Source organism: Triticum aestivum, chromosome 3D (genome assembly GCF_018294505.1).
Source record: "Triticum aestivum cultivar Chinese Spring chromosome 3D, IWGSC CS RefSeq v2.1, whole genome shotgun sequence".
NCBI classification, from domain to species: domain Eukaryota; kingdom Viridiplantae; phylum Streptophyta; class Magnoliopsida; order Poales; family Poaceae; genus Triticum; species Triticum aestivum.
Window position 1 is genome coordinate 164,549,567 of NC_057802.1, and position 72,089 is coordinate 164,621,655.

Here is a 72,089-nt window from a genome sequence, read left to right on the forward strand (position 1 = left end):
AAAACAGTTCGGACCGCACCGAAATATGCAAAATTTCGTATAGTTTTTTAACCGTGGCCACAATATGGGTTGTAATGCTAACAAAAGAATATGGGCTCCAAAAAACATTAAGAATTAGAAAATGGGCTATAAATTATTAGAAATAATGGCAGATGGGCTGTATGCTGTTTTCCACAGATTTGAGGCATTCCTAAAAAAAAGGTTGACTCACAAGCAGTGACTGTTGGATGTCCATCCAACGGCCGTCATGCTTCTTCAATCTCTGCTCTTCCTGCTCCAGCCGCTCAAACAAACGCCGGCGGGACTGCCTGCTCCCTCCTTCCCGCGGCCGGCTGTGCTGCTGCGTAGGCCTCACCGCCCCACCGTACTCCCATCGCTGGCCTAGCCATCCCTCTACTCACCCACACCTGCTGTTATTCTCCGGCGACGGCAGACGAACCAGTAAACCCTCGTACAGTCGTACTCCCCTCCGCGTGGGAAACAACCGCCGAGTCTTCCCTGCCTCCGTGTCATTCCCTTCCTAGGCCTCGCCGTCGTCCACCGCCCTGGTGCTCTTGGCGCGGCATGGTCAACGTGGTCAATGAACGACTTCCATCGGAAGAGTATTGTACGTGGAGAGGCTGACAGCTGGGTCCACGGCAGCCGCAAGGAAGTGCCTCCTTATTACGCGGAAAACAATTATTCCTCCACCTGACAGCAGGGACCCATCGGACGGGCCACCGTATTTGGTGAAAAAAAATGTTTCCCCCTAACTGCTGGGACCCACCAGACGGGCCAACGTATTTTGCAAAAAAAATGTTCCCCCCACTGTCAGCTCGGACCCACCGGAGGTGCCTCCTTATTACGCAAAAAAATGAATACTCCCCCTGCTAGTTGGGACCCACCTTGGTGGGAGGCTGACTTGTGGGCCTACTAAGTTGACGGGGACGGAGTGCTGATACGTCTCCGTCGTATCTACTTTTCCAAACACTTTTGCCCTTGTTTTGGACTCTAACTTGCATGATTTGAATGGAACTAACCCGGACTGACGCTGTTTTCAGCAGACTTTCCATGGTGTTATTTATGTGCAGAAACAAAAGTTCTCGGAATGACCTGAAACTCCACGGAACGTCTATTTGGAAATAATAAAAAATCCTTGCAAAAGATGAAGACCAGGGGGCCGACACCCTAACCACGAGGGTGGGGGGCGCGCCCCCCTACCTCGTGGGCCCCCTGGAGCTCCTCCGACCTCAATTCCAACTCTATATATTTGCTTTCGGGGAGAAAAAATCAGAGAGAAGGATTCATCGCGTTTTACGATACGGAGCCGCCGCCAAGCCCTAAAACCTCTCGGGAGGGCTGATCTGGAGTCCGTTAGGGGCTCCGGAGAGGGGGATTCGTCACCGTCGTCATCATCAACCATCCTCCATCCTCCATCACCAATTTCATGATGCTCACCGCCGTGCGTGAGCAATTCCATCGTAGGCTTGCTGGACGGTGATGGGTTGGATGAGATCTATCATGTAATCGAGTTAGTTTTGTTAGGGTTTGATCCCTAGTATCCACTATGTTCTGAGATTGATGTTGCTATGACTTTGCTATGCTTAATGCTTGTCACTAGGGCCCGAGTGCCATGATTTCAGATCTGAACCTATTATGTTTTCATGAATATATGTGAGTTCTTGATCCTATCTTGCAAGTCTATAGTCACTTACTATGTGTTATGATCCGGCAACCCCGAAGTGACAATAATCGGGACCACTCCCGGTGATGACCATAGTTTGAGGAGTTCATGTATTCACTATGTGTTAATGCTTTGTTCCGGTACTCTATTAAAAGGAGGCCTTAATATCCCTTAGTTTCCGCTAGGACCCCGCTGCCACGGAAGGGTAGGACAAAAGATGTCATGCAAGTTCTTTTCCATAAGCACGTATGACTAAATTCGGAATACATGCCTACATTACATTGATGAATTGGAGCTAGTTCTGTGTCACCCTATGTTATGATTGTTACATGATGAACCACATTCGGCATAATTTTCCATCACCGATCCAATGCCTACGAGCTTTTCACATATTGTTCTTCGCTTATTTACATTTCCGTTGCTACTGTTACAATCACTACAAAACACCAAAAATATTACTTTTGCTACCATTACCGTTACTTCCATATTACTTTGCTAGTAAATACTTTGCTGCAGATACTAAGTTATCCAGGTGTGGTTGAATTGACAACTCAACTGCTAATACCTGAGAATATTCTTTGGCTCCCCTTGTGTCGAATCAATAAATTTGGGTTGAATACTCTACCCTCGAAAACTGTTGCGATCCCCTATACTTGTGGGTTATCAAGACTATTTTCTGGCGCCGTTGCCGAGGAGCATAGCTCTATTCTTTGAGTCACTTGGGATTTATATATGCTGGTCACTATGAAGAAGTTGAAAGACGCTAAGACAACAATTTATCCCTCAACTACGAGGGGAGGTAAGGAACTGCCATCTAGCTCTGCACTTGATTCACCTTCTGTTTTGAGTAAGCTTGCGACACCTAAACCTGCTTCTGCTATTCGTTCTGATATGTCTCATGTTATTGATGATGCCACTTCTGCTATGCATGATACTTATGATGAGACTACTTCTATGCTTGATACTACTGTGCCACTTGGTGAATTTCTTGATGAACAAATTGCTAGGGCCAGAGAGAAAGAAATTATTGAAACTGATTATATTGATGAAAGTGATGATGAAGACTTGCCTGTTATTCCTGAGGATTATGTTTTTGATAAAGAAGCTACTTTAGCTATTTTAGCTTGCAAAGATAGATATGAACTCAAGAGGTTATTAGCTAAATGGAAGCAGCAATCTCTTAATGATAGAATGAAACCCGACCCTGCTTTTGCTACTTCACCTATCTGTGTTACTGATAAGGATTATGAATTCTCTGTTGATCCTGATATAATTACTTTGGTTGAATCTGATCCTTTTCATGGCTATGAATCTGAAACTGTTGTGGCACATCTTACTAAATTAAATGATATAGCCACCCTGTTCACTAATGATGAGAGATCTCACTACCTATATATCCTTAAAATATTTCCGTTCTCATTAAAGGGTGATGCTAAGATATGGTTTAATTCTCTTGATCCTGGTTGTGTGCGTAGTCCCCAGGATATGATTTATTACTTCTCTGCTCAATATTTCCCTGCTCATAAGAAACAAGCTGCTTTGAGGGAAATATACAACTTTGTGCAAATTAAAGAAGAGAGTCTCCCACAAGCTTGGGGGAGGCTTCTCAAGTTACTTAATGCTTTGCCTGATCATCCTCTTAAGAAAAATGAAATACTTGATATCTTTTATAATGGACTAACCGATGCTTCCATAGATTACCTGGATAGTTGTGCTGGTTCTGTTTTCAGGGAAAGAACACCGGATGAAGCTGAAATTCTATTGAATAATATGTTGACAAATGAAAATAATTGGACACTTCCTGAGCCAGCTCCTGAGCCAATTCCTAAACCAACTCCGAAGAAGAGAGGTGTTCTATTTCTCGGTCCTGAAGATATGCAAGAGGCAAAGAAATCTATGAAAGAGAAGGGTATTAAAGCTGAAAATGTTAAGAATTTACCTCCTATTGAAGAAATACATGGTCTTAATTTACCGCATGTTGAAGAAGCATATGATCTTAATCCTTTACCTATTGAAGAAACTCATGGTCTTGATAACCCGACATAGGTAGTAAAGGTAAATTCTCTCTATAGATATGATAAAGCTGAAATACCTCCTACTAAAATTGCTAGCCAATGCTTGGATGAGTTTGATAACTTTATGGTTAAGCAAGAAGATTTCAATGCTTATTTTGGTAGACAATTAAAACAAAATGCTTATATGATTGAACACTTGGGTGATTATATGGATAATGTTAAAGGTGAACTTAAACTCATTAGCAAACATGCTTCTATGGTTACCACTCAAGTAGAACAAGTACTTAAAGCACAAAATGATTTGCTCAATGAAATGAATAGTAAGAAAAATGATTATGCTGTTAGAGTGGCTACTAGAACTGGTAAGATGACTCAGGAACCTTTGTATCCTGAAGGCCACCCTAAGAGAATTGAGCAAGATTCTCAGAGAAATAATATTGAGGCACCTAGTCCTTCTAAAAATAAGAAAAAGAAAACTGATAGGACTTTGCATGCTTCTAGTGAACTTATTGCTGAACCACCTGAGAATCCAAATGATATTTCTATTTCTGATGCTGAAACACATTCTGGTAATGAACATGAACCCAATGAAAATGTTAATGATGATGTTCATGATGATGCTCAACCTAGTAATGACAATGATGTAGAAATTGAACCTGCTGTTGATCTTGATAACCCACAATCAAAGAATCAACGTTATGATAAGAGAGATTTTGTTGCTAGGAAACATGGTAAAGAAAGGGAACCATGGGTTCAGAAACCTATGCCTTTTCCTCTCAAACCATCCAAGAAAAAGGATGATGAGGATTTTGAGCGCTTTGCTGAAATGATTAGACCTTGCGTATGCGATTAACTGATATGCTCAAAATGAATCCTTATGCTAAGTATATGAAAGATATTGTTACAAATAAAAGAAAGATACCGGAAGCTAAGATTTCCACCATGCTTGCTAATTATATTTTTAAGGGTGGAATACCAAAGAAACTTGGAGATCCAGGAGTACCTACTATACCATGCTCCATTAAAAGAAACTATGTTAAAACTGCTTTATGTGATCTTGGAGCCGGTGTTAGTGTTATGCCTCTCTCTTTATATCGTAAACTTGATTTGAATAAGTTGACACCTACTGGAATATCTTTGCAAATGGCGGATAAATCAACTGCTATACCTGTCGGTATTTGTGAGGATGTGCCTGTTGTGGTTGCAAACGTTACTATTTTAACGGACTTTGTTATTCTTGATATTCCCGAGGACGATAGCATGTCTATTATTCTTGGAAGACCTTTTTTGAATACTGCAGGGGCTGTTATTGATTGCAACAAAGGCAATGTCACTTTTCATGTTAATGGTAATGAGCATACAGTACACTTTCCGAGGAAACAACCTCAAGTTCATAGTATCAACTCTATTGGAAAATTCCATCGATTATATTTGGAGGTTTTGAATTTCTTCTTCCTCCTGTCAAGAAGAAATATGATATTCTTATTATTGGGGATGTGCATATCCCCGTTGAGGTAACATAGTGTTATTCGAAATTTCTCCGGTTCCATGTTATTCGGAATGAGTTTGTTAATAAGACTTGATCAACCTTGTTAGTGGATTCTTTCTGATGACCATGAGATGGATGAAACTAGAAGGCACAACCTTGTGTACCCTCCTTTTACTTTCTGTTATTTAGTTGAAATAAAGTAAAAATAGTATTTTTCTATCTGTTTTCTGATTTATCCGTGCAATATAAAAATACCCCAAAAATGAAAGTTCTCCAAATGCCCTGAAAATGGAATATGATTTTTTCTGGAATATTTGAGAATATATGGCACTGAGAACACAGCAGGAGGGGCAAGCACCTGTCCACGAGGGTGGAGGGCGCGCCCTACCCCCCTAGGCGCGCCCCTGCCTCGTGGGCCCATGGTGGCCCCCCTCCATTTATTCCTGCACCCACACACTCCTTCTTCCTCCCACAAACACCAATATCCAGCTCAAGCACGAGTTCTAGCTCATTTTGCTGCGATTTTCGATCTCCTTGCTCAAAGCACCTCTCACAAAACTGCTTGGGGGGATTGTTCCTTGGTATGTGACTCCTCCATTGGTCCAATTAGTTTTTGTTCTAGTGCTTTATTCATTGCAAATTTGTGCTGCCTAGGTGACCATGTTCTTGAGCTTGCATGTCAAATTTATATGGTTCCAAGTAGTTCTAATGCATGATATAGGCTCTAGGCACTTGTAGGAGTAGTTGCTATCAATTTTGTTGAGCTTGGTTCACTTTTGTTTGAAGTTACTAAATTTTTTAGAATTTTTCAGAAAATAATGAAGAGATTTTTGAGGGGCTCATCGAGCCGAAGCTCGAAGGAAAAGCAAAGTGAACAAGCACAGAGGCCCAAATATAATTTGCCTCGCACCACGGAGGTCCGGCCGTGTGAATGGCCTTCCGATGATTTCTTGAGAGAATCCGGGATTTATGATGATTTCTATTCATTGGCTGAGAATGCTGGCCTCACCGACTTCCTCCACGACCAACGTCATCAGTATCTCTTACTCACCAATACTTTTGTGCAAAACTTCTACTATTTTCCTAAAGAAACACCTCCTTCAGTAGAGTTTCATTTATATGATGTTGTTAAGAAGATGCCACTAGATGAATTTTGTAAGGTTTGCAAAATACCCTTCGAGGGTACCTTAGATGAACCACATCGTAAATATGTGGACGGGTTTATTGACACCATTACTGTGGGGGAAACCAGGAAGGTTTCTGATGCAAGAATCACTAGCATACATTTTCCTGTTTTACGCTACTTTGCCATATTTGCTAGTCGTTGCTTGATTGGTCGCGGAAACTATGGAAACCTTAGTGTTCCTAATATTATCATTTTGTTCCATGGTTTATTTTCCGATAACACTGTTGGTATGGGTGGTATTATTGCTAAACGGTTAAGTTTGAACCGTACTAAGGGTCCCATCTTTGGAGGTATTTATGCTTCACACTTGCTGCACATTATAACATACCTAGTAGGCTCTATGAGAAAGAAGAAAAATTGCTGCCAAATGCTTATTTAGATTATAAGAGTATGGTAGTGCATGACTTTATTGTTAAGAACAAGGAAGGGGAGCTTAAATACAAATGGTTCTTTGATAAACATCACCCTGAGACTATTACCTTGCCTGCTCCTTCCTTGTTTAATTTATCTAAAGGTCCGTATCTCGTTCCGTGGGCGGCCATTTATGCTTACCGGAACCCTACACCAGTCCCGGAGCCGGAACCACAATTTGAGCCTCCACGATAGTCTGATTACTTTTGGGATCCGGAGATGACTGCCAGCCAGTGGAAGTCAGATTCCTCTTCATCTCAGTACGACCCCAGCTACAACTACGGATATCCGCCAGGCCATCCTTGGTAATAAACCAACTTAGGCCAAAAGCCTAAGCTTGGGGGAGTACGTATTTCCCACCGACATTACATTTATGTTCACACACACTCATTGCTAGATGTCGATGCTCATACTCTTTCACTGTAATATCCATGCTAGTTTATTTTCTTTTTCTCGCTTTCTTCTTGTGTGTTTGATAAACCTTAAGAAAAACCAAAAAAATTAGTGTAGCTTTTAGCTAGTTTACTTTTCTTGCTGTAGTAGTAATAATTAAAAAGAAAACCCAAAAAGATTTCCTGTTCTTCTTTTGCCTGTTGGGAGCTTTCCCGTGTAAATAGTTTCTTTTCTTTTCTTTGGGGGTCGATAGGAGAAGACCATGATTAAATTGTTGAAGTGGCTTTTATATGCATTATTGTTGATTTAACCAAGAGCCATATTGCCTTGTCTTCTCCTGTTTATTGAATGCTCGCAGATTCCAGCTTAGTCCAATGCACGTGCACTCTTATTATTTTCACATCGTTCGGTCGTGCAAGTGAAAGGCAATTATGACGATATATGATGGACTAACTGAGATGAGAAAAGCTGGTATGAACTCGACCTCTCTTGTTTTTGTAAATATGATGAGTTCATCGTTCCTGATTCAGCCTATTATGAATAAACATGTTTGCAATGACAATTAGAGATCATAGTTGCTTGTGCCATGCTTGATTAGCTATGAGTTATAATAGTTTACCTTGCGTGCCAACATGCTATTAAAATGGTTGTGATGTGGTATAGTGGGGTGGTATCCTCCTTTGAATGATTTAAGTGACTCGACTTGGCACATGTTCACACATATAGTTGAAACAAATCAACATATCCTTCACGATATTTATGTTCATGGTGGATTATATCCTACTCATGCTTGTACTCAACGTTTATTAATTTTAATGCATGTTCATGACTGTTGTCGCTCTCTAGTTGGTTGCTTCCCAGTCTTTTGCTAGCCTTCACTTGTACTAAGCGGGAATACTGCTTGTGCATCCAATCCCTTAAACCCCAAAGTTATTCCATATGAGTCCACTATACCTTCCTATATGCGGTATCAACTTGCCGTTCCAAGTAAATTTGTATGTGCCAAACTCTAAACCTTCAAATAAACATTCTATTTTGTCTGCTCGAATAGCTCATGTATCAACTAGGGTTGTCCGTATCTTCCATGCTAGGCGGGTTATTCTCAAGAGGAGTGGACTCCGCTCCTCATTCACGAGAAAATGGCTGGTCACTGGGATGCCCAGTCCCATGCTGTATGCAAACTAAATCAAAATAATTGCAAACAAAACTCCCCCTGGGACTGTTGCTAGTTGGAGACACTCGTTGTTTCGAGCAAGTCATGGATTGATGCTTGTTGGTGGAGGGGGAGTATAAACTTTACCATTATGTTTGGGAACCGCCTATAATGTGTGTAGCATGGAAGATATCACCATCTCTTGGTTGTTATGTTGACAATGAAAGTATACCGCTCAAAATATTATTTATCTCCATTTCAAAACCGAGCTCTGGCACCTCTACAAATCCCTGCTTCCCTCTGCGAAGGGCCTATCTATCTACTTTTATGTTGAGTCATCACCCTCTTATTAAAAAGCACTAGCTGGAGAGCGTAACTGTCATTTGCATTCACTACTATTAATTTATATTGGGTATGACTATGATTGGATCTCTTTTACCATGAATTACAATCTCTAGTCAGTCCTTGATCTTTAAAGGTGCTCTGCATTTATGTTTTGCAGTCTCAGAAAGGGCTAGCGAGATACCATCTTATTATATCATATCATGATTGTTTTGAGAAAGTGTTTTCATCCGAGATTTGTTATTATGGCTCGCTTGTTGATTATGCTATTGATATGAGTAAACATGAGACCTAAGAGTTATTGTGAATGTGTTTAGTCATAATCTTTGCTGAAAACTTGAATGCTGGCTTTACATATTTGCAACAACAAGAGCAAACAGAGTTTGTAAAAGTTTTTCTTTATCACTTTCAGTTTATCAACTGAATTGCTTGAGGACAAGCAAAGGTTTAAGCTTGGGGGAGTTGATACGTCTCCATCGTATCTACTTTTCCAAACACTTTTGCCCTTGTTTTGGACTCTAACTTGCATGATTTGAATGGAACTAACCCGGACTGACGCTGTTTTCAGCAGACTTTCCATGGTGTTAATTATGTGCAGAAACAAAGTTCTCGGAATAACCTGCAACTCCACGCAACGTCTATTTGGAAATAATAAACAATCCTTGCAAAAGATGAAGACCAGGGGGCCCACACCCTAGCCACGAGGGTGGGGGCGTGCCTGCCCCCTAGGGCACGCCCCCCTACCTCGTGGGCCCCCTGGAGCTCCTCCGACATCAACTCCAAGTCTATATATTTGCTTTCGGGGAGAAAAAAATCAGAGAGAAGGATTCATCGCGTTTTACGATACGGAGCCGCCGCCAAGCCCTAAAACCTCTCGGGAGGGCTGATCTGGAGTCCGTTCGGGGCTCCGAAGAGGGGGATTCATCGTCGTCGTCATCACCAACCATCCTCCATCACCAATTTCATGATGCTCACCGCCGTGCGTGAGTAATTCCATCGCAGGCTTGCTGGACGGTGATGGGTTGGATGAGATCTATCATGTAATCGAGTTAGTTTTGTTAGGTTTGATCCCTAGTATCCACTATGTTCTAAGATTGATGTTGTTATGACTTTTCTATGCTTAATGCTTGTCACTAGGGCCCGAGTGCCATGATTTCAGATCTGAACCTATTATGTTTTCATGAATATATGTGAGTTCTTGATCCTATCTTGCAAGTCTATAGTCACCTACTATGTGTTATGATCCGGCAACCCCGAAGTGACAATAACCGGGACCACTCCCGGTGATGACCATAGTTTGAGGAGTTCATGTATTCACTATGTGTTAATGCTTTGTTCCGGTACTCTATTAAAAGGAGGCCTTAATATTCCTTAGTTTCCGCTAGGACCCCGCTGCCACGGGAGGGTAGGACAAAAGATGTCATGCAAGTTCTTTTCCATAAGCACGTATGACTATATTCGGAATACATGCCTACATTACATTGATGAATTGGAGCTAGTTCTGTGTCACCCTATGTTATGATTGTTACATGATGAACCGCATCCGGCATAATTCTCCATCACCGATCCAATGCCTATGAGCTTTTCACATATTGTTCTTCGCTTATTTACTTTTCCGTTGCTACTGTTACAATCACTACAAAACACCAAAAATATTACTTTTGCTACCGTTACCGTTACTTCCATATTACTTTGCTACTAAATACTTGGCTGCAGATACTAAGTTATCCAGGTGTGGTTGAATTGACAACTCAACTGCTAATACTTGAGAATATTCTTTGGCTCCCCTTGTGTCAAATCAATAAATTTGGGTTGAATACTCTACCCTCAAAAACTGTTGTGATCCCCTATACTTGTGGGTTATCAAGTGCTTTGTCAACTTAGTCAATATGAACGATTCTAGCTCCAGTGACCATACGATGTCCATCCAACGACCGTAGTGCTTCTTCAACCTCTGGTCTTCTTGCTCCAGCCGCCCAAAGCAGCGCTGGTCGTGCCGCACGCTTCTGCCTCCCGTGGCCGGCTGTGCTGCCGCGGAGGCCTCACTGCCCCCTACGATTCCCACCGCTGGCCAGGCCCTGCGGCGACGCAGCCTCACACCGCAGCCGAACCAGTGAACCCTCCTACTCCTCTCCGCGCGGGCTTCCACTGCCGCGTCTTCCCCGGCTCCGCGTTGTCCCCTTCCTAGGCCTCGGCGTCGTCCACCGCCCTGGTGCTCTCGGCGCGGCGTGGTCAACGTGGTCAAGCAACGGCTTCCATCGGACGTGGACTGTACGTGGAGAGGCTGACAGCTGGGTCCACGGGCGCAGCAAGGAAGTGCCTCCCTATTACACGCAAAATAATTATTCCTCCACCTGACAGCAGGGACCCACCGGACGGGCCACCGTATTTCACAAAAAAAACGTTTCCCCCTGACTGCTGGGACCCACCAGCTATATCTTCGCACGCAAGGACGTGCGTCCGAGCGAAAAAAAAACGATTCGCCCCCTTGACTGTTGGGACCCACTAGCTACATCTTCGCACGCAAGGAAGTGCCTGACAGTCGGGACCCACCTGGTCGAAGCGTACGTAGTATTGTCATTCTGGTCGTGAACGTGTACGTACATACTGGTCGATGTAGAGGCGCGCACGTGTCGTAGTAGAGGCGCACACGTAGCATGTACACGTACGTACAGCGGCTAGTGTGCAAGAAAGAAAATACGGCCACGCACATACATACGGGCAGGGTCTCGAACGCCTACTCGCACATACATACGGCCAGGGCTCGTGTACATGGCTGGGTCGGAACGAAGAAACAACGTCGTCGTCGTGTTCATGGGGAGCCAACCGGCTGGGTCGGAATGGAATGCGTTGTCGTGTTCATCGGGAGGGCTTGGACGGAACAGCCAATGGAAACGAGGCCTGGCGTACCGCAGAATGGAGGAAACGGCCTTGTGTTCGACCGGCCACGTTCGAAACGGGATCCTATTCATCGGGAGGGGTCTGGCGTACCGCAAAATGGAGGAAACGGACCTCCGTCGGTCGAAAGGGGGGGTCCTGTTGATCGGGAGGGGTGTGGCGTGCCGCAAAACGGAGGAAACGGACTTGTGTTGGAGTGCTACGGTCGGGGGTCCTATTCATCGGGAGGGGTGTGGCGTACCGCGGAACGGGACTCCACGGGATACTGTTCATCTCCACCGTCGACCCCGTCCAGCCTCCACGGGCTACTGTTCATCCACCGTCGACCTCCTCCAGCCTCCACCTGCGACTGTTCATCCATGGGCTCCTGTTCATCCAGCCTCCACCGCGCGCTACTCCACCGGCTACTGTTCAACCAGCCCTCTCCACGGGCTCCTGTTCAACCACCCCTCCACGGGCTACTGTTCATCCAGCCCTCCACCGTCTATTGTTCATCCTGCCCTCCACGGGGTGGTCCTATTCTTCCTGCCCTCCACGGGGTCCTATTCATCCAGCCCCAACCGGCTTGAACGATCAGGGTCCTTTTCATCCAGAGGCAACGCCACGGGGTCCTGTTCATCCACCCCCACCGGGAACTGTTCATCCAAACCCCCCCCCCCAGGAACGCTCACTGTTCATCCAGAGGCAGCATCGATCGGCTTCAGTTAGCAGCAGTAGCGAAGGAATCGCTTGATCGGGTTCAGTTAACAGCCATCGATCGATCGCTCGGGTTCAGTAACGCGTAGCCTACAGTGCAATCGCTCGGGTTCAGTTAGAGCCCAACGCCTCGCACCCACGCGCGTGCGTGTACGAGAGAAACGCGCATCGCTCGGCCCTGACCACCCACCGTAACCGGGAACACCCCGATATTTTCCTCGCCCTCACTTGTACCACGGTTTTTTCCGTCATGGACGGCCCAAAGAATGTCATGCAGCTGCGTCTCCGGCCCGCCCAGGATGAAAAGCCCATTTTCTGTCATGATTTTTTGTCATAGAAGTAGGACCCCACCACATCTATGATGATACCGTGTTTTGTCACAATTATCGTCATAGAAGTGTCATAAGTATGACAGAAAAGATGTTCGTTCGGCCCAAAATGTCACGGATGTGTCTTTTTTTTTAGTGCATCTTATTTTGCTTTGATTGACGGTAGCATTATAAGATGATCTCTCACTAAATTTCAAGGTAAAAGTGTTCTCCCAGAGTATGCACCGTTGCCAAAGTTCGTCGTGTCGAGACACCACGTGATGATCGGGTGTGATAAGCTCAGCGTTCATCTACAACGGGTGCAAGCCAGTTTTGCACACGCGGAATACTCGGGTTAAACTTGACGAGCCTAGCATATGCAGATATGGCCTCGGAACACTGAGGCCGAAAGGTCGAGCATGAATCATATAGTAGATATGATCAACATAGTGATGTTCACCATTGAAAACTACTCCATTTCACGTGATGATCGGTTATGGTTTAGTTGATTTGGATCACGTGATCACTTAGATGATTAGAGGGATGTCTATCTAAGTGGGAGTTCTTAAGTAATATGATTAATTGAACTTAAATTTATCATGAACTTAGTACCTGATAGTATTTTGCTTGTCTATGTTGTTGTAGATAGATGGCCCGTGTTGTTTTTTCGTTGAATTTTAATGCGTTCCTTGAGAAAGCTAAGTTGAAAGATGATGGTAGCAATTACACGACTGGGTCCGTAACTTGAGGATTATCCTCATTGCTGCATAGAAGAATTACGTCTTGGAAGCACCGCTAGGTGCCAAACCTGCTGCAGGAGCAACACCAGATGTTATGAACGTCTGGCAGAGCAAAGTTGATGACTACTCGATAGTTCAGTGTGCCATGCTTTATGGCTTAAAACCAGGACTTCAACGATGTTTTGAACGTCATGGAGCATATGAGATGTTCCAGGAGTTGAAGTTAATATTTCAAGCAAATGCCCGGATTGAGAGATATGAAGTCTCCAATAAGTTCTACAGCTGCAAGATGGAGGAGAATAGTTCTGTCAGTGAGCATATACTCAGAATGTCTGGGTATAACAATCACTTGATTCAACTCAGAGTTAATCTTCCGGATGATAGTGCCATTGACAGAATTCTTCAATCACTGCCACCAAGCTACAAGAGCTTCGTGATGAACTATAATATGCAAGGGATGGATAAGACAATTCCCGAGCTCTTCGCAATGCTGCAAGCTGCAGACGTAGAAATCAAGAAGGAGCATCAAGTGTTGATGGTCAACAAGACCACCAGTTTCAAGAAAAAGGGCAAAGGGAAGAAGAAGGGGAACTTCAAGAAGAAGAACAAACAAGTTGCTGCTCAAGAGAAGAAACCCAAGTCTGGACCTAAGCCTGAGACTGAGTGCTTCTACTGCAAACAGACTGGTCATTGGAAGCGGAACTGCCCCAAGTATTTGGCGGATAAGAAGGATGGCAAGGTGAACAAAGGTATATGTGATATACATGTTATTGATGTTTACCTTACTAGAGCTCACAGTAGCACCTGGGTATTTGATACTGCTTCTGTTGCTAATATTTGCAACTCGAAAGAGGGACTACAGATTAAGCGAAGACTGGCTAAGGACGAGGTGACGATGCGCGTGGGAAATGGTTCCAAAGTCGATGTGATCGCCGTCGGCACGCTACCTCTACATCTATGTAACATCCCAAAATTCTAAATTTGGAATGTTATATTAAATAGATAGTTTTGATAGATTGTTTGATTGTTGTGTGATTGATTGACTTAAAGTGAGTGAAATTCGAAACTTTTTGAAAGTTAAATGAGAGGGAATAAAAGGACTTTCCCAAACTTTCATTTTTGCTTTTATGATCTCCTTGAATTCAAATTATTTTCATCACAAAACCCTGGAGAGAAGATGACATGACTTCTTCCATTTATTTAAATGAAAAGGGTTTTGTAAACATTTGAATTTCATTTGAAAATATTTCAAATTCAGAACTTTAAGCAACTCAATGATTTTCATGAGAGAAGATAAAATGACTTCTTCAAATTATATGAAATATGAGTTGGAAGTTTAAAATGATCAATTTAAAGTCCTTTTGAAAATTACTTTCAATTTGGAGTTATTTGGGTTTTATTCGAATTATTTTTCTCCAAAAATAAAATTTATAGAAATTAGGGTAAAATGATTCCCTACATCAGAAAATTGGAGAGAAATAGATTTGAACGCGTTTTGGTATTTTTTTAAAATGATTTTTATGAGGTTTTGTTGCAACAGTAGCACTCTTTGCTTTATTTGAATTTTTGTATATTTTATTTGGTGCTAGAAAAATGTTCAGCTTGTAGGAAATAATTTTTTGAAAATTTTGATATATCATGTGCCTAGTATTTTTTTAATTTATTTTGGTTTATATTATTTTCTGTCAAAATTGTTTTGTTTTAGAAAAAACTCCTCGGACCGACTGGGCCGAAGCCCAGCCGGCCAAACAGCGCCGCCGCCTCCGGCTCTGGGAGGAATCCTCCCCGCCCACGATGCCGCCGCCGCCCGTGGTCGCCATGGACTCCCGCCGCCGTCTCTGTGGCCCCTTCCCCATGCTACCTTGCCCCCCCTTAAATACCCCGCGAGCCGCCCCGCCCGTTCCTCTTTTTGAGCTGCGCCGCCGCCCTCACGTCACGCCGTCGCCGCCGCCTCTCCTTGCCTCGTGCGTCGCCGCCGCCGCGAAGCTCACCGCCGCCGCTGCCGTCGTCGCCGCCGAGCCGCTCGCCGCCGCAGTGCATCCCCCGCGCCGTCGCACACCTTGCCCACAGCCCCACCTCACCGGCCGAAGCCCTGCCGCCGCCGCTCGACGTCGCCGGAGACCGCCGCCGCCGCGGTAAACCCTAGCCCCAAACCCCGCCGTTGGATCGAGATCCGACGATCTCGATCTGTTCCTGTTTTTTTCGTTTCGGCTAATTAACGAACGCTCATTCGTTTAGGTTTTATTTGTGAATAGATTCGCTAGATTAGCTTCTGTAGCGAGCGTTCGCTCGATAGATTTTTCTTTTTCTTTTAATTTTCGTCAGGGACCTATTCATAGTAATCTTTCTTATAGATTAGTCCCTCTGTTTCAATCTAGCGTTACTTTTTACTCGTTTGTCCAAATCCAACGAAACCAATGCCCACTTCTTCGTTATGATCTCATCTATCCAGATAATCAACTTAAACATGTTTTTGAAAATTTAAAATTTGATATTCAAACAGATTTGTATTCAAACTTCGTTTGATCATAACTTGAGTTTTATAACTCCGTTTCAGTTGATTGTTTTTGCAAATCGAAGCTCTTGATCTAAACTTTCTGATAAGGCCAAATTCACATAATTTTGGTACTGTTAGAAATTGTTTTATGTTGCTAGAGTTATTTGCTTGGTTTTGATGTTTTCCAAATTGTCTTTTTCGTTCTTTTCGATCTTTTGAGTGATTGCTTATGTGTGGTTACTATTGCTTTCTTATGATAGATTGACCGGAGTTTGACGAGTAGAACGATCAAGAGTTTTGAGTGTGAATAGTCTTCATCAATAGTATAGGCAAGTTCACACTTTGATCATACCTCTTTACTACCCAGTTTTATTGCATTATATCTATCCTCAAACAATTGCATGGTTAGGATTCTGATTATATTGTGGGTTTGGGAAGTAGATGAGGTAGTACCTATTCACCTGTTTATTATCAAACCTATGGGAGTTATTTCTACGTTGCTTATATTGCTATGCTATGCTCGTAGACGTGGTTTGGGTTTGAGTGTATTCATGACAGATGTGAGTATTGTTAATTAATGGTTAACTTAAGGTGGCAACTTTAATACACATCTGGGTGGATTGAGGCACCTGGGGAACCTAGTGTTGCCTGTATTTTTGGAAATCCCGGGGTACCGTGTGATTCTCCTATGGACTGCCACCCAGGCTCAAAGGGATCATAAGATTATTCATGCTAGAAACTTCCGTGTGCAGCCACATGCCATTATGGGCTCTGGCATAGTTGAGTAAGTTGTGGGAAACCTTTCCATGATGGGCTAGCAGATGTAGGGGATTGTAGGTGTACAGGCCTATCTATCGGTTAAGGGGACCTCTTCGGAAAGACTGTGTCTTGGTCACCCGTTTCTCAAACATCATGTAGTGCGAAAAAACTAACGGAGGAGATCGAGTCTTGTGGGGAAAAGTGCGCAATGTTGGGTAACGTAGTAATTTCAAAAAAAATCCTACGCACACACAGGATCATGGTGGTGCATAGCAACAAGAGGGGAGAGTGTTGTCCATGTACCCTCATAGACCGAAAGCGGAAGCGTTAGCACAACTCGGTTGATGTAGTCGTACGTCTTCACGATCCAACCGATCAAGTACCGAATGCACGGCACCTCCGAGTTCAGCACACATTCAGCTTGATGACGTCCCTCGAACTCTGATCCAGCCGAGCTTTGAGGGAGAGTTCCGTCAGCACGACGGCGTGGTGACGATGATGATATTCTACCGACGCAGGGCTTCGCCTAAGCACTGCTACAATATTATCAAGGTGGATTATGGTGGAGGGGGCACCGCACACGGCTAAGAGATCAAGAGATCAATTGTTGTGTCTATGGGGTGCCCCCCTCCTTCGTATATAAAGGGGGGAGGAGGAGAGGGCCGGCCAAGGGGGTGGCGTGCCCTAGGAGGGGGAAACCTATTCCAAGTAGGTTTGCCCCTCCCTTTCCTAGTCCAAGAAGGAGGGGGAAGGAAGGAGTGGGAGAGGGGAAAGGCAAGGGGGCGCCCCCCCTTCCTTGTCCTATTCGGACTCAAGGGGAGGGGGCGCGCCTCTTTCCCTGGCCGGCCCCTCTCTCTCTCTCCACTAGGGCCCAACAAGGCCCATTAGTTCCCGACGGGGAGGGGGGGGGGTCCGGTAACCCCCGGTACTCCGATAAATGTCCGAAACTTTCCGGAACCTTTCTGGTGTCCAAACATAGTCGTCCAATATATCAATCTTTACGTCTTGACCATTTCGAGACTCCTCGTTATGTCCGTGATCACATCCGGGACTCCGAACAACCTTCAGTACATCAAAACATATAAACTCATAATATAGCTGTCATCGAAACTTTAAGCATGCGGACCCTACGGGTTCGAGAACTATGTAGACATGACCGAGACACATCTCCGTTCAATAACCAATAGCGGAAGCTGGATGCTCATATTGGCTCCCACATATTCTACGAAGATCTTTATCAGTCAGACCGCATAACAACATACATTGTTCCCTTTGTCATTGGTATGTTACTTGCCCGAGATTCTATCGTCGGTATCTCAATACCTAGTTCAATCTCGTTACCGGCAAGTCTCTTTACTCGTTCCGTAATACATCATCCCGCAACTAACTCATTAGTTGCAATGCTTGCAAGGCTTATAGTGATGTGCATTACCGAGTGGGCCCAGAGATACCTCTCCGACAATCGGAGTGACAAATCCTAATCTCGAAATACGCCAACCCAACAAGTACCTTCGGAGACACCTGTAGAGCACCTTTATAATCACCCAGTTACGTTGTGACGTTTGGTAACACACAAAGTGTTCCTCCTGTAAACGGGAGTTGCATAATCTCATAGTCATAGGAACATGTATAAGTCATGAAGAAAGCAATAGCAAAATACTAAACGATCGCGTGCTAAGCTAACGGAATGGGTCAAGTCAATCACATCATTCTCCTAATGATGTGATCCGGTTAATCAAATGACAACTCATGTCAATGGCTAGGAAACATAACCATCTTTGATCAACGAGCTAGTCAAGTAGAGGCATACTAGTGACACTCTGTTTGTCTATGTATTCACACAAGTATTATGTTTCCGGTTAATACAATTCTAGCATGAATAATAAACATTTGTCATGATATAAGGAAATAAATAATAAATTTATTATTGCCTCTAGGGCATATTTCCTTCAGTCTCCCACTTGCACTAGAGTCAATAATCTAGATTACACAGTAATGATTCTAACACCCATGGAGCCTTGGTGCTGATCATGTTTTGCTCGTGGAAGAGGCTTAGTCAACGGGTCTGCAACATTCAGATCTGTATGTATCTTGCAAATTTCTATGTCTCCCACCTGGACTAGATCCTGGATGGAGTTGAAGCGTCTCTTGATGTGCTTGGTTCTCTTGTGAAATCTGGGTTCCTTTGCCAAGGCAATTGCACCAGTATTGTCACAAAAGATTTTCATTGGTCCCGATGCACTTGGTATGACACCTAGATCGGATATGAACTCCTTCATCCAGACTCCTTCATTTGCTGCTTCCGAAGCAGCTATGTACTCCGCTTCACACGTAGATCCCGCCACAACACTTTGTTTAGAACTGCACCAACTGACAGCTCCACCGTTCAATGTAAACACGTATCCGATTTGTGATTTAGAATCGTCCGGATCAGTGTCAAAGCTTGCATTGACATAACCATTTACGACTAGCTCTTTGTCACCTCCATAAACGAGAAACATATCCTTAGTCCTTTTCAGGTATTTCAGTATGTTCTTGACCGCTGTCCAGTGATCCACTCCTGGATTACTTTGGTACCTCCCTGCTAAACTTATAGCAAGGCACACATCAGGTCTGGTACACATCATTGCATACAAGATAGAGCCTATGGCTGAAGCATAGGGAACATCTTTCATCTTCTCTCTATCTTCTGCAGTGGTCGGGCATTGAGTCTTACTCAACTTCACACCTTGTAACACAGGCAGGAACCCTTTCTTTGTCAAGGTATGTGCTTGGTGAAAGTCCAATTAAGCGTCTTGATCTATCTCTATAGATCTTGATGCCCAATACATAAGCAGCTTCACCGAGGTCCTTCATTGAAAAACTCTTATTCAAGTATCCCTTTATGCTATCCAAAAATTCTATATCATTTCCAATCAGCAATATGTCATCCACATATAATATTAGAAATGCTACAGAGCTCCCACTCACTTTCTTGTAAATACAGGCTTCTCCAAAAGTCTGTATAAAACCAAATGCTTTGATCACACTATCAAAGCGTTTATTCCAACTCCGAGAGGCTTGCACCAGTCCATAAATGGATCGCTGGAGCTTGCACACTTTGTTAGCTCCTTTTGGATCGACAAAACCTTCCGGTTGCATCATATACAACTCTTCTTCCAGAAATCCATTAAGGAATGTAGTTTTGACATCCATTTGCCAAATTTCATAATCATAAAATGCGGCAATTTCTAACATGATTTAGACAGACTTAAGCATCGCTACAGGTGAGAAAGTCTCATCGTAGTCAATCCCTTGAACTTGTCGAAAACATTTCGCAACAAGTCGAGCTTTATAGACAGTAACATTACCGTCAGCGTCAGTCTTCTTCTTGAAGATCCATTTATTCTCAATGGCTTGCCGATCATCGGGCAAGTCAACCAAAGTCCACACTTTGTTCTCATACATGGATCCCATCTAAGATTTCATGGCCTCAAGCCATTTTGCGGAATCTGGGCTCACCATCGCTTCTTCATAGTTCGTAGGTTCGTCATGGTCTAGTAACATAACCTCCAGAACAGGATTATTGTACCACTCTGGTGCGGATCTTACTCTGGTTGACCTACGAGGTTCAGTAACAACTTGATCTGAAGTTTTGTGATCACCATCATTAACTTCCTCACTAATTGGTGTAGGTGTCACAGGAACCGGTTTCTGTGATGAACTACTTTCCAATAAGGGAGCAGGTATAGTTACCTCATCAAGTTCTACTTTCCTCCCACTCACTTCTTTCGAGAGAAACTCCTTCTCTAGAAAGATTCCAAATTTAGCAACAAAAGTCTTGCCTTCGGATCTGTGATAGAAGGTGTACCCAACAGTCTCTTTTGGGTATCCTATGAAGACACATTTTTCCGATTTGGGTTCGAGCTTATCAGGTTGAAGCTTTTTCACATAAGCATCGCAGCCCCAAACTTTAAGAAACGACAACTTTGGTTTCTTGCCAAACCATAGTTCATAAGGCGTCGTCTCAACGAATTTAGATGGTGCCCTATTTAACGTGAATGCTGCTGTCTCTATAGCATAACCCCAAAATGATAGCGGTAAATCAGTAAGAGACATCATAGATCGCACCATATCTAGTAAAGTACAATTATGACGTTCGGACACACCATTACGCTGTGGTGTTCCGGGTGGCGTGAGTTGTGAAACTATTCCGCATTGTTTCAAATGAAGACCAAACTCGTAACTCAAATATTCTCCTCGACGATCAGATCGTAGAAACTTTATTTTCTTGTTACGATGATTTTCAACTACACTCTGAAATTCTTTGAACTTTTCAAATGTTTCAGACTTATGTTTCATTAAGTAGATATACCCATATCTGCCTAAATCATCTGTGAAGGTGAGAAAATAACGATATCCGCCGTGAGCCTCAACATTCATCGGACCACATACATCTGTATGTATGATTTCCAACAAATCTGTTGCTCGCTCCATAGTTCCGGAGAACGGCGTTTTAGTCATCTTGCCCATGAGGTATGGTTCGCAAGTACCAAGATATTCATAATCAAGTGGTTCCAAAAGTCCATCAGTATGGAGTTTCTTCATGCGCTTTACACCGATATGACCTAAACGGCAGTGCCACAAATAAGTTGCACTATCATTATCAACTCTGCATCTTTTGGTTTCAATATTATGAATATGTGTATCACTACTATCGAGATTCAACAAAAATAGACCACTCTTCAAGGGTGCATGACCATAAAAAATATTACTCATATAAATAGAATAACCATTATTCTCTGATTTAAATGAATAACCGTCTCGCATCAAACAAGATCCAGATATAATGTTCATGCTCAACGCTGACACCAAATAACAATTATTTAGGTCTAAAACTAATCCCGAAGGTAGATGTAGAGGTAGCGTGCCGACCGCGATCACATCGACTTTGGAACCATTTCCCACGCGCATCGTCACCTCGTCCTTAGCCAATCTTCGCTTAATCCGTAGTCCCTGTTTCGAGTTGAAAATATTAGCAACAGAACCAGTATCAAATACCCAGGTGCTACTGCGAGCATTAGTAAGGTACACATCAATAACATCTATATAACATATACCTTTGTTCACCTTGCCATCCTTCTTATCCGCCAAATACTTGGGGCAGTTCCACTTCCAGTGGCCAGTCTGCTTGTAGTAGAAGCACTCAGTCTCAGGCTTAGGTCCAGACTTGGGTTTCTTCTCCTGAGCAGGAACTTGTTTGCTGTTCTTCTTGAAGTTCCCCTTCTTCTTCCCTTTGCCCTTTTTCTTGAAACTGGTGGTCTTATTGACCATCAACACTTGATGCTCCTTCTTGATTTCTACCTCCACAGCTTTTAGCATTGCGAAGAGCTCGAGAATCGTCTTATCCATCCCTTGCATGTTATAGTTCATCACGTAGCTCTTGTAGCTTGGTGGCAGTGATTGAAGAATTATGTCAATGATGCTCTCATCCGGAAGATTAACTCCCAGTTGAATCAAGTGATTGTTATACCCAGACATTCTGAGTATATGCTCACTGACAGAACTATTCTCCTCCATCTTGCAGCTGTAGAACTTATTGGAGACTTCATATCTCTCAATCCGGGCATTTGCTTGAAATATTAACTTCAACTCTTGGAACATCCCATATGCTCCATGACGTTCCAAACGCCGTTGAAGTCCCGGTTCTAAGCCGTAAAGCATGGCACACTGAACTATCGAGTAGTCATCAGCTTTGCTCTGCCAGACATTCATAACATCTGGTGTTGCTCCTGCAGCAGGTCTGGCACCTAGCGGTGCTTCTAGGATGTAATTCTTCTGTGCAGCAATGAGGATAATCCTCAAGTTACGGACCCAGTCTGTGTAATTGCTACCATCATCTTTCAACTTTGCTTTCTCAAGGAACGCATTAAAATTCAACGGAACAACAACACGGGCCATCTATCTACAATCAACATAGACAAGCAAAATACTATCAGGTACTAAGTTCATGATAAATTTATTGTTCAATTTAATCATATTACTTAAGAACTCCCACTTAGATAGACATCCCTCTAATCCTCTAAGTGATCACGTGATCCAAATCAACTAAACCATGTCCGATCATCACATGAGATGGAGTAGTTTCAATGGTGAACATCACTATGTTGATCATATCTACTATATGATTCACGCTCGACCTTTCGGTCTCAGTGTTCCGAGGCCATATCAGTTATATGCTAGGCTCGTCAAGTTTAACCTGAGTATTCCGCGTGTGCAACTATTTTGCACCCGTTGTATTTGAACGTAGAGCCTGTCACACCCGATCATCACGTGGTGTCTCAGCACGAAGAACTTTCGCAACGGTGCATACTCAGGGAGAACACTTATACCTTGATAATTTAGTGAGAGATCATCTTATAATGCTACCGTCAATCAAAGCAAGATAAGATGCATAAAAGATAAACATGACATGCAATCAATATAAGTGATATGATATGGCCATCATCATCTTGTGCTTGTGATCTCCATCTCCGAAGCACCGTCATGATCACCATCGTCACCGGCGCGACACCTTGATCTCCACCGTAGCATCGTTGTCGTCTCGCCAAGTTATGCTTCTACGACTATCGCTACCGCTTAGTGATAAAGTAAAGCATTACAGGGAGTTTGCATTGCATACAATAAAGCGGCAACCATATGGCTTCTGCCAGTTGCTGATAACTCGGTTACAAAACATGATCATCTCATACAATAAAATATAGCATCATGCCTTGACCATATCACATCACAACATGCCCTGCAAAAACAAGTTAGACGTCCTCTACTTTGTTGTTGCAAATTTTACGTGGCTGCTACGGGCTGAGCAAGAACCGTTCTTACCTACGCATCAAAACCACAACGATAGTTTGTCAAGTTGGTGTTGTTTTAACCTTCGCAGGGACCGGGCGTAGCCACACTCGGTTCAACTAAAGTTGGAGAAACTGACACCCGCTAGTCACCTGTTTGCATAGCACGGCGGTAAAACCAGTCTCGCATAAGCGTACGCGTAATGTCGGTCCGGGCCGCTTCATCCAACAATACCGCCGAACCAAAGTATGACATGCTGGTAAGCAGTATGACTTATATCGCCCACAACTCACTTGTGTTCTACTCGTGCATATAACATCTACGCATAAACTTGGCTCTGATACCACTGTTGGGTAACGTAGTAATTTCAAAAAAAAATCCTACGCACACACAGGATCATCGTGATGCATAGCAACGAGAGGGGAGAGTGTTGTCCACGTACCCTCGTAGACCGAAAGCGGAAGCGTTAGCACAACGCGGTTTATGTAGTCGTACGTCTTCACGTTCCAACCGATCAAGTACCGAATGCACGGCACCTCCGAGTTCAGCACACGTTCAGCTCAATGACATCCCTCGAACTCCGATCCAGCCGAGCTTTGAGGGAGAGTTCCGTCAGCACGACGGCATGGTGACGATGATGATGTTCTACCGACGCAGGGCTTCGCCTAAGCACCGCTACGATATTATCGAGGTGGATTATGGTGGAGGGGGGCACCGCACACGGCTAAGAGATCAAGAGATCAATTGTTGTGTCTATGGGATGCCCCCCTCCTCCGTATATAAAGGGGGGGAGGAGGAGAGGGCTGGCCAAGGGGGTGGCGCGCCCTAGGAGTGGGAAACCTACTCCAAGTAGCACTACAAAAAAATACACTTCCGTGATGATACGTGTTTGTCACAGTAGGTCGCGTTTTTTGTCATGCATGTACATCCATGACAAATTTATGACAGAATCAAGATAGTCATACCTGTGCTGTCGTAGAAGTGTTCCATGACATTACCAAAATTATCATCACGGAAGTGTCCACTTCCATGACGATAAATCGCGCGTCACAGAAGTGCTTTCGTCAAGGGTGACCGACACATGGCATCCATCGTAACGGAACGCCGTTAAGCTATCGGGTCTGGTTTTGGATCCGATAACCCGTTAACAGCCCCGACCAATGGGGATTTACCACGTGTAAAATCATCATTGGCTAGAGGAAACACGTGTCAGCTCATCGTTGGGACAGATGTCATCCACTCACTGGACAGAAGGCGTCTATGATACGTCGACATGTGGCACGGCCCAACAGTGGCCCATTCCTGTGAAAAGGCCGGCCCGTTTGACTTGGTCAAAAGCTGGCGGGCCGGCCCATGGAAAGCCTGTTAACGGCCTGTTCGCATATAGCCCATTTACAGCCCGCTAACCCAAGGCCCGTTACGCCCTATCCGAATTAGGCCCAGTAGCGTCATCTGGGCCATCCAATATGATTCCAGCCCGTTTTCACTTCTGGCCCATGTATAGCCCATGACGTCTTTCGGCCCATATGAGGCCCTTTGTAACTCTTGGCCCATTAGCGGCCCGTGCTGAAACTGGCCCGTAATGAACAGTGTATTACTTTACACCCATTAACGGCCCGTGGTGAAACTGGCCCGTAATGAACAGTGTATCACTTTATACCCATTAACGGCCCGTTATTCCGTTGGGCCGTTTCTAGCCCAAGTTAACTTTCGGCCTTCTGAGGGCCCATTTATTCTTGGGCTCATTTGCAGCATTCGGTTACTTACGGCCCGTTACTGTCATTTTCTGCTTGTGGGCCAAATTTAGCCCGTCGTTACAGTCGGCCCGTTTGTGGACCATTAGTCTGTTGGGCCATTTTCATAGCATCACCAAATACGGCCTATTAACGGCCCGTTATGGTCAGCCCATAAAACATACGATTTCCATTAAAGGCCCGTCTACGGCCCATTAAAGGCCCGTACAAGACCCATAAATGAGTCGGCGGCCCATGGATCCTACGAGACGTACAAGGCCCATGGATCCTACAAGACGTAGAAGGCCCATGGATCCTACGAGACGTAGAAGGCCCACGGATCCTACGAGACGTAGAAGGCCCATGGATCCGACGGCCCGTGAAGGGCCATGGTCGGGCGAGTTGGCCCCCGTTTGAACGATATAGCATATTCAAAGAATTATCCTACTCAATACTATACAACAAAGAGATCAAGGCATAGAAAGGTAGAATGATCCTACACTATACAATAAAGAAATTACAGCCGATTATACCCACCGGGCATTATGGTTCGGCACAGGTGATAATAAATCATACACAAACATTAAATTACATACACTGGGCAAATACAGCTCATACATCATGGACGCGCATCAACTTAACTCCATTTGAACTATAATCTCTTCAGAAAATAGGATTGGCCGGATTCAGATAGCACAAATTTCAGTCTGCAAAATCTCCAATTCCTTCATGGTTACCTCAGTGTCTTGTTTCATTTTTTGACTCCTGCATCTAATACCTGCATGTCCAGTCTCAACTTGTTGATTATACGTTGACAATCATGTACACATTGTCTTGCCACCTCTAGTTGATGCTCGAGAACATCAGCACATTCCAATTCCAATCCATAATCATTCGGTAACGGCCATGCCGCACTGCTCGCAGATCTTTGTGTTGATGTCACTTCATCCTGAAATGTTTCTGTAAGTACACATGACTAGGGCAAAAATATAGTTACAACAGTGAAGCGAACAAGACACTATTTTGTACTACATGGCAAAACAGGACTAACAATAATGTTACACGTCACTTTCAAAAAAAATGTTACACGTCATGAAGCATAAGCAGGTGATATTTTAAAAATTATAAAAAAGATAGTCTGTGCAGCCTGCATACAGAAATCCCTCTTAGCTCACCAGAGGAGCATGATGTTGGGGCCCAATCGAAAACACAGACAAGTTACAAATTTAGACAGCATGTTGCGTATAAGTAAGCAAGCAGTTGGCCATTCTGTGCCTCAATTAAAGTCTTAGGGAGCATAATGAACAGCAGAGGGTTTCATACAAACATACTACAGCAGGCAAAACTATGCAATCATTAGCGTAGTATAAACTAGATTGTGAGCCTCATGCAATAATAGTTGGTTAATAGACTTCAAAGCTTCAGGCACACTTCGGCAGAGTAATTAAATGGTAAGGCCTTTAATTATGTCAACTAATAGTGATACAAGTACCGAACATCAGGCATGATTATTTGGGCATCTCATTAACTGAGGACAAATAAAGCAATTGAAAAGAGAAAATTAACTATGCCTGAAACAAACAAGGAATTGAACTGTTGAGTTGCATACAGTGACTTACCTTAGCAGGTTGAAGAGGCTCAGCGCAGCTCCTACTTCTCTTGCAAGGCTCCTTCCTAACATCTTGTACTTGGAAATCCTCAATCTTATCTTCATTGCACCCCCTCTGCAAGGTGACACAAACTAGTTACTCGTCTCCTTGGAAGATAAATATGCATACTTTCCAGTCTGTGAACACAAAAGGATGAGATTATAACAAAACAACACCACATAATGAAACATGCCGCATCTCTTGCACTTGCACACAATGAAATGAGCATTTACTATGTCTGCACTATGTAAAAACTAGGCATACCTTCGAACTGGATCTCCAGGTACTCTTGGAGAGCCTACTGTAGTGTACAGCCAAACCTTTATGTCACCTATGAGTTAGACAAGGCCCCACTACAGCAGCCCTTAGTGTTTAAATCGTTGACAAGCTCTGTTAGAGTGTTAGGTCAAGAACAACAAGTAATCAAAGCAAACAGTCCTAGTATGGCTGGCTGATGCAAACAAGCAATTGAACAGATGTGTGAGCAAATCTTACATATCAAGAAAAGAAGCAAAGAAGGAGGCTTAAAGACCATCACTTGACTGACCAGATTTAAGGGGCATTTAAACATCATGTGCAACGTATGAACTAACATAAACATTGCATATTCCAGATTCTACAATGGAATGCACATGTATTAGGTTATGCCATGTATGATGATGCCTAAATGTACAGATAGCAGGCAGGAGTGATTCATCATTGCACGCACAATTGAATTGCAGGTTAAGGGCCAGTTCGATTCCGCCTTTTCAGGGCATATTGTCAAAATAAGCCATAAAAGATGTAAAGAAGTCATTTTTGAGTTATGGGCTTGGGCTTAACTAATTTCGCTTTGGAGGGGGGTGTTTCGGGTAGAACCTCACTAAAAATTGAAGGGAAGGGGAATAGTGAAATGACTCTGTTGTCTGCCTATATTACACTCAAAATGCAACTGCTGACGCCCGTGTCACACCTGACCCTCAAGTAAAAACAAACACGCAAGCATTCATTGCCCTGCCCGCTTGCATCTCCTCTCCCCTTTCCCTCTACCTCGATCCCCTGCCTGCAGCACTAGGGTTCCTCCAGCGAGCCGTCGCCACTGGTCCCATCTGGCCTGGTCCTCGACGATGCTATGTCCAGCTAGGCTACATGGCCGGCGGGTAGGGGCAAATCTCCCTGGCTGCTCCTCCCTCTGGCGCCGCCCCTCATTCTCATGGTCTCCAGCAGCTGCTCCACTGTGGTTCGTCCAACGCACTACTCCGGCGGGCGCTGCACAACTACGGCTGATGCCACACTGCGGCAGAAGGCACCTTATTCCCCCTCCCCTCCTCCCAGGCCATGGCCTTGAGGTGCTGTTGAAGGATGAGCTCATCCAACAAGGTGAGGATCTCCTCTGATTTTTTGCCAAATTTTCATTCTGATCCACTATACGATGAATTGCTATGAGCTGCTTCTGCTGCTGCTATATGATGCATTGCTATGAGCTGCTCCTGCTGCTGCTATATGATGAATTGCTATGAGCTGCTGCTGCTGTATGATGAGTTGCTATGAGCTGCTGCTCTGCTATATGATGAATTGCTATGAGCTGCTGCTGCTATATGATGAGTTGCTACAAGCTGCTCCTGCTGCTGCTATATGATGAATTGCTATGAGCTGCTCCTGCTGCTGCTATATGATGAATTGCTATGAGCTGCTCCTGCTGCTGCTATATGATGAATTGCTATGAGCTGCTGCTGGTATATGATGAATTGCAGACTGCTGCTGCTGTATGATGAGTTGCTATGAGCTGCTGCTGCTGCTATATGATGCTTTCAGGTGGTGCTGCTATACGATAATAACCAGCCACTTGGACCATCGAATTTCAATAAATAATTGTTCTTCATTTAAATGTGGGTCATGCGTTCTTCGTTTAAATTAGGCAATGGGATCTCTATGGAAAACATTGACCAAAGTAGATTGTGCCAAGTAGATGGTATCTTTGTATTTGCATTTTGAGCAAATAGTGATGGTCTGTTTTCCTATCATATTAATTACTGCACTGGGTTCAATTTGTGATGTTTGCAAGTCAAATTAATTTCCATATGGGCAGCAAAATGAAAAAAATATAATGCAATCTAGACTTTCCACTGATCATACCAAAGATAAGCTGAAAACGCAATGAAAAGAACTGGTTGGCTTATTACATGGAGCTTATATTCACAGGTGCTTATTTTCTTAGGATAACTCGTAATAACTGTCCCTAAGAAACTTGGCTAATAGAACTGGCATACAAATAACATGTCACGATGATTGCAATGGAGGAGTGACGTACCATAGCACACTGTATAGGCTCACCGCTGCCTCTCCTTTTTTTGCGATGTTCCATGAAATTGCCACATACATCTTGTACTTTTTCATTGTGTAACCCTATCTGCAAGTTGACACGGCTAATTTCAGACATCTCTACATGATACTACATTGCATATCCCTTGCGCATATTTAAACCACCAATTAACGATTGTGTGCGTACCATAAACTAGCCATGACTCTGTATGCTGGACTAGCAGGCACTCTAAGGGAGCCTAATGTAGTGCACTGGAATTCCTACATGCCACCTACGATTTTGTGTAATGTACTGCCCCTGTTCCTAAATATATGTCTTTGTAGAGATTCCAGTATGGACCACATACAGATGTATATAGATGCATTTTCGAGTGTAGATTCACTCATTTTGCTCCGTATGTAGCCTATAGTGGAATCTCTAGAAAGACTTATATTTAGGAACGGAGGTACGAGGTAGTATCATGTATGACATCTACATATCTAATTTAGCAGCCAGTAGTAGAAATCATTGTCTGCACAAAGGGATTACTGGTCGAAAATCCTAGCAAAGCACGCTGGCAGGCACAGAACAATACAAGAGAGAGAGACGCGCTTACAAGATCATAGCAATGCCTCAGTCCAGGATCTTGGTTGGCCAAGCTGTTAGATCCAGAAGAAACATCGTCCTTGTAGTTTTTGCCAGCTGCATAACAGGTAACAGCGACCGGTTAGTATATTTGAAGTACATCGGGCAGGTGATGCTGGACGGGTTTAAAGGTGACAAGTACCTAGGCCGTGGCGGGTGCTTGGCATCTCTCCAGACGGTGGGAATCAGGTTAGAAACGTCGAGGGTGATGACGCTGCGCTGGCTGTCGGGGTCCGGTAAGGAGATCTAGAACCGTCGAGTAGGGTGTTTGTGGAGCGGCTCCGGTAGGGTGGACTACGGTGTGGGCGAAGCGGATCTGTGGCCGTGGACGAGGGCGTAGGTGAAGCTGCTCCGGTGGTTGGGTTAAGGATGGTGTCGACGACGCGGATCTGCGGCCGTGGACGGGGCGTCAGAAGCTGCTCCGGTGGTTGGGTTAAGGATGGTGTCGACGATGCGGATCTGCGGCCGTGGACGGGGCGTCAGAAGCTGCTCCGGTGGTTGGGTTAAGGATGGTGTCGACGATGCGGATCTGCGGCCGTGGACGGGGCGTCAGAAGCTGCTCCGGTGGTTGGGTTAAGGGTGGTGTCGACGATGCGGATCTGCGGCCGTGGACGGGGCGTCAGAAGCTGCTCCGGTAGGTTGGATGAGGGTGCGAGGAAGCGGATCTGAGGCCGTGGACTTGTGAGTTGGCAAAGCGGCCCCGGTAGGGTTGAGAATGGTATAGGCGAAGCTACTCCGGTAGGGTTGACGATGGTGTCGGCGAAGCGGCTCCGGTAGGGTTGAGGAAGGTGTCGGCGAAGCGGCTCCGGTAGGGTTGAGGAAGGTGTCGGCGAAGAGGATCAGAGGCCGTCGACGGGGGCGTCGGTGGGGCGGCTCCGGGGGGTGTGGACGAAGCGTCTCCGGTGGGGAGTACGAATGAGCCGCTGCAGATGCGCGGCGGTTGACGAGAGTACCGGCGAAGCAGATCCGGCGCCGTGGACAAGGCCGGCACTGAATGGGCTGTGGTACAGTGGTGGATGAGCAGTCTACTTGTTTCTAGGGGAGGTGGGAGGGGTAGATGCGGCCGCAGAAGCAGATCCGGCGAGGTGGACGCCGCTGGCAGTGAATGGGCTATGGTACGCCGGTGGATGAGCAGTCTAGGGTTTCGAGAGGGGAGGGGAGAAAGGGCGATGAAGTACGGACGGCGTGATGTAAGATGCTCTGGTGCTGTGGAGTTAGTCGTTTTTGCGGGAGGGGGAGAGGAAATGGGGGTGCCGTGTAGTGGGGGAACCGGAAGTTACCAAAGCAGCCCCGACCTATCATGTAGATGAGGGCGGTATTGTAACTGTTGGTCTCCGTGCACCAAGGACAAAAGGGGGATTTCGCATGCTAAAGACTAAGGTGGCGGAAATTTTAGAAGGAGGCGGGAGATTTTGCCGCCCGCGGGATCGTTCGTATCCAGTTTCAACTAATTTTGGACCGTGCTAGCGGGAAGGTCATGCTAGACTGTGTACACGGGGCACGCGTCAGCAGTTAATAACTGGTGTGAAGTCCACCCCAGAAAAAAAGACAATAACTCGGGATGATGCGCCGATAACTTGGACGTTCACACGGGCGCGGCCAATCGTACGGGTGTAGTGGCGCGTTCACAAAAAAGGGATCAAACGCTCAGCCTATGTATTTCTCGTGTAAATAGATAATTTAGTGCCATTGGTTATTTACTTTAAACATAATGCATTGACGTGTTAGTGTAGAGGCGCACAAAAAGAAATGGATATTGTAGTCAGCTACTTAAAAGTGTTACCTCATATGATTACATAGCCTCCATTTCATAAATTGCGTACCCGTTGAATTCATATATGAATATTACATATATTACTTCAAAATAGAAACTTAAATCATCCAAGACTAATGAATTTGAATGCAAGAGTAACAATGGTGCATATACATGATAGCTACATTGGTTGTTTGAAGAAACATCACTGTAACTTTGGCATGCACAACTGAAAAGGTTTATTTAAATAGAAAAAATGTGATATGTGAGTGTCCAATCTTTATAGCGTTGAATCGATATTGTACCTTTGGCCACGATACGAAGTAGATATTGACTTATGTTCAAGCGATGCACGTCCACGATCGCTAGATAGTGATACGTGAATGAATTGTGCAATCTCTCTCACACGCATACATATCTCATTTCCCTGTGGGCATCGGAATCACACACGCGCACTTCGTGTATTTCTCTCCCTCCGTCAGGGTTAAATTCGTCTTTCTACCCCGTCCTACAAGTCTCTCACACAGAAACACACACGCTCTCTATGTCTAACACGCCCACCCCTTTAATTCCGCCCACCCACAGCCACTAATGTCTCAAAGTATAATAATGTCTCTCACACATATGCTATCTACCTATCCCTTAATATAGCTAGATATGTGTCACACAAACTCCTTCTCCCTACTAGCAAGATGCCCATGCGTTGCACGGAACATCAAGATGCATTTGTATGAGAAGTTTATCTTGTGGGAGAAAAGGATGAACGAGGGAATGCCTTATTTGCAAATGCGGAGAGGGGTGTGGGTATCTTTTTGCAAAATTGCCATAGTTTCCTTCCTGTCCGTCGGATATAAATCGGATGGCCTATATTGCAGGATGGCAGGAACACCATCATCACCAACTCTGTTTTTTTATAAGAGTAGAGATATGTGAGTGTCACTGCCCCCCCCCACACACACCCACACTTCCCAACACCGAAGGAGTAGGGTGACACCTCGATCTTGATACTAATCTATCGACTGGCTTCTCTCTCAAACATACACACACACACTACCCGGCACCGAAGGAGTAGGGTGGCACATCGATCTTGATAATAATCTATCTACTCCTCTTTCAAACACACACACACACACTCGCTAGTTGTGCCTCTGTGCCTACCGCGCACACTCTCGATACGTCTTTCTCTCCCCCCCCCAACAATGACAGCAGAAGGGTGACAACTCGATCTGATCATAATCTGTCAATTGGTTTCTCTCTCAAACATTGTGTCTCGGTGCCTCGCTCGGTAGCCCCCTCGATATGTAGACTTCTCGCGCGCGCACAGCTGTAGTGACGATGACGCTGAACCCAGTGTGCCTTGTTTTTACCGGCCTCATGTGATAGTTTTCACCCTGTTTTCTGTTAATTAACAAGGCAACCTTTTCTTTGTTACTACTAGTGAATCTGAAATCATTCGGGGCAGACATAAAATATATCACTTCAACCCAATTATCGCAGCAACTATTTTAAAAGAAATTAGCTAGCTGCCCGTGCGTTGCACGGAACATCAAGATGCATTTGTATGAGTAGTTTATCTTGTGAGAGAAAAGGTTGAACGAGGGAAGGCCTTATTTGCGAACGTGGAGAGACGTGTGGGTATATTTTTGCAAAATTGCCATAGTTTCTTTCCTATCCGTTAGATATAAATCCGACGGCCTATATTGCAGGATGGCACGCACACCATCATCACCAACTCTGTTTTCTACTCCCTCCGTCCGAAAATACTTGTCATCAAAATGGATAAAAAGAGATGTATCTAAAACTAAAATACGTCTAGATACATTTCCTTTTATCCATTTTGATGACAAGTATTTCCGGACGGAGGGAGTATTTGTCTTTTTAGAGATTTCAACAAGTGACTATGACCGGACCTTACCAACATACTCAAAAAAGTAGTCCATAATTTTGATGTTACCCTCTTTTCTTGGCGGTGCAGTGCCATCTGGATACCTCATAAATAAATCAAGGACAAATCTGACCCCTTCCTGAAAAGACATACGGAGCAAAATGAGTGAATCTACACTCTAAAATATGTCTACATACACATCCGTATGTGGTAGTCCATTTGAAATCTGAAAAAGACAAATATTTAGGAACGAATGGAGTATATATAAGAGTAGACATGGAGATATATCTCCAGCATGGTCTACAACAAAAATGTGCTGGGCTGGTTAGCGCCGGATGCTCGCAACGCGATGACATGAGTTCGAATTCTGTCTTTTAACTTTATATTTTTATATTATATATTACTCTACTTATTTAATATATACTTCTTTCGCTACTGTACTGACAGTGGAACCCACAGAGTACTTAGAATACAAGATTAAGGATGGACTTGTTTCTTTTTAACTTTCTGTACGAAGCTGTAGCCACCCTGCAAGTCACGTGTACACTGTACATGCAATTAACTTTTTATAGAGGGACAATCATACAGGCAATTAACTCAAATGGATTGGATGTCACTCTATTATTTCCAGCATAAAGAGCATCTCCAACGGCAGCCGGCAAATTTCCTCCCGCTTCCTTAAGCGGAGGACGACATCAAACGCCAGCGGCATACATTTTTACAACTCTAACCAACCAGATGAAATTCGTGCAAACACGGACTGATTTCATATAAGCATGAAGGATTTCGTATAAAAAAGCCGGATCTTCATATAAACATGATGGATTTCATTACATTTACATGAACTAAGAGGTGCCAATCCGGCTCTCTTGTATAATTAATACTCCCTCCGTCCGGAAATACTTGTCCTAGAAATGGATGTATCTAGACTTATTTTAGTTCTAAATGGCCGCCCGCGGATCCCTTTGTCTTCCTCATGTCCGTCAGACACTTGCGGGGTCGACGAAGGTCCTCGGAAGAGACGAAGCAGCAAAGAAACCACCTGAATCCGCGGTCGTCGCCTCGGCGGTGGCCTTCATGGGTCCCAAGTGGCGGCGGCCTCCCGTGTTCTACTTCTCCTCGATGATGGCGGCGGACACGGAGAAGCTGGCCACCGACTCGTCGCTCTCCACGCACCCGGCTTCTGTCTCTGCCTGCATGGCGCTGCCGCAGGCACGGGAGGCGCGCCCACAGACACGGGAGGCGCGGCCACCGCAGACACTGGTGGCGCGGTACGACGCGGCAGCGACGGCGCCCGTACCGGCGTGCTAGCCGCCGTGCCGGCGTGGAGCAACTCGCCACTCCTCATCGAGCTGAACTGGAGCGGCGAGTTGCTGAACCACGCGCCTGCTTGGGGCGGCAACTGGCTCCGTCGGGCCAAGCGAGGTTGGTGAAGCACCGAGCGGCCTCGCCCGTATCCGGAGGGCTCGGCGGGCCACCCAGCCGGGTAATATGCCGGAGAACGGCTCATCGGAAGCCATCGGAAGAGTGGAGAAAATGGTGAAGGAGGAGATGGGGGAGCGGCGGAGGGGTGCGATTCTTGCCCGCTGTCTGTCTGGCCTCGTGTAAATAGAGGGCGGACGGTAGGAGCTTGGCCGGCGTCTGGCCTCGTTTAAACTGAGGGCGGACGGGAGGAGCTCGGCCGGTGTTGCGTTTAATTCCGGCCCGCTCATGAACGGACGTGTGGCAGGAGTAGGATTCTCGGTTTGCATGCGGGTTTAACGGAGGGGTTTAATGGAGGCGCCGGGCGTGCAGCGGGCGGCGCAGTACTATTCGATTTGACAGCAGTAATGAGCCGTCAAATCACAAAGGCCCTCGCCTCTCGTGAAACCGACCGAGCTAGACTGCCCCGCCCTCTAGCCTTTTAAAAAATGTATATACTCCACTTTTGTACAGTAGTAGTATCGATGGATTGCGCCATGGAGCAAAACTTGAAATTAAAAAAAAGGTGGTACATATAGAGAGCGCTCGTCGCCAAATTATGCATATAGTACTATTAAAAAGGCTTGTCACAATAATGGTGTCCAGCACAAGTGCACAACCCACCCCTCAAATAAAACTAAGCACCCTGGAATTCTTTGACAAAACTAAGCACCCTGAAATTCTTTGACAACTAAACTGCTGGCTATATGATGTTGGCCATATATATTGTACGTATATAATGTGAAGAAACGAGTGGTAGTACTATACCAACTAAAAGATGAAATGTAAGAAATACTAGTATGTACGTACTGAAGAGTTAAAGTAACAAGAAGAAACATAACATAGTTCTGCTGGGGGCTCAGCACAACACACCCCTCAAATTAAATTAAGCACACCTGAAATTAAACTTTGCAACTATTCCGGTAGACACTGCATTAGAACCACCATGAGCAACGACACTGCCACCTTACTCGGAGTCCTCGTCCACGTCCTCGACTTCGTCCTTGTCCCTCTTCCTCTTGGCCGATACTTCTTTGCTTGAACCGCACACTTGGCTGTTGCTCTTCATCCAACCCTTGTAGATATTGAAGCAAAGGTAGCCATCCATTGCAGCGTAGTGGATGTGGTCTATATCTAGTACATTCCGCTGCCATGCATGACGATGAAACGTGTATGGAGGTTTCTCCAGTTTACCGTACGAAGGATGAACCATGGCTCCTGCCAGGGTCAGCATTGAAGGCTGACGAGAGGACACCAGCCGATTCTTCTGGAGGTCGAAGGTGTTGCCTACAACGAGGCCTATCCGACGCAGGACTTCTTTGTCGTTACCAAAGTCTACAGTAACGAATTTGACTAGGTTGCTCTCGAGGAAGTCCTTAAAATCCTGGCACTCAACGTCGGCATGGCATATGTGGTAGACCAAGCATAAGTCATGCACGCAAACCTGGATCACGGCGGGCTTCTTCCTCTCTTCGTCCTTTAGATCCTTCTCTCGTCCCAGGACTGTGGTGTACTCAACATCTAGCCCAGCGACCCACTCATCATCTGAGTCTTCGAACATGCGTCTGAAGCGAGAAAGGCATCCTTTCACCGTCGCGGAAGAACGGGTGTAGATGACGTCGAACTCATCGCCGGTGATGGTTCTAACCTTGTACTCACCGCCGATCGGGGAGATTTGGGACGCCATGGATTTGGGAGGAGGGTTAGGATTAGTGGAACTGCCGTAATGTGAATGGACGGGACGACTAGGAGCGAACCGCCGTAGTATTGAAGGACGTGCGGGGACGAGTAGGAGCGAACTGCCAGCGTGCGAACGGCAGGGTAGTGGCTTTCCATTCTCCCATGATACGGGCTTCCGAGAGCCCTTGGATCTGAGATCGAACGGTTGCATGGCGTGATTCTAGACCTATGGGTGAATATCCTATCCTGGAGGGTTATTCTGCAAATTTTCAGCAACTTAGCATGCGACCGTTTGATCTCAGATCCAAGGGCTGCCAGCATCCCGTATCGTGGTCGCGCCTACCACGACCGTCGCGTCGCTCGTGTGGTCGCGCCCTTGGAGATTTAACACGGTGCGTTAGGCTATCTGATGTTGGCATGTCATACATAGTCATCACTTAGTCACTCATACTACAACAAGGTTTTGGCTATAAGGTTGGCTATAAGTGTATTTATTTTTTACTTCTCTCTATCTCTTTCTTCGTACTCCCTCCGTCCCATAATATAAGAACGTTTTTGACACTAGTGTAGTGCCAAAAACGTTCTTATATTATGGGACACAGGGAGTACTAGTATTTATTGCATTTGCCAAGGAGTGACCTCTTCCAATGAAATGGTGTTGCTAAGTTTGCTTCATTTAATTAGCTATAGACTCAAAATTGTCTTTTCACCTAGGTACACGCGCTTAGCACCGTTTCTTCCTTGGGTCACCAAACTAGTCTCTCTCTTCTTGATTAACTTGCCACATCAGACTTTATGCCTATGTGGCAAGCTTAAGCACCTGTAGGAGCAAGTAAGTACAATAGTGCGCTTTACATGGCATTTTTGCATATGTGGAGGAAAGAGAGGCAAGGAAAAAGTGGAGAAGTGGGCTCTCATGCAAGAGCCAGCCTCTACTACATGGTGGAGCATTGGGAGAGGCACCTGTATGGAGGTGTTCAGGAATCGGGAGACTCACGCCGGTCATAGCGCCGTAGTTAAAATGATAGTGGCAAGTCAAATCACGGGGCCCCACCTGTCCAGCAGTAACTCGCTGTCAAATCACACAGCCCTACGTTTGCAGCAGCCTATTCCCTCGTCTTCTCGCGTCTCTGTCGAACCGACTAGGCGAAACTGCCCCGCCTACCGCGCAGGAAAAGCCCGCGCAGTATACTCCCTCCGTCTAGGTGACCAAGGTGGAGAGGAAAACGAGAGAACTTAACGTTTAGTACTCCCTCCGTCCCATAATATAAGAGCATTTTTTACACTAGTGCAGTGTAAAAAACGCTCTTATATTATGGGACGGAGGGAGTATTTGCTAAGGCTGGTTGTAATGGTACTAGCCTTAGCAATTTTGATGAGGTGTCATAGAATTAAATGAAGAAACAGAGAGAGTTGAGTACTATGTGTCATACATGGCAATAAATAAAGTACTACATGATACTAATATATGATACATGGCGCAGGAGTACTAAGTATTATTAATACAGTTTTGCTAGAACTCATCTGGATGAGATATAATTTGGTCTAATTCATCTTTTATAGCCATTGGATGTGATGCTATATAAGATGTGTGTGTGCTGACGTGGGTTGTATTTGTTCTTGTGCAATGAACTGACCACTGCATGTCATGTTTGATAGTCTCAAGTCATTAAAAGCATACAAGCCCCACATCTCTTCTTGGTTGATTCCTCTATTTATGTCAAAAAATAAGAAACAACGTGAGAGTTAATGCACCACGCCTATGTGTTTACTATTTGGATTTTGTAGGATGACTTAATACTCACCTAGACGGAGGGAGTATTCGATTTGACACCGGGCGGCGCAGTTCCCGATACGGCTTTAATGCAGACAAGGGAGGGAGTAGCGGTTCTCGATATGTTGAACGGCCAATGCATCCTCCTTCAATTAATGCATGAGGGAAGTAATGGGAGGAGGTCCGGGAAAAGAGGCTGCACGATGTGAATGCAACGCAGTTTGCCCTCATTGCCCACATATAAAGGCGCCCCTCCATTCCAATGGATCTACCACATCGTACGCACCTAAGCATTTGCCTAAGCACCTACACTAAGCGCAAAAGAGCTCACTCCAGACCCATGGCGGCGATGCGCGTGAGCGGCCAGCGGCTGCGCCAGATGGTCCACGATGCCGGCCTGCGGCATGGCGCCGAGGATCGTCTCCAGACGGTGTTGGAGACTGGCTGGTGGATGGCCGCCGTCGACGCCAACTACGACTCTCAGTTGGAACAGATGATCGTTGCCACCAGTAACAAGTTCACCGTCCTCAAGAAGCTCGCGGACGACATCGCCGTACTCCTCCAGCCCGCGCGCCCGGGCTCCTCATTGCCTGCCACCCTAATCGGCCTCCATGGCCGGAACCTCTTTCAAGCACTGGTGGCCCTGCGACTGCCCGCCGATGCCATGAAGAATGTCCACCTGGAGGTCACGCTCGCCGCTAGGCGCCTCGCCCTGCAAGAATTCGTCGACCTACACATCCACGTGTACGAGCAAATCGTGTACATAGGTATCTACAAGGCCAGTGAGGACGCTACAACGTTGGCCTTCCTCAACCGGCTGGAAGCCTTGGATGCCTTTGCTGAGAAGCACCTCGACCTCGCCACAAAAGCTGCCACTCCTTAGCCGCCGATCGGTGGCCCAGCGCACTAAGTTGAGGAGGAGGAGGTCGTACGTTCGTGGATCTATCTTTCTTCTTGCCTTCTGTAACCACCACTGCGATCGCATCATCGTGGCCTTAATTCTTATTGTGATGTTGCATTCTCGTTCCAGTCAATACCGACATGTGCGATCCCTTTGCTTAATTATATGCATCACTGTAACTAGTACTCCATCCGTCAATTTATAAGTTGTGCTTACCTTTTTCATCAACTTCGTGCAACGCGCGGGCATCTTGCTAGAAACACTAGAATATGTATATATAATCCGCATGTGATAGTCCATTTGAAATCTCAAAAAAGACAAATATTCAGGTACGGAGGGAGTAATATATTAGGAGTATATCAAAACAATAGTGATTTCTTTCAAGTTTGTGAACAAATACTACTATTCTACTACTTTGGATCCATCGCAACGCACGGGCACATTGCTGGTAAAAGGAAAAGGCCTGCCGCGTTCGCGTCGCACCCCCACACGCCCGAGAATCGAGAGTACAACACGGCCCGTCCGGCATGACACATAGCTTAGGGAAGGCGTGTTGCCTAGCATTTTCACTTTCATGTGGGACCGCCGTTGAGCAAACCGACACCCCGCCCGCCGCCAGGTTGGAAAACAGAAACGAGGGGAAGATCTAGCTGTAGCACGGAAGCCAAGAAATTTGGTGTCAGATGATGTAAGAATCCATAAAGCTCCACAGGTAGAAGCATAATGCACAAACCACCAGAATCTCATGCGTGCAATGCACGTGTACCTTACTAGTACTAGTTGGTAGTAGTAAGAAACAAATTCCAGTTTTGGCATGAGCTCGTACTGCGGGAGCACCACAAGGCCTGCCGCAGGAGTTACGTTTCCCTCTCGAGGCCCACGGGACTGTACTTCAGTGGCTTAGTGCCCGGCCTATGAGTCAATGATATGCGGACCTTAAATGCGGCTGGCCCACATGTCATTCTCATGGTGGTGGCGTGGTTCGCGACTCACTCGTTCGAGATGAACCGTCCGGTGGTGGCGTGGCCGTGGCGAGGGTGCCACAGCTGGGCGTCGGGGCGTTACGAGGCGTAGATGGCCACACCGGCGGGTACTACCTGTAGTACATAAGTACTCCAGCTGAGGATTGATGACCGGGACGAAATGTGTCACAGCCGCTGGATGAAAATTCGATGGTGCGGGAGTACGGATCGGAGCACAGCAGCGGAGCAGGCAAACCGCGTTCAGTCGGGTGTGTCTGTGGTAGAAAGTTGATGGTCGCCGCAGTTCAGTTGGCCCGCATGTCATGCACACAAAGGCAGAGGAGCGGTGGGGCCGAGAGGGATGAGGGGCACGTCGGGGGGATGAGGATCCCCTAACGCGAACAATCCTACCATTCTGTCACTGACATGTGGGACCCATAAGCGTGGGTCCCACCTGTCAGTGAAGGAAAGGCAGGGCAAGGCAGTGATAGCCATGTCAGAGGATCCATGTGCACGTCGGGGGACGTTGTGCCGTGGGTTGGAGCGGCGCCGTGGGAATCGCGTGTGGGTGTGGCAGTGGTAGAAAAAAGAAACGTGATGGTCGCCGTGGTTCAACTTCCATGGACAAGCTGTCATGTCTGCTGACACATGTATATCAAAACTAGAGTGTTTATATTTCAAGCACGTGAACAAGTATTATTCTACTACTTTGGATCCATTTCAACGCACGGGCCAGCACATTGGTAGTAGTAGTGTCCATCTCTATCTCTAGAGGCCTTCCCTCGTTCATCCTTTTCTCTCACAAGATAAACTACTCATAAAAATGCATCTTGATGTTCCGTGGAACGCACGAGGATGTTTCCTTGGGGGTCTCTCCAGCGCGGCGTGGCCGTAGTTGCCAGTTGGCGCCCCTTGAGATGCCGACATTGAGGGGCACTCGGATTTCCTCCGATGAGCAGGTAAGATGAGTTTGATCACGTAGTAAATGCATTCTAAAGACTACTTCCGTGTCCATTTCCTAATTCTCCCCCTGCCCACTGTTTCCCAGGTTAGGCTCGGTGCGAGTGGAGATTGGCTTGCATATGTATGGGAGGGTACCAACATCAATTTGCACAACATTTACAATGGTGACACCGTTCCCGTAGAACCTTTGTCCAACATTGGGATCAGCCATGCAACGGGCCACCACATGAATTGGTACGATGGAACCACAGTGAGATTGAATAAGATAGCACGAACCTTGCACATGGCGGTCAAAGGCGGACCATGCTGTCTGCGGCCGATTTGTTGTCGTACGAGTTGGAAGACGCTGTGCTCCTTTCTAACCGCATCTTCGCGGTGACAAACCAGGGGACTTATTTTGTATGGGACACATCCTACGATATACTCCCTCTCTCCCAGTTTATTTGTTTTGAATCTTTTCGATTTATAAGTTTCAAATTCAAATTTAGAGCTCCCTATCACATGTTGAGATTACAATGTCCATTAAATCGTTGCGTGCATGTATAGTAAAGAAACAAATCTCGAGATTGGCACGAGTTCGTGCTGCGGGAGCACCACAAGCCCTGGCGCAGGAGTTACATTTCCCTCTCAGGGCCGTCGGGGCTGAGCTTCAGCGCCTTACTACACCTACCTTTGAGTCAATAACATGTGGACCCGATAGGTGACTGGTCCACATGTAATGCTCCCGTAGGCAGAGGGGCAGTGGGGCCAAGAGGGGTGAGCCGCAGGTCGGGGGACGTGTGGTTTCATGGGTTCGAGCGGCGTCATGGGAATCGCGGGTGGCTGTGGTAGAAACTTGATGCTCGCCGCATTTTAGGTGGCCCACATGTCATGCACACAAAGGCAGAGGGGCGGTGCGGCCGAGAGGGGTGAGGCGCATGTCGGGGGGCGTGGTGCCGTGGGTTGGAGAGGCGTCATGGGAATCGCAAGATGAAACGTGATGGTCGCCGTAGTTGAACTTCCATGGACAAGCTGTCATGTCTACGGACACATGCACTGCATACCGATCACTGGAAGGAGTAGCAGAGAAAGCTATATATGCGGATAAATAGTTCTTTATAGTCAAGCGGACCCACGCTACTACTTTGTTCCAAAGGCATGCACACCATCGAAATAGTCCATCTATATCAATATACACCGAGAGGGAATATATTTTTTTACAAGAGAGGAAATAGTTCATCCATCCATAATGCCCTCCTGCTGGTGCAGCCTTTTCTTCTTCTTCTTCTTCTTCTTCTTCTTCTTCTTCTTGTTCTCATTCTCTGTGGGTGACGGCTTCGCAACAAGCTCTTTGGACCTTGCAGCAATCTCAAAACTCACACGGGCAACGAGGGCAACATATTTTATCCGCTCGTACGTTAAGGGATAATTCTCCCATCCAGATGACCTTAATGCCACCGTCTCGTCACCCTTCTGAAGATTTGTACCGAGCACAAAATTTGCTACGTCGAATAGGGATGGTATCTGTTTATCACAATCTTCTACATGAATTTTGATTCTGTTTTGTAGGTCAGCGATGCTTTTCAAATCAAGGTTGTACGGCTCCAACTTTTGTTTGTCCCCTTCGATGGCTACCCCACAGAAGTATACGTCCTCCCGAGACAAGAAATCGTGAAGCTCACCTGGTATGGAGGGCGAGTGTATGATGTGGTACACCAAAACATCATCTTCGAGGCACAGCTGAAGGACGGCGGCGCGCTGGATCTTCCCAGGGGCACGCTCCGTGTACTCTGCGTCAAGACCGATGACCCTCGTCTCTACCTTTTCGAGGGAGTTGGATACATTGTTGATCCACTGCCGAACAACCCTTGGGTGGACGGTGACGGTGGCAACTATGCGCATCGAGCCTTCGACGAGGACATGTTGGACGCTAAAAACCTGCATCTCGATCTCTTTCGCCATTTGGAACCGCTGGAACGGAGGGCTATGGTTTGGAGAATTAGGATTAGATGGCTAGTCTAACTGAAGTAGTAGATGATTATTTAAAGAGGTTAAAACAATGTGAACACAGTGGGGTTTGGATGCAAATGAAGACGAAGGGGAGGTGAAGAAGCCGAGGAGAATCGGTTCCCGATGGAGAAGTAAATGGGAGAAGTAGCGTGCAGGCAGTTGATTAGATGGCTAGGTAGACTAAACGAAAAGGCTATGCGGGTAGACTGATGAGTCGTACCTGTTCGTGTACATGCCCATCCTTCCTGATAGGTGGAACCTACGCAAACAGATAAAAAAATGTGTCGTGGTTTTTTTTTTTGAGCGCGTGAGTGGGAGACACAACTTTCTCTGGTTAAGGAATACTCCCTCCGTTTAGGTGAGTATAAGTCACCTTATGAAAATCAGGTTTTCCCAAAACCTTTAGGCGTGGAGCATTAACTTCCTGCTCGATCCCCTCCCAGCCTCTTTAGCCAGTGTTCTCTTCCTCTGCTGCCGCGTTCTACCTTTCCATTTTTCCTCTTCTCAAGTGTGGAACGATCTGCATGCCATCCTTGATGCACCAGAACGACCACTGCATGCATCGCGACAGGGCGTTGATTGGGCATGCACGAGAATTTGGTTCTGCTCGCAATATGGATGATACCTGAACGATGAAGTGAACAGGCATGCTAGCACGGGAGACCTATTTCCGCTATACAATACTGGAGTACTCATGTTCCTACTAGTAGTAGTAGTAGTACAACTGTGGTACACTTGATGGTCAAAATACTATTCATTCGGTCCTCACAGTGAAGTGACAACACCCTGCGCCTGACACTAGTCCAGGCGGCGTGTTCGGGTTACCAAAGTCAGCCTCACCCTGTGCACTGTGCAGTCTGTCACCGCCATTGTACAGCACATTGGCGCCTCGCCTCGTCTCCCTCTCCGCTCCCATAGCACCACTCCATCTCCATCTCCTTCTCCGTCTCTGTCTCTGTCTCCGTCTCCGTCTCCGTCTCCATCTCACTGTGCCCCCGTGTACCGTCGCCTCACTCGCCTCCCCCAGTACCACTATTCCCTCGCTAGCCGCTCCAGCACCGACATCCTTCTCCCCCGTAAATCAAGCCCCCTTCCAAACTCCACCATGGACGAACGCGAACCGCGCAGCATCCATATGAGCCGCGATTGGAGCAATCTCCCCAGTGACATCCTCGACCTCTGTTGTTCGTGTATGGATATGTTGAGCACCCTACGGCTGGCTGCATGCTCGAGGGACATGCACACGGCCATCGTCGAAGCGAGGCCTAAGCTTTTCAAGACACCCTGCTTGCTGCTACCTGGTCTTGCGAGATTGGCTCACCATGATACGGAGGCGTGCATGATGCCCCTCGACTTCAATCCGATCTCCATTAGCCGAAACTTCTTTGCAGGTATGTAGTGGGTCGCCGTACATCATTTCCCTCAACATCGATCCGATCACCATCGCCCGAAACTTCTTGGCAGGTATGTACTGGGTCGGCATGAACTCCCACTGGATGGCTGCCTTCAGAGAAGACGATAAAAAGTTGGTGCTCGTGAACTTCCAGACCTCCCATGAGATTATCCTTCCTCCGTTGGATTATATAGAGTATTACCATCGCGGTCCAAGTCATCTAGATTCCTACATCAGTTGGATGGACCTTGTTTTACAGAAGATTGTAATCTGCCAAGTGCCCACACGACATGCGAATTACGCAGACTCCAAGCTAATTGCCTTGTTCGACCGCGGACGCGCCTATCTTTACGCTGGTGCCTTCTTTAGCTGGAGACAACTCGGCTCGCAGTGGATCATCGTCAAAGCTGATACACACTTCTGTGATGCTATTGAACACAATGACATTATCTACGCGATCGACAAAGCAGATGGCACCACGTATTGCTGGGACGACGCATGTAAGTTGTTTCCGTCTCATGTTAATGATGACGCCATGACACTGTTTGAACTTTTTGTGATGATTGGATATCCCTGTTTGAGCAGAATTTGAGTAGAACTATGGCTATGTATTAGAGACGTCGTAAATCAGCTATATTTGGAATGAGTTAATTCATGCGATTGTGACCATGTCATTACAGCCAATTTGTACCCTGAATAATCAAACGGTTAGGAATATATGGATATTATCCTTATTTTACAATAATCTATATACTACTACTAAATATGAGTGTGTATCAATGGCCATGTTAGTTTCCTCATTTTCATGATGTAGAAACATGCACCACACTGTTGGTTTCATCTAACCATACATTAGGGAAGTAAATGTGCATATGGAGAACTCTATATTTGGAAGTAGTGAAATCCTGCAATGCTTACCATGTGTACATACCTATATTCGCCCTTCAGCAATCAATGGCTAGAATAATATCCTCACAAATTTTTTGCCCACAGAACACGAGTATATAACAATGCATGGTCTGTTAGTTACCTTGAAGAATTTGTTTGTGAGGACAGAACATGATTACTCCCTCCGTTCCCAAATATTTGTCTTTCTAGAGATTTTAACAAGTGACTACACACGGAGCAAAATGAGTGAATCTATACTCTAAAATATGTCTACATACATCTGTATGTTGTGTCTATTTGAAATGCCTAGAAAGACAAATATTTGGGAACGGAGGGAGTACATAACATGCATGACATGGTAGTTTCCTGTGAAGAATCGATTGCGAGATAACATGAGTATAACCATGCATGGCACTTCTATATTTTCGAACCCAGTATACATTTCCCTGTATTTTCCTCCCAGTTCCAACAGGGACATATCAATGCTGTTTCTTGCATTATCCTACTCATACTCTGAACAATGCTGATCTTACATTAACAATGCCTGTCCTTTTTGATATGATGCAGTGTCCCTACAGTTACTGCCCTTTGTAATCACACCACCTTTGCCAAAAACAGGGAAGCACAACTGGTTCCTCGCTCGATCAGACGACGGCAAAAGACTGATGATCATTCGGACACATGAGCCGGAAAAGTTATATTGCAAAAACCGCACTATATAGAAGCACCGTGTAATACGTGAGTATCCGGACAGTGGCTACGTCTATGAGCAGGATACCAGCTTGTTGGGGCCTTTAGGATTTTTTAGTTGGAGGCGGGTAAACAGCCTTGGTTCACACTCTCTGTTTCTCGGACTCAATTATCCAATTAACCAGGAGATCACCGTTGGCAAGGACCTTGATGGCAGAGAGGCTCTGTTTGCTATGGAAAACTGTGTCTACACGGCGAGCCCTAGGAGTTCGGGAGCAAACTCCCCTGATTGTCAACGATACAGCCTGCAGCCAAAAGAAGGTGGGAATGACAAAGGCATCCGGATTATTGATCCTTGGATGTCTCAATTATGACAGGCAGTGATGTGGTTCAAGCCTTCAGGTTGATAGGTAATTGGGCTGTTGCATCGAAAGGGTGGAGTACTGGTGTCTCTGGATCACTGGTCGCTGAAGCGGGGCTGCAAATTATGATGGTGTTGGATCATCTCTTCGAATGACTTTGTTGTCTTTGCTGCTGGTTCTGGATGGGTAGTTCTTTCTTTTGTTATGCATATTCCTTGTCATTTGGTCATCCTCGTCTATGTCACTCTTACTATGTAATAGTTGCTTCTGTTTAGAATGTCATTCTCGTCTGGATCACGAGAGTCTGAGCGCTGCAGATGGGTGCGTTTTGGTGGTGTAGCAAGACTTCTTATGAACTATCATGTCTTGCTGTTTATGTCAGTAGTAGTCCCTAGTCAGTGTTTGAATGTTGTATATATCGTTGTTTTGAACTGTTTATTGTCTCGAACTACTGGTGGGCTAAATGAGGGCATCACCATTCTCCAGTGTTCAGAGTATATCTCCTTTTTTCAAGTTATATAATTTGAGCTCAGTGTCTTTTCGATGATGTACACTTGTTTGGGCCAGTGAGGTGTCGTTGAATATGGGCGGAGTAGTAACACAATGCCAAACAGGTCAATTATGACTCTCAGGCCGGGCTCTCAAAAGATCCTGGAAAAAAAGGCCGGGCTCTCCAAAAAAGAAAGAATAAGGACTCTTAGGCCGACATGTGGGCGCCACCGGTGTTTTCGTGCGCTTGCGCGCCGAGAGCATATTGGCGCGTGCTTGAAATTCATGCTACCTTTTCATCCCCAGTCTCCCGCCCCTCCCCCACCTCTGGAATCTCGATTCCTACTCCAGTTCCCCCAAATCCCCCTCCTGTACTCCATGTACTCAAGCGCACTATCATGTCGCCGGTCAAGGCGGATCTCCGAGCCGGAGATCCTGAGGTCTGTCCTGCCTTCGGTCGCTGCGTGCTGTCGCTCAACAGTGGCATGGCGACGCTTGACGACCAGTTTGCCGGCAAAGTGCTGATGGTAACCATCAACGGCGACCGGCCTCCCGTCTCGCCGGACGACCTTGTCAAAGCTGTTAGCATTGCACACGGCATCAAAATAAGTGACTTGCTCGTCGAAGTCTGTCCACCACCGGCTGATTTCTTCGTCAGGTTCTGGACAACTTTCGACTGTAGTCGTGTGTTCGAATCTTCCCGCCGTTTGTTCTGCGATGGCGCGCTGGTGAGCTTTGATCGGTGGCACCCAGGATGGGGCTCGATGCCCTCTGAGCTTGAGTTTTTAACAAAGCTTACCTTCCACGGCATGCCTCGACGTGCTTGGAACAGCGAGTCCATGAACGAGCTTATCAACGACCTTGGAGGTGAGCTTGTAAGTATGTTTGTTCCTCCAGACAGCTGGGCTCTGACGGTTATGGCATGGATGAAGAAGTCGTCCACCATACCGAAGGTGATTGGTGTTGAGATACCGGTGCAGGAACCGGGGTTGTACTATTCGTCGCCACCAAGGCCGCCGCGGACCACGTTAGGGATGTACCTGTATCGAGTGTTCGTGCATGTCGAAGAAGTGGTCAATCCATCAATCGAAGTCCTGCCGCCGCCGCTGGTGCCAGGGTCCGTCGACGACGTCCATTACAGGAGTCAATGTCAGACTTTCCCCGTGTTGCTCGGAACGATGGATGGCACAGGGCCTACTCCATCGTGCGGCGGAGGCCACTGCTTCTTTGGGAGAAGAGGAAGGGTTGGCTGCCTGGATGTGCTCTAATTTGAGGTAACAACTGAATCTTGTAAGATACTAGTTAAATCCGAGCTATGGGTGTGAAGCACTGATATGCCAGTACATTTGATTGTGACCTATTCTAATTTTGTACCTGAACTGTTTTTAGAAAGGGTTGTACGTTAACATAATGTGCTAGCATAACTTATTGTGTTGTCTGTCTGTTTTCTTTGCACAACATTCAAGATATTTCCCCGTCATTGATAAAGACGATGAACCGTTATGTACGACTTCGTTGGTTTCAACATAGCCCTTCCCGTAGCGATCCACTGCTTCCATCCTGATTGTGCCGCATGCGTGAAATTTTTGTATGCAAGTTCAGTGTGCTATGATGTTCTATATGATTGTGTCAACTATATAAGTTTTTACTGAGCATCAGCAATGCATATGGCTGAAAGATGTATTTACGAGCATCGACCGATGGGTCTCTCTCTCTATCTTTCTCTCTCTCTCTCACACACACACACACACGCACACGCACACGCACAAGTGGGACCCGTTGAATTATTTATTTGCTCGTGACAGCTTTTAATTAGGTTCCACTATAATCTAACTTTTTACTTAAGTTATTAATTGAGCTCAGTGACTTCAAAAAGTTGTACAGAAGCCTTGTTTGGGCCTTTCCGGCGTCGCTGAATGTGGGCTGAGTAACCATATTAGGTTGTACTGTACTACACATGCCTTTTTTCAACATTGGCAATGCAACTGGGCCGACAGTTGTACACAATATCGGGGTCAACTTGTTAATCTCCGCCCCGCTGGGCTGCAAACTTTCCTAGGAGGTATGCATTAGGCTTAACAAGAAAATGGACTTTAAGAAATAATAAATGGGTTGTAATTATAATAACTGGACAGTTACTATGCACCAAACACGTAATTAGTTTGAAAAATATATTATTTTTGGAATTTGAAAATTTTAATTTCATTACTTGTTGCGCGCGCAATATTTCGTTGGATTTTAACATAATACAACTTTATTTTGAAATTATATTTAACCTGACTAGAAATTTCGGATAAAAATATTTCGGATCCCATCAAAATGTGGGAATTTTTTTTTGAATTCTGTTTTGAGCGGTTGTTTGAAATTATTAATCGTTGTCCTAGGTAGAAGTTGGGCTGTACTTTTAACAAACTGTAAATGGGCTGTAGTAAATTCCATTAGAATTAAAAAATGGATGTACATTCTTACAAATCGCAAATGGGCTATATGTTCTCTGCCAAATCCGAGCTGTGGGCCTACTAAGTTGACGCGTACCAAGGGCTTTGTCAACTTAGTCAATATAAATGATTCTAGCTGCAGTGATCGTACGATGTCCATCCAACGGCCGTAGTGCTTCTTCAACCTCTGGTCTTCTTGCTCCAGCCGCCCAAAGCAGCGCCGGTCGTGTCGCGTGCTCCTGACTCCCGTGGCCGGCTGTGATGCCGTGGAGGCCTCACCGCCCCGTACTACTCCCACCGCTGGCCAGGCCATCCCTCTACTCACCCACACCCCCTGTTATTCTCCGGCGACGGCAACCTCACACCGCAGCCGAACCAGTGAACCCTCGTACTCCTCTCCGCGCGGGCTTCCACTGCTGCGTCTTCCCCGGCTCTGCGTCGTCCCCTTCCTAGGCCTGCCCGTCGTCCAGACCAGCGCCCTGGTGCTCTCGGTGCGGCGTGGTCAACATGGTCAACGACCGACTTCCATCGGAAGAGTACTGTACGTGGAGAGGCTGACAGCTGGGTCCAGGTGGTCGCAAGGAAGTGCCACCTTATTACGCGCAAAATAATTATTCCTCCACCTGACAGCAGGGACCCACCGGACGGGCCACCATATTTCGCGAAAAAAGCGTTTCCCCCCTGACTGCTAGGACCCACCAGACGGGCCAGCGTATTTCGCGAAAAAAAATGTTCCCCCCGCTGTCAGCTCGGACCCACTGGAAGTGCCTCCTTATTACGCACAAAAAAATGAACACTCCCCCTGCTAGCTGGGACCCACCATGGTGGGAGGCTGACTTGTGGGCCTACTAAGTTGACTGGGACGGGGGCCTTTGTCAACTTTAGTCAATATGAACGATTCTAGCTCCAGTGACCATACGATGTCCATCCAACGGCCGTAGTGCTTCTTCAACCACTGGTCTTCTTGCTCCAGCCGCCCAAACCAGCACCGGTCGTGCCGCATGCTCCTGCCTCCCGTGGCCGGCTGTGCTGCCGCGGAGGCCTCACCGCCCCCTACTATTCCCACCGCTGGCCAGGCCCTGCGGTGATGGCAGCCTCACACCGCAGCCGAACCAGTGAACCCTCGTACTCCTCTCCGCGCGGGCTTCCACTGCCGCGTCTTCCCCGGCTCCGCATCGTCCCCTTCCTAGGCCTCGCCGTCGTCCACTGCCGTGGTGCTCTCCGCGCGGCGTGGTCAACATGGTCAAGGAACGACTTCCATCGGAAGAGTACTGTACGTGGAGAGGCTGACAGCTGGGTCCACGGCCAAAGCCCAGTTTTTTTGTGATTTGCCAAGTAAGTCGCTTTGTCAGGCCTGTTGGGCAGCAAATCTTTCAAGAAGAGGAGAGCTTTCATTCGGCTGGCCGAGAAAATGGCCCATCAGTAATGAGAAATGGGTTGTACATTTTTAAAACACATCAAACCGGCAATTAGTTTCAAATATCTTTTTTTTCATTTTGAGATTTTAAATTACATTAATTTTTATGCGTGGAGAATTTGTTGTATTTTATATTGATATACGTTTATTTTTAAAATCAGTTTGAATGTGAGTCAAAATTTCGGGATTAAAAATAGTTCAGACCGCACCGAAATATGCAAAATTTCGTATAATTTTTTAACCGTGGCCACAATATGGGCTGTAACGCTAACAAAAATAATATGGGCTCCAAAAAAACCTTAATAATTAGCAAATGGGCTGTAAATTATTAGAAATAATGGCAGATGGGTTGTATGTTGTTTTCCACAGATTTGAGGCTTTCCTAAAAAAAGGTTGACGCACAAGCAGTGACTGTTGGATGGCCATCCAACGGCCGTCGTGCTTCTTCAATCTCTGCTCTTCCTGCTCCAGCCGCTCAAACAAGCGCCGGCGGGACTGCCTGCTCCCTCCTCCCCGCGGCCGGCTCTGCTGCCGCGCAGGCCTCACCGCCCCACCGTACTCCCATCGCTCGCCTAGCCATCCCTCTACTCACCCACACCTACTGTTATTCTCCAGCGACGGCAAACGAACTAGTAAACCCTCGTACAGTCGTACTCCCCTCTGCGTGGGAAACAACTGCCGAGTCTTCCCTGCCTCCGTGTCGTTCCCTTCCTAGGCCTCGCCGTCGTCCACCGCCCTGGTGCTCTCGGCGCGGCTTGGTCAACGTGGTCAACGACCGACATGCATCTGAAGTGGACTGTACGTGGAGAGGCCGACAGCTGGGTCCATGGCCGCACGCAAGGAAATGCCTCCTTATTACGCGCAATAATGATTCCTCCACCTGATTAGGGACCCACCGAAAGGGCCTCTATATTTCACGAAAAAAAGTTACCGCTGCTGACAGCTCGGACCCACCAGCTATATCTTCGCACGCAAGGAAGTGCCTCCTTATTACGCACAAAAAAATGAATACTCCCCCTGCTAGCTAGGACCCACCATGGTGGGAGGCTGACTTGTGGGCCTACTAAGTTGACTGGGACGGGGGCCTTTGTCAACTTTAGTCAATATGAATGATTCTAGCTCCAGTGACCGTACGATGTCCATCCAACGGCCGTAGTGCTTCTTCAACCTCTGGTCTTCTTGCTCCAGCCGCCCAAAGCAGCGCCGGTCGTGCCGCATGCTTCTGCCTCCCGTGGCCGGCTGTGCTGCCGCGGAGGCCTCACCACCCCCTACTATTCCCACCGCTGGCCAGGCCCTGGGGCGACGGCAGCCTCACACCGCAGTCGAATCAGTGAACCCTCGTACTCCTCTCCGCGCGGGCTTCCACTGCTACGTCTTCCCCGGCTCCCCGTCGTCCCCTTCCTAGGCCTCGCCGTCGTCCGCCGCCCTGGTGCTCTCGGCGCGGCGTGGTCAACATGGTCAAGGAACGACTTCCATCGGACGTGGACTGTACGTGGAGAGGCTTACAGCTGGGTCCACGACCGCAGCAAGGAAGTGCCTCCTTATTACGCGGAAAATAATGATTCCTCCACCTGACAGCTGGGACCCACCGGACAGGCCACTGTATTTCACGAAAAAACGTTTCCCCTTGACTGCTGGGACCCACCAGCTACATCTTCGCACGCAAGGAAGTGCGTCCAGGCAAAAAAACCGATTCGCCCCCCTGACTGCTGGGACCCACCAGCTACATCTTCGCAGGCAAGGAAGTGCCTGACACTCGGGACCCACCTGGTCGAAGCGTACGTAGCATTTTCATTATGGTCGCGAACGTGTACGTACATACTGGTCGATGTAGAGGCGCGCACGTGTCGTAGTAGAGGCGCGCACGTAGCATGTACACATACGTACAGCGGCCAGTGTGCAAGAAAGAAAATACGGCCACGTACGTACATACGGGCAGGGTCTCGAACGCCTACTCGCGCATACGTACGGCCAGGGCTCGTGTATATGGCTGGGTCGGAACGGAGAAACAGCGTCGTCGTCGTGTTCATGGGGAGCCAACCGGCTGGGTCGGAACGGAATGCGTCGTCGTGTTCATCAGGAGGGCTTGGACGGAACAGCCGATGGAAACGAGGCCTGGCGTACCGCAGAACGGAGGAAACAACCTTGTGTTCGACCGGCCATGTTTGAAATGGGATCCTGTTCATCGGGAGGGCTCTGGCATGCCGCAAAACGGAGGAAACAGACCTCCTACGGTCGAAACGGGGGTCCTGTTGATCGGGAGGGGTGTGGCGTACCGCAAAACGGACGAAACGGACTTGTGTTGGACTGCTACAGTCGAAACGGGGGTCCTGTTCATCGGGAGGGGTGTGGCGTACCGCAAAACGGGACTCCACGGGACACTGTTCATCTCCACCGTCGACCCCCTCCCGCCTCCACGGGCTACTGTTCGTCCACCGTCGACCTCCTCCAGCCTCCACCCGCGACTGTTCATCCACGGGCTCCTGTCATCCAGCCTCCACCACGCGCTACTCCACCGGCTACTGTTCAACCAGCCCTCTCCACGGGCTCCTGTTCAACCACCCCTCCACAGGCTACTGTTCATCCAGCCCTCCACGGGGTGGTCCTGTTCATCCTGCCCTCCACGGGGTGGTCCTGTTCATCTTGCCCTCCACGGGGTCCTGTTCATCCAGCCCCAACCGGCTCGATCGATGGGGGTCCTGTTCATCCAGAGGCAACACCACGGGGTCCTGTTCATCCACCCCCACCGGGAACTGTCAATCCAAACCCCCCCAGCAACGCTCACTGTTCATCCAGAGGCAGCATCGATCGGCTTCAGTTAGCAGCAGTAGCGAAGGAATCGCTCGATCGGCTTCAGTTAACAGCCATCGATCGATCGCTCGGGTTCAGTAACGCGTAGCCTGCAGTGCAATCGCTCGGGTTTAGTTAGAGCCCAATGCCTCGCTCGGGTTCAGTTTGAGCTAATCCTCGCACACACACGCGTACGTGTACGAGAGAAACGCGCATCGCTCGGCCCCCGACCTCCCACGGTAACCGGGAACTCCCCGAAATTTTCCTCGCCCTCGCTTCTACCACGGTTTTTTCGTCATGGACGGCCCAAAGAATGTCATGCAGCTGCGTCTCCGGCCCGCCCAGGACGAAAAGCCCATTTTCTGTCATGATTTTTTGTCATAGAAGTAGGAGCCCACCACATCTATGATGATACCGGGTTTTGTCACAATTATCGTCATAGAAGTGTCATATGTATGACAAAAAAAATTTGTTCGGCCCAAAATGTCACGGATGTGTCTTTTTTTTAGTGTAGGTTTTCCCCTCCCTTTCCTGGTCCAAGAAGGCGGGGGGAAGGAAGGAGTGGGAGAGGGGAAAGGCAAGGGGGGCGCCGCCCCCCTTCCTTGTCCTCTTCGGACTCAAGGGGAGGGGGCGCGCCTCTTGCCCTGGCCGGCCCCTCTCTCTCTCTCTCCACTAGGGCCCAACAAGGCCCATTAGTTCCTGGGGGGGTTCCGGTAACCCCCGGTACTCTGATAAATGTCCGAAACTTTCCGGAACCTTTCCGGTGTCCAAACATAGTCGTCAAATATATCGATCTTTACGTCTCGACCATTTCGAGACCTCTCGTTATGTCCGTGATCACATCCGGGACTCCGAACAACCTTCGGTACATCAAAACATATAAACTCATAATATAACTGTCATCGAAACTTTAAGCGTGCGGACCCTACGGGTTCGAGAACTATGTAGACATGACCGAGACACGTCTCCGGTCAATAACCAATAGCGGAACCTGGATGCTCATATTGGCTCCCACATATTCTACGAAGATCTTTATCGGTCAGACCGCATAACAACATACGTTGTTCCCTTTGTCATCGGTATGTTACTTGCCCGAGATTCGATCGTCGGTATCTCAATACCTAGTTCAATCTCGTTACCGGCAAGTCTATTTACTCGTTCCGTAATACATCATCCCGCAACTAACTCATTAGTTGCAATGCTTGCAAGGCTTATAGTGATGTGCATTACCGAGTGGGCCCAGAGATACCTCTCCGACAATCGGAGTGACAAATCCTAATCTCGAAATACGCCAACCCAACAAGTACCTTCGGAGACACATGTAGAGCACCTTTATAATCACCCAGTTACGTTGTGACGTTTGGTAACACACAAAGTGTTCCTCCGATAAACGGTAGTTGCATAATCGCATAGTCATAGGAACATGTATAAGTCATGAAGAAAGCAATAGCAGAATACTAAACGATCGAGTGCTAAGCTAACGGAATGGGTCAAGTCAATCACATCATTCTCCTAATGATGTGATCCCGTTAATCAAATGACAACTCATGTCAATGGCTAGGAAACATAACCATCTTTGATCAACGAGCTAGTCAAGTAGAGGCATACTAGTGACACTCTGTTTGTCTATGTATTCACACAAGTATTATGTTTCCGGTTAATACAATTCTAGCATGAATAATAAACATTTATCATGATATAAGGAAATAAATAATAACTTTATTATTGCCTCTAGGGCATATTTCCTTCACGCAAACCTCTGCAGAGTGTACAAACTAATCATGATTAGCCGTGTCCCCGGTTATGGACATCTTGAGTATCTGGTTCTTGGATTATCATGTTGATCTCATCACTCTAAATTAATTTTGTTGGGTTATTAATTACCTTTTTAATTGGGATTGAGATGGGGTTTACCATTCTCAATGTTTTTCAACAAACTTTGTAGTTAAATAAAATATATTCCTTTGAAGTAGGAAAAAATTGGCTTTTCGCAAAAACATGTTAACCATAGAGCTTTCCACCAGCCATATATGCATGTAGTGATAGCCTTTATTCATCATTGCTCTATGGTGTGAATTTGCCAGTACATTCAATGTACTGACCCTTTGTGGCTGCAACGTCTCATGTTGCAGGTATCTTACGACGAGTAAGTGATACGTTAGGGTTACGATATCTATACTCAACTTTGCCGTTGGTGTTGATGGGAATCCACAACCTTGTTGTTACTTCCGCTATGTGCATTGAGGTAATAGTATTTACGTTACTTTATACATGTGATTTACCTCTGTTATAAATCCTCGAGTACTGTGTGTCAGCATACCGATCCAGGGATGACACTTAAGCACAGAGACTTGACCGTCTGAGGTCGGGTCGCTACAATCTACCTTCGGGATTAGTTTTAGACCTAAATAATTAGTGCCAGCGTTGAGAATGAACATTATATATGGATCTTGTTTGATGCGAGACGGTTATTCATTTTAATCTGAGAATAATGGTTGTTCTATTTATATGAGTAATATCTTTTATGGTCATGCACCCTTGAAGAGTGGTCTATTTGTGTTAAATCTCGATAGTAGTGACACACATATTCATAATGTTGAAGCCAAAAGATGCAGAGTTTATAATGATAGTGCAACTTATTTGTGGCACTGCCGTTTGGGTCATATTGGTGTAAAGCGCATGAAGAAACTCCATACTGATGGACTTCTGGAATCACTTGATTATGAATCACTTGGTACTTGCGAACCATACCTCATGGGCAAGATGACTAAAACGCCGTTCTCCGGAACAATGGAGCGAGCAACAGATTTATTGGAAATCATGCATACTGATGTATGTGGTCCGATGAATATTGAGGCTCGCGGCTGAAAGGACCACGATGTCGCCTAGAGGGGGGTGAATAGGCGTTTTAAAATCTTTTACGGATTTGGCTATATCCTAATGCGGAAATAAACTACCGGATACTTTTCAAGCACAAATCCTAAATATACTAGGCTCACTAAGTGCACCAACAACTTAGCATAAACAATATGAGAACAACGATGATATGAGTAAGCACAAGTAAGTTACACAAACTTACTCAATGTATATCACGAGATATGGAAATGAATATTAGAAGCTAGCAATTCACACTAAACACAAGATAGAACAATAGTAGGAAGTATGAATTGCGGACTATAAAGTGTTGGCCTAAGTAATCTCTACGATATGGTAACCAACACAATATAATGAGGACAACAAGAATAGTGAATGCACGGTCAAGTGACCAAGGTAAACCACAAGTACGGAGTTAGGGTTAGGGATAACCGAAGTCACGAAGACGATGATGTATCCTGATGTTCACTTCCTTGGAGGGAAGCTAGTCCCCATTAGAGAGGTGGATGTTACCACGAAGGCACACCAACGCCACGAAGGCTCACCCTATTCTCCTTGAGATATCACCACGAAGGCGATTCCCAACCACTAGTGGTAGACCTTGAGTGTCACATCCCTAGTTCTGGTTTGCTCTAGGCTAGCTAGTCATGTGTGCATCATGTTTAAATTTCAATGAATTTGAAATGGGGATGATCCAAAACCCCAGCACCACCTAAACCAACTAGGGTTACTAAATAATTCTCTCAATGAACCTTGAATGCCCTTCTAAAATGTTCATCATCTTTGCCTTGGTCTAGGACCTCTGACAAAAATGGTGCACAATTTTCTAGGACACATAAGGTCACTGAATTAAATCATATGCTATTTGCAATTGGGCATTTAAATGCTATATATTATTTTAAGTGCTCAATTAATTCTGAACTGAAGTGAGGGCTGTTAGGAATAATCCAAACAGAGCCCACAATTATTTTCAGGATTTTTGAAAACGTTTTGGTATTTTTAATAAAGCCCAGAACAAAATAATAAAATAGAAAACAGAAACTAAATTAGAGAAAAGAGAGGAAGAGAGTTACCTAGGCCACTTACCTGGCCAGCCCAGCCCACTGGCCTGGTGCTAGTCATCGCCTACCTATGCCAGTAGGCAGAGGAGGGAGACAGCGCACGCGCGCGCGAGGCGCCACGTCGTCACCTGCTTGCCGCCGAGCCGCTGGACGCGTGGATGAGCTCCTCCTCGTCACCACGCACCCCCTGGAACCTCCCCTCGCTCACTGCCTCGTCCCCATCCCCTCCTCTGGTTCTCTCCCCTGCACCGCCCGAACGCCGCTCGCCGTCGCCGTAGCTACTGCCCTCGCCGGGCCCCGTTGCTGTGTCCCACTGGTCCACCGTCGATCACCGCTTCACCAAGCCGAAGGACGCACCCGCGGGACGCCTGAAACGACGCCACCGTCTTCGTTTCCACCGCCGGCCGCCGGAGATCCCCCTCGATGCTCTGCTCGCTCCGGTGCCTCCCCGAGCTCGCCGAGGCCACCGCTGCACCCGCTGTGAGCTTCTGTGTCGTTTCCCCCTCTCCCCTGGCTTGCTTTCTTCCTCTAACACCGACGCCGTCGGAGCCGAGAGCTCTTCGCCGCCGGCCATGTCGCCGCCGTGGCCACCGTTGCCTAGAGCTGCAACCGAGCACACATACGTGCTCAGTGAACCCCCAGGAGGCCGTAGCACCCCTCCTTGCCTCCTGCCGTGCTCCCTAACACCGAAACCCAGTTCACCCGAACTCCGGCCGCCGCCTTAAAGCTCGCCGTCGTCGACTCCGGCCACCTTAGGCCCGGCTGCCACCAACGCTCGACGCGTGCCTGCGAGAGCTCTCCAGCGAGCCCAAGAACGGCCTCGTCCGTGCCCTGTGGGCGATTTCCGAGCCGCGCCGCCGTCTCGGGCTTCGCCGGCGTCATGTCGCCGGTGAGTTTGACCCGTTTGACCCGGGGTTTGACCTCCCTGGGGTCAATACATGTGGGCCCCGCCCCTAACCAGTTTAGTTTAGCACTAACTACACCCTACAGACACTGACAGTGGGCCCAGTGCCTGTTAACTTGATTAGTTAACCTTAATTAACATTGTGAGTTAGTTGAGTCACTGACGTGTGGACCCCACACGTCAGGTTTGACCTGGAGTCGCCCTTTGACCGGCTGACGTCACACTTACGTCATGCTGACGCAGTTAAGCATTTACTGGATTTATTCTTATATAGGAAATTCCAGAAAATGCACAAAACTTCTAAAAATCATAGAAAATAATCTATAACTCAGATTGAAAAGATTTATATATGAAAAATGATCAGAAAAATCCAATCTATCCATCTGTACTGGTTTCATGAATGTCTAAACAACTTAACCATGCTGTTTAGATGAAACAAGATAATGCACTTATATGACTCTATTAAATGGGTTTGCATTTGAATCTTTGGTTCAAATGGACTCATCTCAATCTGTTCTAGCTTGCATTAGCCCAAAACACATTCATATTGCCATGTCATGATCATGCATCATATTGTGCATTGCATTGATTGTATTTCTTCTCTGTTGCCGGTATTTGTCCCCTCTCGGTAGACGATGTTCCGGCGTTGTGATCGTTGACACTAATGAAGACTCAATGCTATCTTCAGAAGTGCCAGGCTAGCAAAACCCCCTTGTTCATTCCGATACAATCCCACTCTCTCGCTCCTGCTCTCTTTTACTGCATTAGGACAACAACGATTCAACTGTTACATGCTGCGGTAGTTGAACCCCTTTCCTCTGCATGACCTGTCATTGCCACAGTAAATAGATGAAACCCACTAGCATGAGTAGGAGTTGTTTGAGCCCTGATGTGCCTACTCATTCATGCTTGTTTGTCATGCCTGCTACTGCTTAGAGTTGAGTCAGGTCTGATTCATCGGGGATGAATTGGAATGTGGTGAACATGTCCTACTGTTGAGAACTAAGTGTGTGAACACGACTTGGTAAAGGTAGCGGTGAGAGGCCATGTAGGAGTACATGGTGGGTTGTCTCATTGAAACCGTCCTCAGGAACTGAGTTCTGTGTTTGTGATCCATGAACAGTTACTACCACACATTGGGTTCCGGTAACTCGACCCCTCTCGACTTATTAATCAACTTGATCTCTGTCCAGGAGTTGCAACTAGTTTCTGGTGTTTGTAGGTAGTGTTAGTAGTCTACCAAGTGGCACCCGGTACAGGTGGGCTTGGGACAGACTAGGCACACGTGGCCTGGTGTACCGAGTGGCACCCGGATGGTGGGCTCGGGAACCCTGCACACATCGTTTGGGGCCGTGAACGACACCCCGGCCAGATCTACTTGCGGATGGAACCCGAATAGGCGATAAACCTGGACGAGAGACTTGTGTGGTTAGTCAGGTCGTGGCCGACTCCCTCGCCAGGCTTCCGCTTGAAGGTTGCCGAGGTACACGACGTGTACATGGTGGTAAGTGGCGAGAGCGTGTGTGACGAAGTACACCCCTGCAGGGTTAACATCATCTATTCGAATAGCCGTGTCTGCGGAAAAGGACTTCTGGGTTGCCTGTACAGTTCATAGACAAGTGAAAGTGGATACTCTAAAATGCGCAAGATAAGCGTGAGTGCTATGGATGGCGTTCTCGTAGGGAGACGGGAGCGGATCCATAGAGGAGTATTGATATGGTGAATATGTGGACTCGTGTGCGCCACCTCAAAAGAGTTACTTGCAGTCGTAGTTCAGGATAGCCACCGAGTCAAAGCTGGCTTGCTGCAGTTAAACTCCACCACCCCCTTTGTTGATACCGATGCATATGTAGATAGTTCTGATGTAAGTCTTGCTGGGTACATTTGTACTCACGTCTGCTTATTCTATGTTTTGCAGAGAGACGTCAGTCTCGCTAGTAGTTCCGTGTGGACTTCGACGTTTAGCTTGTTACCTCAGCTACGATCTTGTGCCCTCGGCAGGATCTGGTAGATAGTCAGGCTTCTCAGCCCTTTTCATTTGTAGTTGTCTGTACTCAGACAAGTTAAGCTTCCGCATGTGCTTGTTGCTTGTATGCTCTGAATGTTGGGTCATGAGACCCATGTTTGTAATATCTGGCTCTTCGGAGCCTAATGAATAAATACTCTGAGTCGTAGAGTCTTGTTGTGATGCCATGTTGTATTTGCACATATCGAGCATATTGTGTGTATGATTGAAATGCTTGGTATGTGTGGGATCCGACAACCTAGTTGTTTATCCTTGGTAGCCTCTCTTATGGGGAAATGTAGTCTTGTGCTTCCATGAGCCATAGTAGTCCGCTACAGCCCGGTTCACCGGAGTCCTGCTAGCCCAGCACTACTGCTCCGGAACACTTGACTGGCCGGCATGTGATTCACTTCGTTCCTGTGTCTGTCCCTTCGGGGAAATGTCACGTGGTGACATCCGGAGTCCTGCCTAGCCTGCTACAGCCCGGTTCACCGGAGTCCTGTTAGCCCAGTGCTACAGCCCGGATTCGCACGCTGCTGACCGACATGCTCGATGTTGATTCATGTATGCCTATCCCCGTAAGTCAGTGCCACTTTGGGTTCACGACTAGTCATGTCGGCCCGGGTTCTCTGTCATATGGATGCTAGCGACACTATCATAAACGTGAGCCAAAAGACGCAAACGGTCCCGGGCCATGGTAAGGCGACACCCGTGGGAATACCGTGCGTGAGGCCGCAAAGTGATATGAGGTGTTACCGGCTAGATCGATGTGACTTGGAATCGGGGTTCCGACAGCGTTGGTATCAGAGCCTGACTGCCTGTAGGATTACCAAGCCAGACTGGTTGAAGTTGAGTCTAGAAATGCTTTAGTTATATAAGGGAATTGATTGTGGGAAGGAACGTAAGGCTCTTTTTACTCCTTTACCTTATGCCCTTCTGATCTGAGTCACCCTCTTCTCTTCTACGGGGATTAAGAACTAGGCCTTCTCATCTATCTATTAGGATCACGTGTTACTAATCCGTAGACTCATAGGATTGATGGATTTAAGCCTCAGTTTAGTTCCTACTACTTCCATGTGTTGACAGTTGATCCTGGAAGTTTATATTGTGATGTTGAGTGGTTATGCCACCATTTTGTAGGATGTCTCAAATCCTTTGAGCATTTACAGCCGTTATGCTGTCCGAGTCATCCTAGGTTTCTAAATAGTCTGATGCATTTGCAAATCCCTTCTTTCTGTTCCCGATGTTTCTTTGGGCCAGTTTAACCACACTAATCGGTGAGTTGAGGTACTCTGTTGCCTCGGTATATATGTTGGAGCTATTATTATGACCCTAGGTGTTTTAGGGAGTCACCTAGTAATCTAGCCATGTTTTGTGTTCCCGGTGTGATGATTCTGGCCACCATTCTCGAAAGCATCTCGTGATGCCATTTAGTAGTAGGTATTCTACTCTTGGGTTCTTGACCCAAGATTCACCCTACTTACTTCATGTTGATAGTGTTTGCTAGTTCCTTTACGATATTAGTAACCTTGTGACAGTCCTCGAGGTCTATGGTATTTCCTTCTTCCAAATACCATGAACCATCCTTGGCAGAAGCTCCTCGTTGAACCAAAAGATCACAACAAGAGTGCTCTTGACGAGTTCTCCATTCTGCATTGTCAATCTGCCAGTCCTACCTTTCTGCATGGATTATCTGGAAGAAATATGTTGAACTTGTTTGACATACTAAATTTATGCGACCGCAACTCAGAAAACTATATGTTCCTTTGGGTTGTCCCTCTTCAGTTATTTTCTGGCCCTCGTCTATCAATTGATAGTCAGGACTAGTTGTGCATCCGTGTTATCGATGCCTATTATTCTTGTGGTCTGTCAAGCCATTCTATTCCGGAATGACTAGGGGAAACAAACTCCGGTACCTCGTCCATATCTAGGATTGGGTCAAAGTAGTTGTATTCCACAGATCAAAATGCCAATCCAGCTTTTGCTCTGCTCTACCTTGGAGCGTTACCATCTTTATGTCAAGAGTGTCATGAGAATTGCACCACCTCTTATGAATTCTTGACGCAGTGATACTTCTCGCCATCATTATTCATTCCTCGGTCCCGTGTTGTCACAACCGGAATGCCGACAAGTGTACTGTGATGTGTGAAATCAATACTCCTAGCAACTCCGTTGCTTGATAGTTAATGGACAATACTCTCATCCTTAGTATGCCGGTTATTGAATCGTCATCCTAAGATTTATCATGCGACCTAGTCCATTTTCCCTGGTGCACTCCTCAATTAATGAGATAGCATTGTGTCAATCCATCACTCTCTTGGTCATATCGTCTTGCTCTGAAAAGCAAGATTGCTCTCGAGCTTAATAACATATTGGTGGTTCGTGATTTTCCGAATATCTTCTCGGAAGTATCACCAGGTTGTCCCCTGACTGTTATGTTGAGCTCGTGATCAAGTTGGTTTCTTGTAACCAACCCTCCTCCAAGAATCTGTGTTGCATACCCTTGAGCTAGTTAGTTAAGCTAGACAACAACTTGGAGAGTTGGAAGATAAAAGCTTGTCTAACTTAGTTCATTTCCAAAGGGATATCCTTGTGTGTGTGTGTCGAAGAAAGGCGATATCTCCATCGATTGGTCCTTGTGATCAGTTGTTGGGTCTATCATCTTGTCAAAACTTTGATTTGAACATGGGCTATCGTCGAATCAAATCAGAACCAACGATGTTCATAATGTTGTCTTACTCGTGGTTGATTCCTCGAGCATACACCATTATATCTTTTGGGTCTGACCAATGCTATTCCCGTGTTTACTTAATTTTGGAATTCCATCTATATGGAAGCCGGGATGAATTGTTGCTGAGCCCATTGACAACATTTTCATCTTGTCCATGATTTTGTTGAGCATTAAGCTAGTGTTGGAAACTTTTATAAGCTTTATCTTCATGTCCCGTCCATGAAGCATATGTTGGATGAAAGAAGTGACTTACTCTAATTCATGTGCATTAGATGCAAGTTGCCACCGTGAATTCGAGAAAGTTTATGTTGCTTCCTTTGGAATCATTCCAAATTAGTCATGCATACGTGCGAAGTATTCTGTGGTTTGAAGACTTGCAACCTTCACTCTATATGTATTCCTAGCACACCAAGCCACTGATTGACTGGTTCAAGGAGAAGAAGTTCCTTCTTAAGAGCATGCCTTATGCAAGGACTTCGATATCCTCGTTGATGGTTCCCCACCGAACTCGGTAGTGTTTTATTGTAAGACTACTATGTGGTCATGCTTGTCTGGGACAGCATGTTCACATGTATGTAGCAGAACCAGCTCATGTTTTGGAGCTTGCTATCGTAGTTCATCTCCCGAGAATCTCGCAACGTCATCTCGTCGGTTTGTGTTGCAAACTTTCTTTCCAGACACGTTGTCTGGATTATTCTGTTACCAACCAGATTTGAATCTCAGGCAGATATGATGGTTGGAACTTCTTCCAAGAACTATGATATAGGTTCCAGTGAAGTGGACGCACCTAGCTGGAAGCACTATTATTGTAGCTTCTTGGTTAAGCCGTTTGGTCACTTCCCATGAGGATTTCACATGACTTATTCTAGAAGTTGTTCCTTATGGATTTTGTGCTCCCGAAGTCCGACTTTTACTTGATGGCCATGTTGATGTTTTTTTAAGCATAACCGTGGTAGCTAGAACATCAAGGAGAACATTAGAAGCGGAGTGCTAAACGTCTCTCGGTCGATCATCCAGATTTGCTTCTTTGGCATTGCTAAGGAAAAATCTGAGAAAGTGTTGTCCTCCTTTGCACCTACATCCTCCATCACCGTTCATCATGGTAGTATGATGTGTTGCCAGGATCCTCGGCACGGATGTTGGTAAAACCTTGATTAATATGGAAATGCTCAAGTTCTTGAAAGCACGCTCAGTCACTAGGTTATATCCTTGGTATCAACTGGAATGTGCCTTCCATTTGCCGAGTTGTTCTATAACCATAGTTTCCTTTCCAAATTGAGTGTGCCATTATTTTGAATTCTTTCAAACGATCATTTGTAAATTGCCTTACGCTGGTATGAAGATTTCAATGATCTCTGAATCAAAAGTAATTCTTTTTGCCACTTAAGGGAATGTTTCTATGAGCCACCCTCCCTAAGGTGCCCCGTTATGGAATGATGGCAGACAACTCCTCGTTATCTTGAAACCATGCACCGTCTTATTCAGCGTGGAATTGTGCTTATCAACTTGAATCTTCGTTCTCTGTTTCACTTCTTCCCTCTGGATGTATGTTCCGTGTCTTGGCTCGAGAGATGTTCAACATCTCATTCCGTGAGTTGATCGTCAGTTGCTCGATCCTCGAGAAGATCGATTCTTCTAGAGTTTCCATTTCTTCTCGTGGTCATGTTGAGTGGAGTTCTCAAGCAAGATGTCAAGATCAAGATGATGCAACGAATCAACATCTTCGAGAAGGGAAGTTGGACTGTGTAGATCATGTTAGCCTTGTGTCCCCTCTGTCTTCTTACCTCACGTCTCGAATCTCGGGACGAGATTCTTGTTTAGTGGGGGTGAGTTGTCACATCCCTAGTTCTGGTTTGCTCTAGGCTAGCTAGTCATGTGTGCATCATGTTTAAATTTCAATGAATTTGAAATGGGGATGATCCAAAACCCCAGCACCACCTAAACCAACTAGGGTTACTAAATAATTCTCTCAATGAACCTCAAATGCCCTTCTAAAATGTTCATCATCTTTGCCTTGGTCTAGGACCTCTGACAAAAATGGTGCACAATTTTCTAGGACACATAAGGTCACTGAATTAAATCATATGCTATTTGCAATTGGGCATTTAAATGCTATATATTATTTTAAGTGCTCAATTAATTCTGAACTGAAGTGAGGGCTATTAGGAATAATCCAAACAGAGCCCACAATTATTTTCAGGATTTTTGAAAATGTTTTGGTATTTTTAATAAAGCCCAGAACAAAATAATAAAATAGAAAACAGAAACTAAATTAGAGAAAAGAGAGGAAGAGAGTTACCTAGGCCACTTACCTGGCCAGCCCAGCCCACTGGCCTGGTGCTAGTCATCGCCTACCTATGCCAGTAGGCAGAGGAGGGAGACAGCGCACGCGCGCGCGAGGCGCCACGCCGTCACCTGCTTGCCGCCGAGCCGCTGGACGCGTGGATGAGCTCCTCCTCGTCACCACGCACCCCCTGGAACCCCCCCTCGCTCACTGCCTCGTCCCCATCCCCTCCTCTGGTTCTCTCCCCTGCACCGCCCGAACGCCGCTCGCCGTCGCCGTAGCTACTGCCCTCGCCGGGCCCCGTTGCCGTGTCCCACTGGTCCACCGTCGATCACCGCTTCACCAAGCCGAAGGACGCACCCGCGGGACGCCTGAAACGACGCCACCGTCTTCGTTTCCACCGCCGGCCGCCAGAGATCCCCCTCGATGCTCTGCTCGCTCTGGTGCCTCCCCGAGCTCGCCGAGGCCACCGCTGCACCCGCTGTGAGCTTCTGTGTCGTTTCCCCCTCTCCCTGGCTTGCTTTCTTCCTCTAACACCGACGCCGTCGGAGCCGAGAGCTCTTCGCCGCCGGCCATGTCGCCGTCGTGGCCACCGTTGCCTAGAGCTGCAACCGAGCACACATACGTGCTCAGTGAACCCCCAGGAGGCCGTAGCACCCCTCCTTGCCTCCTGCCGTGCTCCCTAACACCGAAACCCAGTTCACCCGAACTCCGGCCGCCGCCTTAAAGCTCGCCGTCGTCGACTCCGGCCACCTTAGGCCCGGCTGCCACCAACGCTCGACGCGTGCCTGCGAGAGCTCTCCAGCGAGCCCAAGAACGGCCTCGTCCGTGCCCTGTGGGCGATTTCCGAGCCGCGCCGCCGTCTCGGGCTTCGCCGGCGTCATGTCGCCGGTGAGTTTGACCCGTTCGACCCGGGGTTTGACCTCCCTGGGGTCAATACATGTGGGCCCCGCCCCTAACCAGTTTAGTTTAGCACTAACTACACCCTACAGACACTGACAGTGGGCCCAGTGCCTGTTAACTTGATTAGTTAACCTTAATTAACATTGTGAGTTAGTTGAGTCACTGACGTGTGGACCCCACACGTCAGGTTTGACCTGGAGTCGCCCTTTGACCGGCTGACGTCACACTTACGTCATGCTGACGCAGTTAAGCATTTACTGGATTTATTCTTATATAGGAAATTCCAGAAAATGCACAAAACTTCTAAAAATCATAGAAAATAATCTATAACTCAGATTGAAAAGATTTATATATGAAAAATGATCAGAAAAATCCAATCTATCCATCTGTACTGGTTTCATGAATGTCTAAACAACTTAACCATGCTGTTTAGATGAAACAAGATAATGCACTTATATGACTCTATTAAATGGGTTTGCATTTGAATCTTTGGTTCAAATGGACTCATCTCAATCTGTTCTAGCTTGCATTAGCCCAAAACACATTAATATTTCCATGTCATGATCATGCATCATATTGTGCATTGCATTGATTGTATTTCTTCTCTGTTGCCGGTATTTGTCCCCTCTCGGTAGACGATGTTCCGGCGTTGTGATCGTTGACACTAATGAAGACTCAATGCTATCTTCAGAAGTGCCAGGCAAGCAAAACCCCCTTGTTCATTCCGATACAATCCCACTCTCTCGCTCCTGCTCTCTTTTACTGCATTAGGACAACAACGATTCAACTGTTACATGCTGTGGTAGTTGAACCCCTTTCCTCTGCATGACCTGTCATTGCCACAGTAAATAGATGAAACCCACTAGCATGAGTAGGAGTTGTTTGAGCCCTGATGTGCCTACTCATTCATGCTTGTTTGTCATGCCTGCTACTGCTTAGAGTTGAGTCAGGTCTGATTCATCGGGGATGAATTGGAATGTGGTGAACATGTCCTAATGTTGAGAACTAAGTGTGTGAACACGATTTGGTAAAGGTAGCGGTGAGAGGCCATGTAGGAGTACATGGTGGGTTGTCTCATTGAAACCGTCCTCAGGAACTGAGTTCTGTGTTTGTGATCCATGAACAGTTACTACCAAACATTGGGTTCCGGTAACTCGACCCCTCTCGACTTATTAATCAACTTGATCTCTGTCCAGGAGTTGCAAGTAGTTTCTGTTGTTTGTAGGTAGTGTTAGTAGTCTACCAAGTGGCACCCGGTACAGGTGGGCTTGGGACAGACTAGGCACACGTGGCCTGGTGTACCGAGTGGCACCCGGATGGTGGGCTCGGGAACCCTGCACACATCGTTTGGGGCCGTGAGCGACACCCCGGCCGGATCTCCTTGCGGATGGAACCCGAATAGGCGATAAACCTGGACGAGAGACTTGTGTGGTTAGTCAGGTCGTGGCCGACTCCCTCGCCGGGCTTCCGCTTGAAGGTTGCCGAGGTACACGACGTGTACATGGTGGTCAGTGGCGAGAGCGTGTGTGACGAAGTACACCCCTGCAGGGTTAACATCATCTATTCGAATAGCCGTGTCCGCGGAAAAGGACTTCTGGGTTGCCTGTACAGTTCATAGACAAGTGAAAGTGGATACTCTAAAATGCGCAAGATAAGCGTGAGTGCTATGGATGGCGTTCTCGTAGGGAGACGGGAGCGGATCCATAGCGGAGTATTGATATGGTGAATATGTGGACTCGTGTGCGCCACCTCAAAAGAGTTACTTGCAGTCGTAGTTCAGGATAGCCACCGAGTCAAAGCTGGCTTGCTGCAGTTAAACTCCACCACCCCCTTTGTTGATACCGATGCATATGTAGATAGTTCTGATGTAAGTCTTGCTTGGTACATTTGTACTCACGTTTGCTTATTTTATGTTTTTCAGAGAGACGTCAGTCTCGCTAGTAGTTCCGTGTGGACTTCGACGTTTAGCTTGTTACCTCAGCTACGATCTTGTGCCCTCGGCAGGATCTGGTAGATAGTCAGGCTTCTCAGCCCTTTTCATTTGTAGTTGTCTGTACTCAGACAAGTTAAGCTTCTGCATGTGCTTGTTGCTTGTATGCTCTGAATGTTGGGTCATGAGACCCATGTTTGTAATATCTGGCTCTTCGGAGCCTAATGAATAAATACTCTGAGTCGTAGAGTCTTGTTGTGATGCCATGTTGTATTTGCATATATCGAGCATATTGTGTGTATGATTGAAATGCTTGGTATGTGTGGGATCCGACAACCTAGTTGTTTATCCTTGGTAGCCTCTCTTATGGGGAAATGTAGTCTTGTGTTTCCATGAGCCATAGTAGTCCGCTACAGCCCGGTTCACCGGAGTCCTGCTAGCCCAGCACTACTGCTCCGGAACACTTGACTGGCCGGCATGTGATTCACTTCGTTCCTGTGTCTGTCCCTTCGGGGAAATGTCACGCGGTGACATCCGGAGTCCTGCCTAGCCTGCTATAGCCCGGTTCACCGGAGTCCTGTTAGCCCAGTGCTACAGCCCGGATTCGCACGCTGCTGACCGACATGCTCGATGTTGATTCATGTATGCCTGTCCCCGTAAGTTAGTGCCACTTTGGGTTCACGACTAGTCATGTCGGCCCGGGTTCTCTGTCATATGGATGCTAGCGACACTATCAGATACGTGAGCCAAAAGACGCAAACAGTCCCGGGCCATGGTAAGGCGACACCCGTGGGAATACCGTGCGTGAGGCCGCAAAGTGATATGAGGTGTTACCGGCTAGATCGATGTGACTTGGAATCGAGGTCCTGACATTGAGGCGGCCTCCAAACCTTCACAAACTTTCCGGGGGACAAATCACAAGTTGATTCCTCACCGGAGCACTCCTACCGCCTAGGAGTCTCCAACCTCCAAGATTAACAAGATCAAGGGGGAAATTCTCAAGACTTGCTCAAATCACAAATTGCTTTGGTCACAAGAGGGAGAGGGAGAGCATCTATCTTTTGATTGGAACCACTCTCAAGAACACTAACTAATCTCTCCGGGATCTAAGATTTGGTGTAGGAGAAGTGAGAGGGAGCCACTTGTGTTCTTGGGGCGATTTTGGATGGAGTGGTCAACACTCTCCCGGAGTGAGAGAGGGATATTTATACCCCAAAGAAAATAGAGCCGTTTCCCGCAGTTGTTGACCTGCCCAGATGATCTGGACGCACACCCGGATGATCCGGGCAATGTCCGGATGTCTGGGAAGGTCAATATACAATGTGGTCAAGCGGAAACCCAGATGTCCGGGGACGTAGCCGGATGATCCAGACAATGCCCGGATGACCCGGATAGGCAGCCGGATGATCCGGCTAGCTAGGATAAGGTTCTGTGATGATTGTTTTCGGCAACCCGGATGATCCGGGATGGAACCCGGATGATCCGGGTAGGTACCCGGATGATCCGGCTAGCTAGAATAGGCTTCTGTGACGAGGAGCCCGGATGATCCGGCCAGTAAGAAAACAACACGCGACCTGAAACTGAAACAAGCATAACTTCTACATACGGACTCCGATTTTGATGATCTTGGGCTCGTTTTGAAGCTATGGAAAAACTCCAGGTCCTAACATAGATAACCACCCAAGATAAAACAAAATGGAGGGTGCAAATCATGCAAAGGTTAGATCATATATTTTGGGAAACTATTTGGCTTTGGCTTTTCTTTGGTATATAGGATATGAGTGGAATTGTGTATAGAAGATGTTGGCATGAGAAAATCCATCACAAACCCCTTTGATCCCCTCTTAATAGTGCGGGATCCCTATAACTCAAGAATCATAAAAGAGCTACACTACATAGCTATCGAGAATCCATTCTTGAGTGTATATGTTTCTTTGGTGGTCATCACTCCACAACACTAACGTCAAAGGAACTAATACCTTTGACACGTGCCGTTCACTTGAGCTTGATGTTGATGTCTCTTCTTGGCTCAAGATGAAGGCAAGACATTGGTGAAGTCTTCAAGTCTCTCCCCCATACACAATGTGGGAAGCTTTGCTTTGTATTCATCTTCACTTGTCCATCATGTGATCATCCACAAGCTTCAAGCATGTAATCCTTTGGGATGGTTATCTTGAACTTGCCCTTGTCAACCATGATCACCAACACTTGATGTCATCCTCTCATAGACACTTGAAATCTCTCTCTCGATGCGAGCCCATGAGAATTACCTAACCCTCAAAAACATAGACAACACATAGTATGGGTTAGTACACAGAGTGCAATTGATAATTTCTTATCATACCACAAGATCCTATGTGGTGCATCATTTGCGCTCTTTTGTTGACCATTTAGAGTTTGATCTTTGAGCTTCATCTTGGTCAACCTATATCTCTACTCCATGTTTAATCTTGACGTCTTGAAGGGTATATTGAATTCTTCACTTGAATAGTTGTAAGTGCATCTAGTGCCCCTTAGTGATTTTGGTGTATTGAAGACTTATAGGTTTAGGGACTGATGCGTTTATGAGTGTACACAGGTCTATAAATCTATGAGGAGTTTGATACTTACAGTGAAAGTCGACCCCTAAAAATGAAGTTCTTCGACTGAAGACTTTGTATTTCTGAAGACTTTCTGAAGACTTTGAAAGTGAAGAAATTGGTGTGACCTTGAAGACTTGGTATTCATTTGAGGAACATGAAGCATGAAGACTTTTGTTTTCGTAGTTTCATTTTCTCTTTCTTGAGTCGTAGAAAACACCGTACTGTTAAAGGGGGTCGAGGAAATACTAAGGAAAAATTTCCATGTGATGCTCAACTCAAAATCCTACACCTACCAATCCCTTGAAGTGAAGCCGTTGGAACTCTCATACAGTTCAGTCATATTCTTCAGTGACAGAGACGAAGTTCTTCTGGTCTCTGAGGAATTTGTTCTGACTGAGGAGTTAGGAATTCGCCAGTGCGGATTGCCTACACAGTGAGGAACATGATAGCCCTGAGGAATTTGATACTCAAATTTCCAATAGTTGCTGTGCTATGCGCCATCTGTCCCAAAATATCTACCCACCTAACGGTCATATCATTGAAGGGCATTTATGTCTTATCATGTCGGGCTGCTCCCTAGGCTATAAATAGCCGCCCCCTACAACCACTAGCTGGTTGGCTGCTCCGAGAGAAACTGACACTTGTCATTTGAGAGCATCCCATCCTCCGAGGACTTTGAGCGAAAATCATCAAGTGAGGAAAAACCCAAACCCAAACACCTACAAACCCAAAGTGATTGAGCATCACTAAAGAGATTGATCCTGCATGGATCCAACGCTTGTTACCTTTGAAGACTGTGCTTCTTCCAGATGGTTAGGCGTCATTGTCTAGAGCATCCAAGAGGAAATTGTGGATCGCCGAGTGACTGAGTTTGTGAAGGTTCGGAAGTCACCTGAAGACTTACCACGAGTGATTGGGCGAGGTCTGTGTGACCTTAGCTCAAGGGGAATACGGTGGGGACTAGGTGTCCTGGACTGTGTGTTCAGGACTGGGTGTCCGGGACTGTGTGTCCTCAGGTTTAAATACCTAGCCGCCCTAACCAGATGTACAACTGAGACAGCAGTTGGAACTGGTCTACCAAATCATTGTCTTCATCAAGCCTACTGGTTCTATTTCCTCAACTCTTTCATTTCCTCATTACTGTGTTGTGTGATTGTCATATCTGTGTTTGAAGACTTTGACTGAAGACTTTCTCAATTTCCTCAGTTCAATTTCTTCAGTCTATTTGTCTTCATCCTGTGTTATCCTGTGTTTACGCTTTCTGTACTCAGTGCTTGTCTTCATTTCATCATGA